General features: G+C 31.8%; 5 protein-coding genes across 5 annotated transcripts; 2 read left to right on the top strand and 3 right to left on the bottom strand.

Moving 5' to 3' along the window:
* The first annotated feature begins 1,089 nt into the window (after positions 1-1,089).
* Positions 1,090-4,633, top strand: LOC134710125 (transmembrane protein 229B-like). The gene is made up of 2 exons (XM_063570331.1): positions 1,090-1,121; positions 3,119-4,633. Exon 2 carries the CDS (start codon positions 3,153-3,155, stop codon positions 3,630-3,632), a length of 480 nt encoding a protein of 159 aa, XP_063426401.1. The 5' UTR covers positions 1,090-1,121; positions 3,119-3,152; the 3' UTR covers positions 3,633-4,633.
* A 4,851-nt stretch (positions 4,634-9,484) lies between these two features.
* Positions 9,485-23,079, bottom strand: LOC134710123 (3-hydroxyanthranilate 3,4-dioxygenase-like). Its single transcript, XM_063570330.1, has 10 exons — positions 22,888-23,079; positions 21,853-21,934; positions 21,384-21,467; positions 17,695-17,801; positions 16,870-16,971; positions 16,196-16,239; positions 14,510-14,664; positions 13,833-13,901; positions 12,893-12,975; positions 9,485-11,589 (listed from the first exon to the last, which is right to left on the bottom strand). Exons 1-10 carry the CDS (start codon positions 23,010-23,012, stop codon positions 11,496-11,498), a joined length of 945 nt encoding a protein of 314 aa, XP_063426400.1. The 5' UTR covers positions 23,013-23,079; the 3' UTR covers positions 9,485-11,495.
* A 4,665-nt stretch (positions 23,080-27,744) lies between these two features.
* On the bottom strand, positions 27,745-45,458 carry LOC134710122 (translation initiation factor IF-2, mitochondrial-like). The gene is made up of 18 exons (XM_063570329.1): positions 45,325-45,458; positions 43,978-44,113; positions 42,989-43,051; positions 42,549-42,654; positions 40,345-40,410; positions 38,375-38,495; positions 37,257-37,417; positions 35,986-36,162; positions 35,117-35,166; positions 34,347-34,436; positions 33,753-33,877; positions 32,875-32,953; positions 32,054-32,179; positions 31,012-31,255; positions 30,369-30,506; positions 29,602-29,766; positions 28,644-28,784; positions 27,745-27,974 (listed from the first exon to the last, which is right to left on the bottom strand). Exons 2-18 carry the CDS (start codon positions 44,092-44,094, stop codon positions 27,802-27,804), a joined length of 2,142 nt encoding a protein of 713 aa, XP_063426399.1. The 5' UTR covers positions 44,095-44,113; positions 45,325-45,458; the 3' UTR covers positions 27,745-27,801.
* Positions 45,459-52,316: 6,858 nt separating this feature from the next.
* LOC134709219 (ribonuclease P protein subunit p20-like) lies at positions 52,317-55,787 on the bottom strand. The gene is made up of 2 exons (XM_063569387.1): positions 55,746-55,787; positions 52,317-52,751 (listed from the first exon to the last, which is right to left on the bottom strand). Exons 1-2 carry the CDS (start codon positions 55,769-55,771, stop codon positions 52,334-52,336), a joined length of 444 nt encoding a protein of 147 aa, XP_063425457.1. The 5' UTR covers positions 55,772-55,787; the 3' UTR covers positions 52,317-52,333.
* A 285-nt stretch (positions 55,788-56,072) lies between these two features.
* Positions 56,073-71,844, top strand: LOC134709220 (protein ARV1-like). Its single transcript, XM_063569389.1, has 6 exons — positions 56,073-56,153; positions 63,123-63,242; positions 69,855-70,017; positions 70,319-70,397; positions 70,818-70,960; positions 71,709-71,844. Exons 1-6 carry the CDS (start codon positions 56,073-56,075, stop codon positions 71,819-71,821), a joined length of 699 nt encoding a protein of 232 aa, XP_063425459.1. The 3' UTR covers positions 71,822-71,844.
* The last annotated feature ends 245 nt before the right edge of the window (positions 71,845-72,089 follow it).

The raw sequence follows: 72,089 nt of genomic DNA, 5'->3' as shown, positions 1-72,089 counted from the left end.
TATTTTTAATTTTTCCTATTTTTTAAAAATTGTACATTTTCCCAATCTATGTCTTGTTGTAAGTTTCCTCCTGTGACATAATCTTCAATTTGTTGAAGGCGGTCACTATATGGTAGAATAGAATAGAATAGAATAGCAAACAGCAGAAGACGTATTGCATTTAAAATTAAATTATTTAAACGCGGTCATATAAATGATAATTGTTTATGAAAAAGCATAAAAGTATTACTTTTCAACTGATAAATATATGGACAAATTCAGAATTCAAAAGTTGACACGTTGTTTAACGAATGTCGAAATTTCGTGTTTAAAAATGTCGAGATTTTAAGTTTAACAAAAATCGAAAATTTGAGTTTAAAAAGACTAAATTTTGATATTAACAAAAGAAGAAATTTCGAGTGTCTAAAATTGAATTTGAAAAAAAAGTTAACGTCTATTTTTTTTCTGTCCCTGTTTGAGTCCCAGGTTGTAGAAGTTAAGGAGCTAATTTTAAAGAGAAAACATATATTTGAACTTAATAAAATGGTACCGAATGCATAGGTGCAGTAAAAGGATTTTCAGGCAGCGGATTAATTTGAAAAATTAGCAGCGGATTTATTTAAAATAAAAAAGCAGAAGTCGAGTTGTCCCAGAGACATACAATTCAATATTCAGTTATGCTCTGAGCTAGCTTCTATTTGAAGCGAATAGTCCAAGATTAGTAATTTACAGCCAGCATCCCCTAACAGAATCAAAAGGACTGATAGCCCGAGTTCTCCCTTGATAGTGTTGTCTTGGACTTTTATATACGTATGCAGAGACATATAATACAATTGTATTATATGTCTCTGACGTATGCTACCGCATATTCGGTTTTATAACATAACAGATTCTATTTCAAAAATCTACTGTTAGTCTCGAAATAATTTTTAAGTTTAGTTATTAAACAGTCACATAGAAATATTTAACAATGCATAATAAGTCTCTGTGGTGTAAATTATATTAATATATATTGTCGACGGTTCCAGTGATTACTAGCTTCAGTCGCGTTTCAATACCCGGAATTCACACTAGTGATATCCGAGAAGGTTTGACATTTTAGTTTTTGCATTCAATTTCCGGTTGTCAACCACATGCAAAAAGTAAATAAATGTAAATGTGTCATGTTAAAACATTGCATCTTAGCTAAAATGTTTTAAATTAACAAGTTACTTAAAAGAACAAATGTTTCAAGATCTAAAGCGCCAGAGTCATGAGTTCAAACCCCGACCTGCTAAAAAAAAACAGTCTTACGCCCCCCTTTTGCTGTTATGTGGGAAAATTAAATAAAAAAGTTGATTATTTGGGAATCACAGTACATGTGAAAAGTGAGTCCCCTCTTGGGTAGTCATGCCCCCTCCCCACCCCATCGCCTATGGATTCCCTTATGCTCCGGGTGAAGTTTGTAGTGTAGATATGGTCATGACAATACATTTTTTTCTGAGACGAGAGCCCCCTGTGTTTGATCCAATAAATATAGCACAAATGTAATATACATTTACAGCGTTAAAAGTTATAATATTTGATTTCATTTAAAATAATGAGAATTGCATTTGTATTGATTTTTTAGTGGCCATGCACAACTTGGTTTATGATATTAAAAAAAAAAAACCAACCTACATTTATGTACAATGTAGGCTTGTAAAAGTTTAATCAGGTCTTTACACATTTCTAAATTGCTACCTGTAGATAAATCATATTCCAGTTCTTTTTATGAACTATAACATCTTTTTGTAACTTTATAACAAAAGTGTTGTGACATCTGAACTATACACACAAATGTGATAGTCGTATACATTACTGAAATTACAGATCCCGCAGAAAACCATTATGATCTCATTGATCTAATAATCAGGTATTCAAAACCAATGAAACAGGATCCCTAAGATAGAATTTGTTATATTCCATTTGATTTTACACAGGTATATCAGAAGGTAGAAATCAGACTTGGGATCAGTTACATTGGAATGTAATTAATTAAATTACACTACCAGTAATGCTCTTTATTGTCAGGGATCAAATGGTCATTTCGACCACCATTAAAGTCAAATTGGTTAAAATTTAACTGTGATTCATGGTGATTAGTAAAAATATTCTTACCATGATTCTTCAGATGTCTCAAATAATTATCATTAGTGTCATATTTTTAATAAAATTATAAGGCCATGCAGAATGATTGTTGGTTTCCCTAACGCTGTCGGGTCTGTCTAATCCTGTGTCAATTTTTTTTCCTATTTTTTTTTTTGCAGATGAAAAGAAGAGTTGCTTTGGTTTCTATTGACAATTGCAATTATCAATGGTCTCTGATAATCTCTTTATATATAGTGTTTCAACATTGCTCAATTCTCATTCCTTCAGTTTAAAATAGAGTACCACAATATTACATTTATTACATGTTAACAACAACATTCTCTGTCATTTCTGTAGAACGAACCAATCTTTCACAATAAAATAAAATAAAAAGCCTGCCCACCTTGATTTTTTTCCCATGTTAGGGAAAACATGGGAAACAAACATTCATTTTTCAATGGCCTATTGTGAAGCTTCAAAATCAGTTGATTTTTTTTCCGTCTAAATGAAAGTGTACATTTTATCATCATGCATAAAAAATTACCGATAATGTTAAATGACAAGATTTTTACTGTTATTCGTCATGAAGGTATCCGAATTACTACCCTCATACCATATTTAATTGTTTAAAAACATTCAATAAATAAATTGGGTGTATTTACTGTCTTCTGATTGGTTAAAAGTATTACTTTAAATTTCAATGTTGTCCATTTTTATGGCGACATGCCCACTCTGATGTGTATTCATATGCCAACATTTGTGAATGTTTTTATTGTGAATATAAATGATATATATTAAAAGTTCTTTGGGCCTTATTTTTGATAGAAATTTATTTATAATGATATGAATGAATGGCAATGATTTATTTGAATTTATTGAACCATAAAATAAATTTTTGACTCTTCACATTTTACATAATCCTCTTCGCAGATGATCAATATGAAGAGTCAAAAATTATTTTTATGGTTCAATAAATTCAAAATTAATGATAGCCATTCATTACATTACATTTTCTTCCTGTTTTTTTTAGGTTTAAATAGAAAAGAGTTCTATATCAAGTATCCATGGCAGAGTCCGACTTCATTCCATTATCCATGTTATGGAGGTTTTACGTGTATGCCATTCATGGTTATGTTACAGAAATCATGTTCACAGCTACATGGGAATTTGTTATAAATCAGAACTGGAAATTCCCTGGTAGCACTAGTGTATGGGCTTTACCTATATATGGATTTTCTACACTTATGATAGAACAGATGTACTTAAGACTTGTGGAGAGGAAGGTTCCGTTATTAGGCAGAGCTGTGATTTATACAATCTGGACATACTGCTGGGAATTCAGTACAGGGTTTATTCTGAAGAAGTTTGATGCCTGTCCGTGGGACTACACTCCTTTTGAAGGAGATTTTATGGGATTAGTGACACTCGAGTATGCCCCGTTATGGTTTTTTGGGAGTGTATTTTGTGAGATTCTGATAATTAAGTATACAAGAATGGTGTATTGGGGTGCTCCTGTAAAAGCTGACAAAACTAAACAAAGTTAATAAAAGTACACTTTAGGTTTATCAATATTTTAGTATTTTTAGTTATAAAATTGCCTAGGTACAATGTATTTGCATGCTTTACATGCATGTTGATTTGACAATGGTTAAAAGACATGATTTTATTAAGCAATGCTCAATTCATATGAACAAAGCTCAACTCTTGGAAGTATTTTTTTAATGGTGGAAGATTATATTTATATACATTTTTTACAATTATTTTTATACTGTAATTTTACTTCACACAATATAAGTGTAGGAAACTAATTTTCATTGATTAAGAAGTGTGACCAAGTCATCAATTTAGGTAATGAATTTGACATGATTGAGTTAATAATTGTAATTTTAAGACCCAATTTTTAGGAACTAAGTCATGGTTAGTGGAATGCATTGGGGTTCAAGTTTAAATAAATCTCAATAGAAACTTGCATCCTGTAAGGCTGTATTCAAAATATCTACACCTGTATCGTGTGTTTTGGAATACTTATAGGCAATTTTATAAGACTTTAGAAAGCTTAATGCTAATCTATCCACTTGCAAATACCTACATGTATATTGCACACACAAAAAAAAAAAAAAAAATTATTTAAAGTTTAATATGAACATTATTCCATTCATCATAACCTTTTTTCTCAGGGCACAAAACATTGCCATTCATGATAATTTGGTGAATCTACAGTGCATTATAATTTTTTTTATTACATGTATATTTAATTGTTTCAATTCCATATATTATATAGTTGGCAGGATCTCAAACAATTTAGCTTTCTAGTTTTAATAAATGTTTTATATTAAAATGTAGGTGTAAGTGGTGTAAGTCCTTGATTTGTGATACTTTTATATTTATATTTCAAGTCTTCAAGACTCGAAGAGTGGTTTATTTTTTGCACTCATCCACTTCAAGTGATAAATGTGCCAAAACCAATTTGGTGGACCAATGACTTCATGAAAATTAAAATTTGCATTATTAAAAGGGTAATTTGTATGACAACTAGATATCTAAAAAGGGGGGGGGGGGGGGGGGGGGGGTTAAGAGCTTAAGAAGAATACATGTAAGTGTTTGAGATAATTTTAAGACTGTTTTGAACAATTTGAGGTGCAGTCCAAACAAAATATTATACATTAATCCATTAAACATGTTCTATTTCAGTTAGATGTATAAAAATTATCTATAATAATTTCCACAAGAAATTGGGTACTATTGAAGCAGATAGAGAGAGGGGCAAAAATTAACCTTTCCTCAAAATAGGTTGATCTTTATTCATGTTATTTGGCTATTTATTTTTTTGCCGTTTTAAGTTAAAAGTTGATTAAAAATATAACCATGAATGTCTATTGTTTTCTGTGAAATATAACCATGAATATCTGGAATTTAAAATATGTCCTAAAATCTGTATTATCATAAACCAACCATCCGGTGATTTATTTGGTTGCTTTAAAGAAAATGTCAATATACATGAACATGTATATTTGATCTTCTAAAAAGAAGTTTCTCTGAATATTTTTTAATAATTAATTATGCTTTATAATTTGTTACTGTTAGAACAAATATTTTATACCTTTGATTGATTTTGTCATGCAAAAAAATGTTCAAATATTGTTCCAAAATATTTCTCTACATTTGAAATTAATGTTATAAAGGTACTTGTTTTCCATGAGACCATTATGTATGTTTCCCACACATATCCTTTATTTTCTTTTTATCAAATCACATTTACAATAAATTGAAATGTTTGTCTGAGAATAGGGCATTACTAATATTTTGGCAGGTAGAAATAACAATATAGGAACATATATTTTATCTCCTATTTGACATAATCAACTGATCCATTTGATTAAAAAAATTGCATCCTATAAACTTGTATGGTAATAAAACGCACTGTTGAAGACAATGAATCTTTTTTTTTAAATATGTCAACAATTGAAAAAAAGATTTTTTGGTTTACCTACAAACAATGCATTGCCATAAACTAATTAATTTGGATTCATAATCATGTGATACCAATGTTTGTGAATTTCATATGTTGATGAAAAAGATTTAATTAAAAGTTGTACAATGTATACCAAATAATGTACATTCCATTATAAACTGTCTCAGTATTTTAAAACTAATGTTACATGTACTTGTATTTTTACTTATGCAGTTTTGGGAGAAATAGTTGGCAGTGTCAACTTTGTACTTGTTATTGTTACATGTATATATTTGTTGACATATATACTGAAATAGTTGTATAAAAATTACAAAAAAATGATGTCACAAAATAAATAGAAGTTAAAAAGCATTGTTACATTAGTTTGATTTGAAGCTTATGCACAATTTGTGATCAATTTGCTGTGGTATTACTGTATTTTTGGTTTTTGTTTTTATTTTAACAGATAACTTTGTGTGCCAAATCTGAACAAAATTATTTGAAATCACTTTATATGTAGAAAACCTCAAGATACTGCCATGACCAGAAAATAGGTTATTTTTTTAGCATGTGGAACAATTTTCCAAACAAAATGATGTTTAATTTGTTCTAGAAGAGAAATTAATTTCACTTCACCTTATGATTTCTTGGCTTGATTGAACTCTTCATACATGTATCATCTGTGAAGTTAATGATTCTTCAAGAAAGGAGGTTATATGATCATGATGATTTCCATTTTGCAAAGATTAGATTATGCATTTTTTACATTTTTTTCTTTATTTTTGACAAATTTATTTGATATATTCATGACCTGTTTTTGTTCATAAGAAAAATGTAAATGTTTAATTTTTTAAGGGAGCACTTACTAGCTACGAGATATTTCAAAAATCTAGTATGACTTTTTTGGTTCAATCATTAATGAACGTGTAATAGTGAAATAATTATTCCATTTTAGCAGCTAGAATGGTTCAATTTTGTCAAATTAAGTTAAGAAACATTAAAAATGAATTATTCACTTGCAAGTGAGTAATTAAACCTAATTAAATCTGTATTCATGTGAACTTCAATTTAGCTATTGAAAGAATAACGCATACATTGACCGTGTGTTGTAAAGGTAAAGAATGTCAACATTGAAAGTGTAACAAAGGTAAATCATTTGATTGACTGCTCGATCCACAAAAAAAAATTAAGACTTATTATGGTTTGGATAAATGTTTTACATTGTTAATAAATGTTTTACAAATAGAATACGAGAATTTGAGTCAAATCGGTGAACATGAAATTGACAGCTAGTGCCCCTTTAAATAATTTACAATAATAATGAGGGCCTCACAAATATTTTTTTTTATTTATAATTACACCTTATGAAAGACTCAGTTGATAGCCAGTATATTTTTCAAGATTTTACTGTTATCAAATAAATATCGTTCATTTTTTAACGCCGCCAACATATATGCCTTTTTTACCCTCTCTGTGGTGGTATTTGTAAAAAAATACTCTATCCGACTGGACGCTTGTAAAGTCATAATAATCAATGCCTTTTTGAACCTTAACATTTGGTTTAATTAAACAGATATAGCATGTATTTGAGGGGTATTTGCAAAATTACCAGTCTTGAGAATGAATTTCCCTCACGTTACAACTCACGAAATTTAACATTCTCTTGACTGGTATTTTTCACAAATATTCCCCTCCTAGACATGATATATCTGTTCATTATTTCATGATTTTTGTGTGGGTCCTTGAATGGTTAAAAAATGCTTTAATAACTTGGATCTCTAGTTTTGGCATTTTTATGATTTTTGTGTGGGTACTTAAAGAGTGACCAATAGTTTACTAATAGTTCTATTTTTTTTTTTTTATATATTTTTATGATTTTTGTTTGGGTGCTTAAATAATTAAATATACTGTGATACAAGTTATTTAAAAAGATAACAAATATATATACAAAACGAATGTTTACATATACATACTTAGACATTATACAAATGAAAGACAGCGTTATTATTCCATTATATTTTAGAGGTATTGATTATTTACTTATGCATTTTTTTTGTCTTCTTAAATTCAACAATAAAACATTTAAAAAAATATTGATATTGCTATTTTGCCTCTCCCTCTATCCAATAATGGTTCTTCCTGTTTTCCTCCATAATGCTGCCTCCCCCTAATAGCTAGGCTCTATTATAAAGACACCTTTTGATGTCTTTAAGTGGTAGAGTGGGGTGCTCATTTTCCATGTTTTCTACAGTTTATGTTCAGGTTGTATTACCGTCTATATGTTTTTGAAGTACACTGATATTTCTATATGAAGAAAGCTTCAAATGCAAAACATTCCTAAGCTTGAAAACATGTTTGTTTGAAAATAATCATCTGTAAAGTTAGATTAAAAATTTCCTGATGTTTTGTCAATGGGGGACACATATTCGCCGTTTTTACACATCTATTTAAAACCAAATAAATGCAGCTTTATATAATATTTATCAAATAAATTTCATTAAAGATAAACAGCAGACATTTCAAAGGTGTAAAAAACAGAAATTTAGGCCAATCAGACAAAAAATTACTAAAAAAAAATACTTTGAAAATTCTGTTTTTCCATCAGTAAAATGACCAAAAATCGTTGGCCGTTTTCAGCCCTTTTGCAGTAAGTGCCGTAATTTTTTTAATTTAAAAAATAATCATATTTGTTATGAAATTATAATTAATTGGCATATTTCTTTCATTTCAGCCATCCTTTGCAGTTTTTAGACCTCAAAATCATAAAATGGCGAATATGAGCCCCCAACTCTACCACCAAAAGTTTGCCTTTGAAAAATATTTATGTCTTCATCAAATTGTTATCCAATATCAAAAGGATATCTGAATAGACCACTTCTGAGACTGTTGCATTTCCGCAAATAAATATATAGAAAAGAAGATGTGGTATGATTGCCAATGAGACAACTGTCCGGAAGAGACCAAAATGACACAGACATTAACAACTAAAGGTCACTGTACAACCTTCAACAATGAGGAAAGCCCATACCGCATAGTCAGCTGGTTTTACTGACAAGCATTCATACATTTGGGGGCATTGTCACTTCCTTTCCCTGTTGAGCAAGCAGTAAAAAAATAAAACAATTTTGCATGTGGAATTTGAACTCATAAACTCAAGTGTTGACTGGCTTGTGATACAGTTGTTACACTACTTAGACCACTCGACCAAACCCCTTTTAAGTTTTATGTGTTAGGGTAATATCTTTAAAAAAATAACTGTCATATAAGTAAGAGGATTAGCTAGCTATAAAACCAAGTTCAATCAAACATTTTCTTCAAAAGGCAATGCCTATATCAAGTCAGGAATATGACAACTGTTTTCCATTCATTTGATGTGTTTGAGTATTAATTTTGACATTCGATAAAGGAATTTCTGTTTTGAATATACCTTGGAGTTTGGTATTTTTGATATTTTACTTTTTTTCATCAGTTTTCTTGGCTTCAAGGATTTTTGTGAATGATCAATTTTGTTTTTAAAAGAATACATATTTTCTACCTCAGGAATGGATGACCTTAGCTGTATTTGGCAAAACTTTTAGGAATTTTTGGTCCTCAATGCTCTTCAACTTCGTACTTTATTTGGCCTTTATAACATTTTTGATTCAAGCGTCACTGATGAGTCTTTTGTAGACAAACGCCCGTCTGGCGTAAATATTAAATTTCATTCCTGGTACCTATGATGAGTGTATATGCATGCATGCTGTAAAGCAGGTCCAGACATTGTATTGGTCTGGTTAAATAACAGACTCAAATGATCAGGTTACCAGATGAAAATACTTGTCATACTTCACCATTGCCAACATAAGTTTTTTTTTGCTTTGCATGTTCTGATTTTGAATCTTTGATGGATGAATATGATACCCCCATATCTTTATTTTTCTATGGTTGAAATGAAACACTGAGAACTCACCATTATTATTACTTTAATGAGCACAAATAATAGTCTACTTATAGTAGAACTACAACAACAACTAATATATAAAATGTTTCATTGACTCCAGGAGTGTACTGATTATGTATTACTAATTAATAGAGAAAATCAACAATAAGAAATGTAAGTCAGTTATCTCCCCTTTCTTAATTTGTTCAAAGGGAGATAAACATAATGTTTAAAAATTTCGATTTTATTCTAAGGTACTTTTTTAATTTTTCCATCTTAGTTTTTAACTTGGAAAAGAGTGGATACCTTACTTTTAAAATTATTTATCAGAAACAAATTGATTAACTTTTAACAAATAGGAAATCAATGCACCATCACTACATTAACAACAAATAGACATGCAATTGTAAATTAATTATTAGTCATTTTAAAGTTTGTGATAAAATAGATGTATAAAACACGTCTTTTTCAATTATTCTCAAATTCCCAGAATTCATTCTCAGGCATTTACCTCAATCACCAACTGATCACTGGAGAAGTTTTTCTCATATTAGGGCAGATGAAATATGTTAAAATAATCTTTATAACATCCAAATCGGGTCAAATAATTTAGTTAATGTTATTGCATTAAAGAACTGTAACATGATACATATAAAGTATCAATTTTAATGTCTATACATGAAAATCTAACTCCAAATGGATATAAATTCAAGGGTTAGTGACATTTTTGCAGCCCAGTCTGATCCTTGATTTTTTTAATTTCACAAATATGAAATATTTTAAAAGTCCTAATTGACCAATTAGCACTCGAGTGATGCAACAGGATTGAACAAATCCTTGATTCCCCCCCAAAAAAGTATAAAAATGGGTATATCTCGTACAAAATCTAAAGAGCTATTAATCAAAAAATATATTAGTCTAAAATAAAGCTGAATTAGTTACATGCAAAAGTTGTATCAAAAGGATTTTTTTTGCTGTATAAAGTCAAATTAATAAGATTCAAAAGGATTTTTTTTTGCTGTAAGTCAAAATAAAAAATTAAAAATTCTAACAATCATTTCAAAAATGTAAAATAAAAAATCAGAGTTATTACCTACAATAGGTGACATCGGTGGTATAAGGAATAAATAGGAATGTACAATACAAGTTCATGATATTTTGTTCAAAATATAAAACAGTAAATAACAAAAAACATTTGTTCTATATGCACCAATTGACACAACATAAACATTAAACATATATGTAAATGACCAGATCCCAATATTACAGTTTCAAGTAAAAAGTATTTTTTTACAGGTAAAACCATTCTTGTATTAACCAATTTTCTTGCAAGGAATTAATTCTATTTAAATTTGTTCAGTTCTATGAATCATGAAAAAGTTTAATACCATAGTTAAAAATCTAAATACCTCAATAAACTGCTTTGATATCTAAACAAGTAAATTTCATTCAACACTTTTTTTTAACAGCTCCTATACAGTAATTAAAATTGCAAGGAATAAATAAATTATTAGCAGTAATACAAAATTCCCAGACATAACTATACAAAAGGGAAATTGTTCTACCATACTAGGGCAATTTACAACAGTGAAATAACTCAAGCAAAAATATAGCTGTACCTACTATCAATCTTCTTAAATAGAAGAGTGTGAATTTAAGAGTTATTTATTATGACCAGATCCACAGACATCAAATTAAAATTGATCCCTTGCAAGAAAAATTATAAAAAAAAAAAATCTCTGTCAAAGGACATCTGTAGCACTTGATATTTTTACAAATATACAAAGTAAATAAAGTTAAGCAACAAATATTTTAATTTTTAAACTTAGAAATTCAAATTTATAGTTTAGTTTATAAAGTTTTAAAATCTTGAAGTTTTTAATTTTCATCATATGTTTTTTTCTTTGTTAAATAAAAGAAATACATTAAAACTATTTGATGCTAAACTTTATCTACTCCGTATCCACATCAAAAATGTTTTGATTCCACTTCCTCCAATTTGACTAGAAATAACATTTCTTGTCGCAGCAAGGACTCTTATTTCTTTGACTTCTTGAAGACTTTAGACTTTCTAGTAGGGTCCTGAAAACAGATAAGTGAAAGGGCACCTGTTGGTCTGGTCGCTGAGTATCTAAAAATAACAAAAAATTACATGTATTATCTGAAATATTATTCTAGAAAAATTTGTATTGAGAGAGCAATATTTCTTGTAATTAAGTAATAGGTTATTTGTGTCATGTTTTTGATGTGCCCAAGTTTTTTTCATGACTGTTTGAAAAACTTCTGATTATTTTTTCGAAATCAGCAATATTTTGTAGACAACAATTTTTCGATATAAATACTCTCCAAAATTTTTATATGTCATATATGACTATATTAAACTAATGTAAAAAGCATACTCTTGCTTTTATCCCATGTACATCTCATGCCTTGTTGATCAGTTATAGGTCTTTTTACAAGTGACATAGTATAAATCTTTTTAACATGTTATATCCTATGTAGAAGTGACAATCTTATGCCATGACTGAGTTATTTTCCCAATTTTTTTTCAAGGGATTTGTTTGAATACATGTTTAACAAATGATTTTAATTTGTTTGTAAGCCTTCTTGTTTTTAAAGCACATTTCAATACAGTATCCATCAATACATTTTTACAATTCAACTTTATGTTAAATTGCATAGCATGACTTAGTCCTCGACTCAAAATTTATGTCAGCATATTGAGTACCTTATGTTGATGATATTATTTTCCTGTCTTAATTTTCCATCTTTGCTAGCCAAGGTTTATGATCCACTTCTCTCCTCTCCAGAGAGGAATGAAGCGGATCGTAACCCTTGGCTAGCAAAGGTGAAATTTTCAAGCATTATGTTTGAATAATTTCATTGGCAAAAGATCAGATTGAATTTACTCACAGGCCAAAGATAAAGACACTGAAAAGACTCAAATAAGTCGACATTTAAATAAAAATAATCAGGCCATAACAATAAGTTACAATGTATAGCAACATTTCATCTAGTAACCGCACTTTAACCTTGACCTTGACCTATGACATATACATTCCACTACATGTATAACCTTGACCTTAATCTATGACATACCAGTATACATTGCACTATAACCTTAAACTATGACATAGATTCCACTATATGTATAATCTTGACCTCAACCTATGACATATACATTGCACTATAACCTTTACCTATGACATTAATTCCACTACATGCATAACCTTGACCTCAATCTATGTCATATACATTGCACTTTAACCTTGACCTCAATCTATGACATATACATTGCACTTTAACCTTGATCTTGACCTATGACATATAAATTCCCCTACATACATAACCTTGACCTCAACCTATAACATATATATTGCACTTTAACCTTGACCTTGACCTATGATAAATACATTGCACTATAATAGACTTACTGTTGTCCACATCTAATGAGCATTGTATCGTTGTGGTGAAGTTCATAGTCCTTACCATCTACTGTCACTTTGGACGTTCCTTCCTAAAATCATTAAAGATAAAAACTGTGTAAATCTCAAGGATATATGAAGCTACTGTGGATTCATTATTATTCGTTGGATACCAATTATTGTGGGTTTGGTGGCTATTGATGAACCACAAATTAAAATGTTCAAGGGATTACAGTTTTATTTTACTAAATTTAAACTTGTTTTTTCTTTAAGCTGCAATATTTTCTCTATTTTAAGTGCCTTCATTGTTAGCATTTCTAGTTATGTCATGGATTTTAGACCAATTATGGCTCTTTCTCTGAAAACTAATACTATAGGAAATAAATTTACTAAAGAACATAAAAAAAATATTCATTGCTATTCTGTATTTGTGGGTGGAGGTAGACCATGACTTTAAACTCAAAAAGAATTTAAAATTTTAAGTATGGTACTCTGATAAGATCATATAATGAAATCAAGAATGTAGGAACCCTCAAAATACCAATTATGCCAACACTGGTCAAACACTGATACTATAGAAAGTAAATAAACCATAGTATATAAAGTAAAGACATTGTATCCACTGCCCTTTTCAATTGAAATTTCAACTTCATGGTGAAGCATTTTCACTGAACTAGTATATATTTGTTTAGGGGCCAGCTGAAAGACGCCTCCAGGAATTTCTTGTTGTATTGAAGACCTGTTGGTGACCTTCTGCTGTTGTCTGCTCTATGGTCAGGTGGTTGTCGCTTTGACACATTCACCATTTCCTTTCTCAATTTTATTGATTGTCACAAATTAATAAACATTTAATCTGTTTATAAAAAGTATAACCTGTAACATAAACTCAATGTTTAAATGAGTAGAGCTGATGGCAAGATATAAGCTATTAATACATATATATGCATACCAACATCCATATGAAAGTTTCTGCACTGGAACACTTCCCTGTGTTTGATCCTGTACCAAATACATCAACCTACAACAATTATAATTTTTATAGTATACAAATTATATGATTGCCTGCATTAAGGGCATACAATACAGTTACAGGTGAGGTAATGACATTGCTAACGTAAAATGTTATTTTCGCGACGTCAAACAGTGACACATTGGAAAAAGATGCATTTTTCGACTGATTTTTATCATTCAAACTGTTTTAAATTGAAAATGGACCTCTATTTTTTAAAACAACATTTTGTTTCATTTTGCTGAGAGATTATGTGGACCAAATTATATAAATTTGTAAACAGTGCAATATTTTGAGCAAATATACCAAATGTTGACCTCATTTGACTCAAAAAGTAGCAAATGAAGGTATATATTTTATTTAATCAGGCAAAAAATAGCCAATATGGAAATTTTCATCAAACTGTAAATACAGGATCAAAACTGTATCATATGCCCTTAATTGTAGTGATCTGAATTCCAGTGAAGTTTGTTTAGAAAAAAAAATTAGACCACAATGTCCATTTATTTGCAATATTTATTTTGAAATCAAAAATTTCGACAGGATGGTCCAAAGAATTATAGTAGATTAAAAAGATGTCGTCAAAAACAGCATTTTCTAAGCCTATGCAGACATACTGTAAATTGATAATTTGCTTCTTCACCAAATATATTCAAGCTTCCTTCTCTCTCAATCATTGTTCTATTTTCTGCCAACCACTGATTCAAACTGAATGGATCCTCCAATAATTTATGTTTATCTGGTACTATTGGAGGTTTCTCTGGAATTGTGCCTATAACAAACAGAAATGGTTGTAATATTTTAGAAGTATTCAAACCCTCTATACTCTGATGCATGGATTTTATAGGGTTATTGCATAAATATTGGGTAATATTGTCCCAAGTAGAATGTTATATTGCACGAGCTTGCGAGTGCAATATCTGTTCTACGAGGGACAATATTCCCCAATATTCATGCAATAACCCTTATATTGTATAGCAATATAATGTTTGAAAGTAAAAATAGGTTTAAACTAAGATTTAAACGTTGATGACGTCATGAATTTTGAAGTTTATTGCACAAGTGCAATCTTAGAATTTATTGCTGGCTAACTTTTGGTTACATTCTGTGGGAAATATTATACAATGTATTGCTATACAATAATAGAGAAAATTGCATCTTTAATGTGCAACTTTCAAATCAAATACATGTAATCAAATGAATTATTTTCTATTCTACTGTAACTGATGAGCATCTCTCATCCTTAATTCTTCCTGTCAGAACTAATGAATAGATTTCAGTGAAACTTTCATAGAATATTCAGTAAATAATCACATTCTTTAATTATTTCTTTATGTTTAAATATGGATTGATTAATTGTTGTTTGCTTAACTTCCAGTGGCAATTAGTTCATGCATATTCTGGATGTGTCAATATAGAAAATATTGGGAATTCGATCTGAGAGCTCTGCACAAACACTTTGAGATATGTTATTTTCATGACACAGAATCTCCAAACAAACTAAACAATACCAAAAGCAAGAGAATGTGCTTTTACTACTTTTCTTCATCTCAAAGTAACAACACCTCTTCCATAAAAGGAGGGAGGTTTTACTTCAAGGTCAAGTTGAAGTGGCATTGTTTGCTAGATGTCAATAATGAAACATCTGTGCATTAAGAATTTAGATGTAAATAAAATCAAAATAACATAAATGTGATAATTATTTCTTGACATACTGTAATTGTATTTTGTTTCGCAGTGTATATATTTTCACGAATTTCGCGGTTGGTTTATTATCGCAAAAAAAAATACACGTGTATTTAAATCAAACCTTTCAACTGAAAGGTAATAATTATAAAATCTTGGAAATAAATACCTGCGAACGTGTTTAAAATACACAATTAATAAAAATAAGTACCAGCGTAAAAAAGTACAATTACAGTATTCACCATTTCTATTCTTAATTTTAATTTTAAAGTATCAACAAAATATAAATCCTTCTTCTTTCAGTTGCCGCACTCCATCATAATATTGATGACTATGTGCAGTGCATGCATGTGTAAAATCCTATCTATAATTCCATTCAATTGTTAAAGTTTTAGTATATCTTACTTAAATAACTGAGTTTATAACTATATCAATGCACAAACAAGCTGATTATGTCTGCAAGTCTGTGAAGTTTTATGTTATTTTGTCAGTTAAAGCTTGATACTCAGTCCACTAGGATTGACATAAGAGATAAACTTTCTTTTGTTCATATTTTTTTATTTTTTTATTTTTATTCATTTTTTTATAAATATTATTATTATTTCAAACTTTCTTACCAGGAATTGGTTTTCCTGTTTTGTGTTGTTCTGATGCAAAATATCTGAAAGAGAAGAAAAGCTTATATGATATTCTTATGTCAAAGATAATATAGAGAATTTGTTCTCCCCATATACCTGGTAACTGAATTCTTTAATATTTTGGGGTACCATTTTGCATGTTTTAAGTGGTATATCATTAATTAAATGATCAACAAAGTAAAATTCTCTATAAGGTTTTATGTAGACGTGCATTTGCAAATCCACAAGGAATTACAAAATGTATCTAATATAAGATTGGTGTTCATGTCAGTTGAAACCAAGTGTGTGCATGTAATTCGAAACCAGATATTAGGTGTTGATATCAGATCTGTAATTATGTCTGGAGTATCTAAGTGTGTGTGTCTTTTAAAACAAAAGAATTGATATCAGATGTGTTTTTTATTGTTGAAATAGTACAAAAGTATCATTACTAAAGGGGAATCAGTACATTCCATATGCTTTGGTACTTTTAAAAAAAAATGTCATCTGAAGACTTATATATTGTGTACACATTGCTTTTATTTAAATACATTAATTGCACCTATATTGATATGTGGTGTGGTTGGGTTTCTGTCTTATTGGTTTTTACCTGGTAAGTCCTTTTATTCACAGGGATATACTGATATTTCCTCTTTATAACCTAAAGTACTAACCTCTTGATGATTGGTCCAAGCTGTGAACCAAGATCTTCACAATGGAACCACTCCTCATATAGAGAGTCTAATGTTGGTTTACCATTCTTTTCAACATAATACCTAGTAAATAGAATGTTAAGAAAACTGAGAACAGGATACCAAGAAAGAATTCTTAAAACAAAGAAATAGAAAATGTATGAGTTTCCAAGGATTGTCTGTGCTGGTTGTCATGTACTAAAAGTAGAAATGTTTTGGTGTTGACAAATTCAAATAATTTACTTTTTTAAAGCAAGTTATTTTGGAAAAACTTAAAAATTTTAAGAAAAAAATATTGCATGCTTAAAATATCAAACTCCAATATGGAATGATTACCACTATGGACAATGAGACAACTATATGAAATTTTAGCAGTTTACACTTATTTGTATTTTCAATGAGTCATAACCAGCTGATGATTGGAAAAAATACATTTTCTAGACCCGTGGTCTTCTTTTTTTTTTCAGAGGCGGGGATTTCTGTTAATTTTTTTATGTTGATTGGATTACAGACATTAGGCAAATTACATTGCAATCTTATGCATTACATTACAATTACTTTGACAAAGTAATGCATAACATCACACATTACAATTTTATAAATTTTGTAATCAAAAGAAACATTATATATACAAATTTTTAAACTGAAATTCGGGTAACTCTATATATAGCTAGACTTTAAATAAATAGGGTTTAAAAATGAATACTTTTTTTTCATGACCAAAGATCAATTGCCAGACATCAGAAAGATATCTTTTATTTCATATAATTTTTTTAAGTGTTGTGTATGACTTTTCAGTCCCTGTACCTTAATCCATCCTTTTCATCTTCTGCTCTTTCCCTCTCTATAACTAAACCAATAGTATCAGCTTTTCTCTGTGGTGAATGTGGTATCCTTCCAGGCAGCAAGAAAATCTGTAAATCAAGGCAAGATGTGATACATTTTTAGAGAATTTAGGCAGGGATATCAGAATTTCTTGATGTGACTCTGTGAATAATTGCGGTGTATGGAGCAGTGGAGTTTGAAAATATGTTCGTTTTAATTGAACTGTAAATAGAATTACTTGACTTTCATTGCTTTGTTAAGTCAGGTCCTTTAGATATTTGAAATTGTTAAAGAATATGTGTAACAATATAAAAGGACAAGTTTGGACAACATTTCCTGCACACACTATCTGATTTCCAGATTGATTGAATCTCAAAATCTGGTTAACCCTTTCCCCCATAATGACGCCTTTTGACGCCACCCCCCTTACTCCATAATGACGCCCTTTGACGCCTGTGTATTACCTCAGTTGAAACTCTTTGACTACAAAGTGTCTGCAGTAGAGTTAATAAAATGGTGTCTTCTGGCTATTCCTACATTTTGTATTTTACTTTTCTGGCTATTCCTACATGGGGGATTAGTGGAAGAACAATACATGTTGTTATTGCAAGCTACGTTGTTTTAGTCATTAGTCTCTAATTAGGTACTAGGTAACTTTACCTGTGGAAATTCAATAAAAATAAGTATTTATATGATATTTATGTAAAATGTTATTTTTTTGTAGTTGGAAAACTGTATCAAGTATTATAATTTAGTACTTCTAATATGGAATTTCTTGAAAATAAAATCAATTAAAACAAAAGATTGTAAAAGGCAAACAGTATTCTGGCAATAGTTTTTTTTTTAAGAAAAAGTCTAGAAAATATTGTTTAAAAGAAAAGGTAGTTAAAGCATTTAATAGTACTATACCCAACAATTTCAACCTTAGATTCAAAGATTTAATTGATTCCATTATTTGAATAAATAATTCATTTTGAACAACAACAGAAGGTCAACAACAAATCATTTAGAAGGTTGGCACTGTAAACTAAAGAAGTAAGTCAATGCACCACACCCAAACATCTTCAGAATGATCAAGTTGTTTAGACAAGAAGAAGCCGTCTGTGCTTCCACAGTAAGCAATGCAGAACATAATTTAAATTCCGTTCAACTGGTGGTAAACATGTTCCAAGAAAGAGAAAATTTACAGGGAAATAGATAACATACTTTGTGACATCTTTTTCTAAATCCATAGGAGGTTGGATGTGTACAGCTTGGTATTTTAGTCTGAGATGCTTGAATTTTTTTATTAGTTGTAATTGGCTTTTAACTAGCAGTCAGTAAATGCAAGTACTCTCAGATCTGTGCACATTGTCGTTTTGTTGTGTGAATGTATTAGTATTCGTCCACATCCAATTGGTGTTTTTGCAAGATGTATTTCTATTTGTATTCATCTGATGAATAGAGCGGCCTTTTCAACTGTTTTTTTTTATAGTTTGTTCTTATGTTGTACTGTTTCACCACTGTCTAGGTTAGAGAGAGGATTGGCGCCTTCAAACAAGTTTAACACCACGACATTCTGAATGTACTTGTCCCAATTCAGTCGTTGCCGTTTGTTGCTGTGTTATATTGTGTAGTTTTCACCTAAATATTTCCAAATATTTGTGAATTAATAAATTGAGCCTGTAAATTCATTTTGTGTTTTCATTATTTATTTAGTACCTAAATTTTGATTTTTTATTATTCTATAAAATATTAGAATATAAATTATTCTTTTTCTTTATTTTTAACAAGATTTACCTGGGTTTACCTTGGTTCATTAGTTAAGTGTTGTGACAACATAATCCTACATAATCCCCTTGTTTACATACAAATTCTGGACGGCGTTTTACGTTTCCGCAAATTGGCATTACTTTTCCGGAAAAAAAATATGACGTTTCCGCAAAAAAAAGTTTATGTTTCCGCAAATAAATATCTTACTTTTCCGGAAAAAAGGTAACTATTCCGGAAAAAATAAATTGTTACTTATCCGCAAATAATTAAGGAATACCTGTTGATTGAAAGCAAAGTCAGAATCAAAAAATAATCATGTATTAAGTTAAAGGTCATCATTACATGCAAGCAAAACTTGTCATAACGTATGAAAACGTATGTTAAAAAGACAGCACTAATCAGATATATCTTGATATATATGAGTTCATAAGCCAGTTCTGTCGGGAGAGATCCGTTTGCGCCAAAAATGCGTCCTTTTGTGCCACAACTTTTTTTCTCCAATGCTACGTTTGCGCCACCTGTTTTAAAATTACATGGTATGCATTCTAAGTCATTCTCTCCAGATGCTCATCTTCACGGTGAAATATCTCCGATCATATGTTACATTTTAAGCCAAAAATATTATAAGAATAAATATTAATCATTAATATTTATGATAGATATGTGTACAGGTAAATTGGCGTAAATGAGTTCCGATTATTGGCGCAAATGATACATTTGAAAAACAAAACTTGGCGCGAATGATACCCCTGAAAAACAGTTGCCGTCCTGTCAGAATACATGTATGTGTAGCCAATACGTCGTACAAAGTCAACAGTAATACATTCACCGTTTACAAGTTTTGTATTTTGTTCAAGAAGGAAGACTAAGTCCATCTTATTTTTTTCATATTTCCAAAGGGTTAATTTTACAGTTAGACTACTCGTCTTTATGTAAGATGTTGTTTGCAGTTTCAATAACACATCGACAAAGACAAAAGTATTAGGTGTGCATGAAAGACTCGGCACCATTCATTGTTCTCTTTACCTCTCGGTCAAGAGGTGATACCTAATTTGTCTAATATATATTCAAATATTTATAATTTACCAGGTAATTTTGCGGAAAAGTAATAAATACAAATTGCGGAAACGTATACTTTGAATTTGCGGAAACGTAGTATTGGGACTTTGAAAAATTAGCGGAAATGCAATACGCCCATTCTGGGAACCCCTACATACAATTTTACTATTTTACCTATAAAATTCAAAATGTAGGAATAGCCAGAATGAACCAATAAAATTTGTATCCAATATGAAAAGGAATATCATAGGAATATCTGACTTAAATTTATTTGATGAAATAGTTATTTTTCGCAATGCCTTTGTACTTTAAAGCTTATTTTTAGCATTTTATTAAAAAAAATCCTATGCGAATCAAGTATGCAAAAAAAAAATCAATGGAGGAAAGGGTTAAACTGACTATGCAGTATGGTTGAAGGCCGTACGGTGACCTATAGTTGTTAATGTCTGTGTCATTTTGGTCTCTTGTGGACAGTTGTCTCATTGGCAATTATACCACATCTTCTTTTTCATATGTATAGTCATGACAGTCTTTTAAAGTTAAGCATGCTAAAGGCTTAAAGTTAAACCTGGTTAAGACAAATATAACCTTATGAGAATTGAAGGTTGATTTCAATTCAAAATGTATAGGTTATTTTTAATTGAAACAAAAAAGAGTGTGACCTGGCAAAGAGAAGTTTTTGTTAAATAGAGGGGACTTTAATAGCAAATTTGATTGTATTTAAAAAAAAATCAGTAATTCCATTATTCATGTGTTATTATGAATATGTGTTTAAAGTATGGAAAACTACCTTAAGTCAAAGAATAATATGAGAAAGAAATGCAGTTTCTATCATACAAACAGACAAATCAAATGATTACCTCTCCCTCATTAATTGGAATATCTCTATGTTCACCTCGCTCAATCACTTTCAGCACCATATCTCCTTTTATCATGTAGAATAGCTGCAAAATAAAATAGAAAAAAATGTACTAAATAAAAATATTGCACCTTTGTTCTACACTGTAACTTTATTCATTGAAATTAAGCACACCATCCTAGCCATAACTTTTTGTATCCTAAAATATAAGACTGAAAATATGGATTCATGTTTATCCATTATATATAATTACATTGTACTTCCTGTTCAATAATATGTCAAAGGCCTTTCTTTTTTATCTGTATTTTTTTAAAACAAAGTACAAACTTTTAAAATAAATCTAATAAAATATTGTGGCTATGGTTGAAGTACTACATGTACTATGGCCAAATAGTTAAGTGGGCTTGCATATTGAATAACTGTAAAACAGAAAAGGACCATAACATATGTCTCATCTAATTTATTTATACCTCTTCTCCTTCCTCAATATGATAGTCCTTTCTTTGGTTTGGTCCTCCTACATAAAATGATTTCATCTGTCCATCATTGTGCCTACAATTTATATAAAATATATAATTTTTATGACATAATCACATGTAAAAAGTAATAATATAAAATCTTTTGCAGTGATGAAGACATTATTTTTTTTACTCTTTTGGTACGGTTGTTGTCTCTTTCAAAGAGTAATTGCCATATTCCCCATTTTCATTTTACATGTTTTATCCAATAGACCACTGTCAAGTTCATTAAAAAAAAACCTCGTCAATTATGCGCGCCTCTGTGAGGTCATTTACCAGATAGAGGGGGTAAACTGTATCCCTGCACTATCAAGGTTCATCAAGCGTCTTAGTGATTGTCATCGTGCAGGATAAACTAGAAATAATAGGTGTTTTGTAGGTACATGTACTTAATCACAATTCCCTAATGACGGCAGTGCTAATTATCAATTATGAGAAATCAATTTGCTGCATAATTCGTACAATATAGTTTTCCAACCACTCGCTCAACATTGGATTGGAAGTGATGACGCACCTAAACGCATGAATGATCTTCACTTAAACCAGAGTTTTTGACAGAAATGCATCGAACTTCAAAGTTGTTTATTTAAAAACACTGAACATGTATAATTATGCATCATGATGTCTCTATATCACGATGTTTTTTTTAGAGTTTGTCAGACTCCCAAGCTTTCAATTTATAGGACTTTGTACTATAGCATTATCTGATTGTACTGATTACATGTACTGTTAAAAGACTATCAGACTTCAACCTAGTCAACTGACGCAAGTACTGTCTAGTGGTAGTACATGGCTGTCGGATTGCAAAACTTAGCCCAAAGACAGGGACTTCAAAGAAAACGACGGTTCATATTTCCAACCCCAAAACATCTACAATACGAGTTTCAGTACGAGGTGAGCACTGACACTGAGAAGTTCTGCACATGATATGTTGAAATAGTCTAAAAGTAAAAGTTTAAAACCCGAAAATATTGTCAGTTTCCTCACATCATTTTGTTGCACACTGGTGGCAGGAAATGTTTGCTGTTCTCTTCCAGCCATTTGTCAGTGTTGTTAATAACTGGATCCAAATGTCGAACCTTTTTTGTCTTGGGCTCGCTTTCTTCTGACATTTTCTTATTTTCTAATGATCTAATTAGAATCTGGTAACCTTATTTCGTCGTTCCTATTAGAGCAAACTGAAACTATCGCATTTAATGCCAGGAACCAGATTACAAAGTGTCTAATACCAAAAAGTTAAAAACGCACAACTAAGACCCACATTTAAAAGAAATTTAATGTTAAAAAAACACCTCAAGGTGGTTATCATTCTTTTGCTGCATGAGGACATAGGTTAAAAATAAAACAGTTATCAAATAAATGTACTGCCATTTTTGGGGTATATTTACATACAAAATAAATAACGAGTAACAAATGCATCTTTTCAAAGGGCCACTATAAAAATTAATTTGGCATATTTTGGCCTCAACACTAATTTAAAACTGTTATTTGATAATAAAAAAAACTTTAGCAAAATTTATACCATCAAAATAAAAAAACAAAGGTTTTAATATTTAAATAAATAAATAAATAAATTCTGAGACAAATTCACATTTTTTTCTACTCAAAGATATATACTGAACGAGGTTAGAAACGCAACACGCATTTTGTTGATTTTTTTTTACCAAATCTTTTTTGATTCTCTTACAACTTCTTTTCATGCTTATCGTGCTTCTTTTTCCTTACAAAAAATCAAAATCATACTTACCTGTTGTTATTGAACCTACCCAATTTTTTAAGTCGCACTTATTTCTTAAAGCGAAATTTTGGTCCCATGAAAGATTGTTTCTGTTTTTTTTTTGCTTTGTGAAACAGTTCTTTCAATCCTTTGCCTTACTTATTTTTTTTTTGAATGTTGCATCTCCATTTTGTTAAGTCTGAGAAATAAAAAAAACAACCAAGAACTGCATGAATTAGCCCTTAAGAATACTGCAAACATGAAAACATAAATGTGCTGCAACCATACCGTATGACTTCAGAAACTTGTCCTACTGTCCTTCCAACAACGATACAAGTATACAAGATTTGTTGCTGGCCATCAATGAACAGATCAATGTGTAGTGACAATGAAACATCAACAGAAATTGATTATTCAACGTCATTTGCCAATCATGTTTACGGCCTCAATGTCAACTGCTAACCAAATTGCCGAGTGCCATGGAGTACAGATTCATGCCATAAATGTTTCCCATGAACTGCATTGCAAAAGAATTGACTGAAGGAAAAACCTGTAAAGCCCTCAAGTTCCAACCGCATAATTGCCAAAATCAACTAATGGGTTGAACAAATGCAAAATCAGAAGGTGTAAAACAGAACCCCAAAAATGTCAGACAGAATTTTTTGACCTTTTTGGCAATCATTTTGGCGTTTGTAACAGGCAGTCATCGCTTTTGACTTTGACACATTCATTCAAAAATAACACAAAAATAATCTAGTGTTGCGTTTCTAAAGTCGGTCAGTATATTATATGATGATATAAAAAAAAAATATACCGCCTTCACAAAACGGTGTGAATCTAAATTAAAAAAGGTCAAAATTTAACTGGAAAATAAATGCTAGAGTGGCACAGTTAATTTGGGGTTCTCCAAGATTTTGATCTTAATAAAAATAGAATTAAACACAATTATATAGTCATCCCATAGTAAAGTTGGCAGATTTTTTTTTTTTTATTTGACATGAAGAGAAAAATTTTGTTTAACAAAAGTTGTAGAAATAAAAAGTTATCACTCTATTTCCAGATTGTATAAAAAAGAAGATGTGGTATGATTCACACAGCCAATGAGACAACTATCCACAAAAATCCAAATTGACACAAACCTTAACAACTATAGGTCAAGGTACGGCCTTCAACAATGAGCAAAGCCCATACTGCACAGTCAGCTTTAAAAGGCCCAGATAAGACAATGTAAACAATTCAAACAAGAAAACCAACGCCCTTATTTAAGTAAAAAAGTGAACAAAAAACAAATATGGAACACACAAACAAACGACAACCACTGAATTACAGATTCCTGAGTTGGGACAGGCACATATATAAATAATGTGGCGGGGTGAAATCGAAATTGTGTCTTTTTCCTCTCTTTAGGGACTGTGGGTTTTAAACCTACCTTTTAATCACAGACATTCATAATATATGTCATCCTTGATACCACTTGGCATTTTAAATCATGGTATTGCATACATGAAGTTATATAAAGGATCATTTAGATATAAATTTGGTTTTTATTTTTTGTTCTCTTTGCAGCTATATTCCTATGATGTATATCTCTCATCTATAGTTTTTAGGTCATGATTTTCATTTTTGCTTCATTATTTTGTTATTGTGCAATCATTTTGATTCCTTCTGTTGTTTGTTTTAGTCGTACAAGACTAAGTTTGAATATTTATATTTTAAAGTACTTATTATTTGTAATTTCTGCACCAAGAATTTCTTTCTTGTTTATTCTGGATATTTAACAAGATCATGTTCAGTCTTTTGGTGATGTTGCTGTATGAAATCTTATTGGAAGTACATTCACTGATGTAAATTATGGACAGCATGTTATAAAGCGTGTATGCATGAAGTAATTGCAACTGGACATTCAACAATCAAGCAATATGCAATCAATGAATTGATCTTTACAGATATTCAATCATTCTGCTCTATGGTAGGGCTGTTGTCTCTTTTGACACTTTCCCCATTTCCATATTCTTAATTTTATTCTTTATTGATATTGTATTGATTTTATTGTTTTGTATACAATTGCTATCTATTATACCGTCACCATAGAGTTTTAAAATTCTTTCCTGAACTGGTGTTTATTACAGTCGTTAATGGAAATTTATTTATTCCACTAATTGTGATAATATTAAAGGGGAGAGTTGAGATCTAAAAAAAAGAAAGACTAGTTTTACTCCACAATATGTACATGAACCTTGCTTAGGAATTTGGTTTTAACTATTTTGTCATTGGTTGCTGTCATATTTATTTATATCTATATAATTATATGAAGATTTTGATTACAAGTTCTAACATCCTAATACAACTAGACAAGGATAACTGTAAATTACTGGACCTTTTTTTTTCTTTTTTTTTTTTTAATTTAGAGATAAATCTTGTCATTTGAGGAAAATTTAGAGTAAATCAAAGTTCTGGTAATATACACACCATAAATATATGTAAAATACTCTGCACAATGTAAAAGTTTGATCTTGAAAACTAAAAGAAGTTTTCTGGACAAACATTTAATCCCCAAAATACACAAAAAATTACTAAATTCAAGTCTATAAATTGTGAAAAATTTGAAGAAAAAACTGATAATATGAACATCCTTGGTTTTATGTACATAAATGTGTATAACATGTAAGTTATAGCTTGACATCTGTAGGAGGAGTAACAGTAAACCAAACAAACCATGTGAAATTTTGAATGAAAACAGGAATGGAGTGTGTACCATGCATTCATACATAATTAAACACCTAAAGTAAAAAAGACTGTTCAAAGTTTTGAAGTCAGGGTATTGATTCACATTGGGACAGCACACAGTGAAATGTCCTGCCTGCTATGCCGATTATGACTCAGTTTATGTTAAAATTCTTTGAGATCCAACAAGTACCTTTATATCAGTAAATCATGAAAATTTGGTAAAAGTTAAGATAATTCTGTTTGGTTGATTGGGAAGGTCATCAGATCCATTTGGTGAAACTAGATCTCCTAAGGATGATTTATGCAAAGTTTGGATTTATTTTCAGATGAGAAGAATTTTGTAAAACTTAACAGACGACAACAACAGAACCAAGTAATGAGAAAAGCTCGCCTAGGCTGTTTTCTCCAGGTGAGCTAAAAAGTAAAAGAACTGCATTTTTATCACGGTTCTTCATCTCAAAGTCACTATTGCACTTTGAGTCAAAATGAGGACTCTGAGAACAGAAAACTTCTCTTTTAACCCTGGCTCATGATGATAAGTTAGTTCAAAGTTGTTTAACCCTATATATCTAAAGAGGTTTATCTTTATACTTTAAAGCAGATATTTGGTAATCTTCTATCAATTTTGTCACAGTGACTGAGTTGTAGATCATTTACAGTGATTACTAACTAGCCTGTCAACATTGAGATTCTGGCAGCTGCATTCACCTATAATCTTAATTGACTAGGATTTCCTATTTTATACAAAAAGTTGGTTTCCATCATCAATAAAAACAAGTCCCATGATAAAGCAATTGATGAAAGTGACAATAAACAGATAACTGTGGATTCATTTATTTCGTGGGTACCAATTATTCATGGATTCAGGAAAACTTGCATATTCATGACTATATGATTTCCTGTTTTTGCTGACGACTGCATACAAACCTATAGAAAATTCATCATTTGTTGAACATTTAATTTTGTGGATTAACTGTACCCAAGAAATCAATGAAAATTGGGGTCCAACAAATAATAATGAATCCACAGTAATCAATCAATTTTTTCATATCTTGTCTACACTCGGAACTATTTTGGCACTACTTTTATGAATTTTTGGTCCTCAAAACTCTTCAACATGTTTAACTTCGTACTTTATTTGGCCTTTTAAACATCTTTTGATTCGAGCATCACTGATGAGTCTTTTGTAGACGAAACCTTCAACTGGCGTAAATATAAAATTTTAATCCTAGTATCTATGATGAGTTTATTAAGTTGGCAGTCAGCTCACTTTTTCATTGTTAAATATTTTATATAGATCTTTTAAAGTCTTAAACTTCTTTTTTTCTTTCTTTCTTGTATTGTTTGATTGTTGTAATATTGGCATGTACCCTGAATCTCTTTCAATAAATCTAAAACTGCAGATTTAAATTTTTTATAAATTATGACAAATTATCAACATTAAATGCATATCTATATTAAAATCCTGGCGTCCAGTCTAACGTTTGTTCTGCTGTATAGTTTCTATAACAGATTATCACATCTCCTCTTTCAAATTTAATTTCATTGTCTGATATAGATAATCCACACTCAGAGTCCTGTTTTATTGTTTCTACTTCAGATTTATGATGTTTTAAAGACACAATAGGACCTGAAAAGAAAAATATTACTCAATCAGAATATAAAAAGTGTCATATATTGCGACTGACAGTTTGTGTTGAAATTTTGAAGAGCTTTGATTACAGTAGCAGTTTTATTTAAGTTTTTCTGGCTGAATGAATTTGCTTCCCTCTCTATCAGCTCAGCAAAAGAGTTGATCAGTGTATAAATTTTTTTTTCTTCCACACACCAAACTTAGTGCGTTACTTATTGGAACTACTTGTCAAAACTGTAAAATCAAGAATTTCTAATATTCAATATTTTGCCTATAGGCAAATGACATGTTGATATATTTTTAAATTTGCAACATTGGCAAAATCTCAATCCACAATAATTTACATCTACCCATTGTGGCAAATTCAAGCTGCCATTACTTGGTCCAATGTAAGGTATTGATGAGCAGTCCCTAGTGTTTTTATCCTGTAAAGAATTTAGTGTTGATGGCTGGTCTTTGATAATCTAATATTTTTCCTAAAACAATTTTATATCAGTGTTATTTTTAGATTTCTTGTGTGTTTTGGTTGCTACCTTAATTGAAGTACATAAACAATGCACTTCTCTCTGAATATGGACTATAAATATAATGGTATAAAGTTAACCCTCCTTAATGTAACTACCGGTAAAAGTAATTTTATTTCTTTTTAAATGAATATTCATTTACCATTATATATTTCCTCCTCTTCCCTAATTATTCTAAACTTATGCTTTCTCTGAAGAACTCCACTTGTAACACGACAGCCTGCTATTCTCATTGGCTTCTTTTTAAAAGATACATTAAATGAATCCATTACTGTGGCTTCACCTGAAAGATACAAAAAATAAACACAATAAATAATAATTATACAAGAAGTTATGTGTTTAATAAATTGAATTTGCCACCAATCATGTACTGATTGATAACTTAGTCTGAGAGAACACATTTAACCCAGGCACATTCTGTATGTATGTGCCTGTCCCAAGTCAGGAACCTGCAATTCAGGGGTTGTCGTTTGTTTATGTGTCCCATATTTGTTTTTCATTATTTTTTTTGTATATTCATTAGGCTGTTAGTTTTCTTGTTTTAATTTCTTTACATTGTCATTTTGGGGCTTTTTATAGCCGACTATGTGGTATGGGCTTTGCTCATTGTTGAAGGCAGTACAGTGATCTATAGTTGTTAATTTCTGTGTCATTTGGTCTCTTGTGGAGAGTTATTGGCAATCATACCATAAAGTTGTTTTTTTATTAATTTTCCGTTGTTTTTGTTCCTCATACTGATCTTTTGACTGAAGCCAATAATTGCAACTTATTTTTACTGTTTATTCATAGGTTTTGCTATGAAAGCTTGATATTAAAGAATTTAACATAGAAAGCAATATACTATAAACCAACTAATTTTTGCAAGCGATTTATTTTCGCGAGTAGAAAAATATCGCGAAGTTAAATCGTCGCGAATATGTAAAACTTGGATCTTTCCATATTAAACAACATCAAGTTAATTAGAAAACCGCGAAATTAAATTGCCGCGAAATGGACTTGAAAGGGCTAAACGCGAAATAAAGTATCCGCAAAAATAAGTTGGTTTACAGTAATGGGGCTATGAATTAGCAGTTTCATTCCTTTAAGCTGTAAATATTTACCCATAATTTCCTGTTCCTCTCTCAATGGCAACCTTTTGGACAAGCTATCGACTAGATTATCAAACAGTTTATATATTACATTGTCTTCATGTATCACAACATTATTAAGTTTGGCATGTTCCCTCACAGTTTCAGAGACTGGCACATTAAAAGCAAATATTTCACCTAAATAAAAAATAAGATTTTTAAAAAAATTCTGCAAAATATGAAATTATGCTGCCTTTTTATTAACAATAATTCAATCACATTTTCTTATGAAACAGTTGATAAAGACTGTAGAATGGATGACCTCTAGATGTTTTTGGTTATTTGTGTTATTGGGTTGCTGTTTTATTGATGTTTACCTCCCTTTATACTGCTTCACTATTTTATGGTAGAAGATTGTCAAAATAAATTAATTTTCCTTCAAGACCCTTTATTACAAATATTGCTAACTTTTTAATCTGACAGTACTGAATTTACCTAAAGTAGAACAATCAATTTTATCATGTAGCTGATCAGTACTGATTTGAAAGAGGGTAGAAATGTACAACAAACATGTGATAAAATTCTTGGTAGTGAATCCATAAACTAGGCTGCAATGAAGGTGGAAAATTAGAATTAAATAAACAAAAATCTTTACAGACTACGTAAAAAATAAGGAAACCAAGAACACAAAAGTGACTTTCTGTCGTCTGCCTATATTCGAAAACTTCTTAACCAACGGAAAAAAGCATGAACATTTTACTTATATCTTAATAGTCCATATATCAGCTTAACATAATTACCATCAAACAATTTTACATTGTCTATATCACTCATGGTTACTTCACCTACTCCATGATGAAGAACACTTAATCGACATATCTGTGATTTATATGTATCTAGTGTGTTGAGTATTGCATCTATAGAGCCATCCACATCACCTAAGGGAAAAATAAAGAAAAAAAATTGTTATAAGAATATTATATATGTATCTAGTGTATTGAGTATTGCATCTAAAGAGCCATTTACATCACCTTAGGGGGATGGGGGGGGGGGGGGGGGGGGGGGGGAATGTGTCATAAGAATATATGTATAGAGAAAAATAGGTTTCTAAAATTATCAAGAAAGGAGAAGAATGGTCAACAGTTCTTTTTCTATCTATTTTCTTCAGAATGAGTCAGACTTGTTTTCTCTTATATTGTTTCACATTTTTTGCTGTTTCAGCATTTTAAAGCTTTCAAATACCATATAACTTCTGATCATCTTCCAGTTTCTGGCGGGTAATTTTCTGATTGGCAATCATAGCACAGCTCTTTATTTGTATACCTTTCATTTATGTACTTTTGAAAATGAATAATTTAAGTAAGGTCGAGAATAAACACATAATATTTTTATTTGGTTGTATTACCTTTTAAAATTCCATGAAATTATATAAATTAACCCCACCTTTCAATACAATAGACAGTGATGGTCCTTCATGATGAACTTCCTTTTCTTTAGCTCTGTTCGGTTTAATTGTTTTTAATACAAAATTATACTCTCGTCTCCCTAATGATTGTCTTAATTGCAATTGTTTTTTATATTCTGCATCATGTTTTTCTCTTTTTTCATTGATGGCTTCTTGATCTGTCTCCATTTTCTCTTCCATTTTTAATGAATTTCTCCAATCTATTGCCTCTTTTATCTGTTTCTATAAATAAACAAACTCATCATAGATACCAGAAACAAAATTTTACACTTAAGCCAGACATGCGTTTCGTCTACAAAAGACTCATTAGTGACGCTTGAATAAAAAAATGTGGAAAAAGTATAGTTTAAGATAAATATGGCATAAATCACACAGATGATTTTACTCATCAAATGAAAAAAGCAGATGAAGTTTTTTTCTATTTGCAACAACACAAAACCTATAGGGACTTGCTGTAAAGCAATCAAAATTGAAATGTCTTTTAAAGTTATTTCTTGACTGTATATAAGTTATTCTGCTACCTTAGGAGTAGCACTGCTCAATTAGGTTTTTATTAAATGCTGGTACAAATTTAATAGTAAATAATTTAATTTGGGATGTAACACTTCTTCTGATTGGTTGAAGTTATTTTGTTATCAGCCCATAGACATAATTTAGTCATGTGACTGTGACGTCATCAACTTTTTTTCATTGTTTAAAATGGTTTAAAATGGAATTTAAAATTAGATTATAAGAAATGACAGCAATATTTTTTCTGTCTATTCGATATAACATAAAAAATGTGTTGCACACTGTTAAATAACTCGCTACGTATTTTTTATGTTATTTCTTCATAGACAGAAAAAATATTACAGTCATTCCTTAAAGAAATTAAAACTGTTAAATATTAGCTGGAAAAGATATGGAGTGAATGAAGCCCTAGAAATAAAAAATAAATTTCTTACGGCTATTCCATTATAATGTAAACTACACCCCACATCCTTTATTATGGAATAGCCCTAACAAAAATATGATACAAACCTCAGACTGTGCTTGTAATACCTGGTCCCCAGCTGATGGAAATTCTTTCCAACCCGTCACTTCAACAGGAGAAGACAATGTAGCCTCCTTCAGCTGACTTCCTTTGTCAGAATATATACCACGTACCTGTCAAACAAGAAACATCACATAAATTGAGGAATAAAATTTGAGTGTTAAGGGAAGTGAAAACATTGTTATGCCATTTATACAATTCTCCATCAAAAGATATAGATTTTTACAAAAGCATGGCTTGATTTCTAGGAAATTTAAAAATAAGTTAGTTGTTCAATTATTATTTGATTGATTGATTTTATGTTTTTAGCACCAAGTTTAGCACATTTAGCAATATCATGGAGATAAGGGTTTTCCAGCGGAAGAAGCCATACTATCAGGAGAGAACAACTGACAGTCTGAAGAAAAATAAATTGCACCTTATGCAGGGTTTGATCTCAAAACCTCTGTATTGACAGAATAGTGAACTTCTTACACCAATTGGCCACCAAGGCCCAAATATTTTTTTAACTTTTTTTTCAATAAAAAAAACATCCAATAAAGAGGGGGGATCGGAGGGGTCCTGATCCCGAAATACCGGGCTTAAAAACACAAAATCATGAAATCCCAAGGTCCAGAAATTCAAAAATAAGAATTCCAGATCCCAAAAGGGTCAATCCCGAAATCCTGGGCTTAAAAACACCCTATCCCGGAGTCCTGATCAAGGTCCTATCCCCCTCAATAAACTTATTGACAAGTCAATCTTAATGATGCAGAGTTTTGCTATTTTGCCACCAGCCATAATGAATTTAAACATTAAGTAAATATACCTTTGCATAAGAAGTCCCTGCGATAAGCAAATTTCCTTTTTTCAGTGTGCCTCTTTCTATAATTACTGTAGCAACTTTCCTGAAAAAATAAGTTAACATGGTATATTATGAGCTGTTGCTAAATAATGATACATCTGCTATAGTATTGATAATCGAAAATTTTTATAGGTAAGGGATGTGATTGGAACCCCATTGTATTGCATGCTCATACGCTTGCTTCAAATTTCAGGAAGGTATGATTTGTAATTCCAAAGAAAATTTGTGACTAGTATTTCATACATATCCATTTTTCAATATCAAATTTCAAGAAATCTCTGATGCATAGTTCCTGACAAAATGTATAAATGGTTAAAACATGGTCACTTTGTGTAAGAATAAATTTTAGAACACAGGAAGTTGATGAGAGGTGAATGCATATATAATAAGTATAGCTTTGAATAGAATGCTCAAATACCCTCGAAAATAAAAGAATCGTCTACAATACAATAAACATTACAAGAGCCAAGGTGTAGTGGTTAGTGCATCGGACTACTGACACAAAGATTACTGGTTCGATTCCTGTTCGGGATAAAATTTTCAGGGACTGAATTTTCGGCTCTCCCTTGACACCATTCGCGATTATAGTCTTGAGGAAATGATGATAGTCTGTCGGAAGAGAATGATAAATGGCTGACCTGTGATAAGAAAAAGACATTTCTCTTGCACCTTAAAGACACCCTTGTAGATTTCGAAAAGAGCAGGTTAATGCCACTACAAGGCCTTGCACCTGCAAAGTGGAAAGGGATTAATATAAGTTGCAAAACTTGTTTCCCAATCCACTATAAACAAATACGTTTAAACTAAACTAAACTACAATACAATTTCTACATTCGACTTACCCTTTGCCTGTTACCAATCTACTTTCTATCACTCTGCCTTCCACATTACCAACAGGATCACCTTTAAGGTCCATCAGTTCTGCTAGAGTAATCACTGCCTCTTGTAATTGCTGCAGGTTTGTTCCCTACAAAGGATGCCAGAGATTATCTATATTCAGAATTTCTACAGTATTAAATACCTGGTAGTTATTTTTGGCCTGTGTACTTTTCCACAGTTAATTCATCTGTACCCTTTGACAAAATGATTTAATTACTGGCCAGTAGCCATGTTTTAATGGGTTTTTTTAAAAACTGAAAAGGGCAGGCTGAAAATGCAAGGAAACATGTTACTTTACATTTATACATTAAAAAAAAAACACCTGAAATTTTCAATTCAGTTGATCTTTTAAGCATCTGTACAATATTTCCCAAAATAATCAAGGCTAAAATGTACTGATTCTATTTACCTTCAAAGCAGATATTGGAACACAATGTTATGCTATTTACCTTCAAAGCAGATATTGGAACACAATGTTATGCTATTTACCTTCAAAGCAGATATTGGAACACATTGTATTTACCTTCAAAGCAGATATTGGAACACATTGTATTTACCTTCAAAGCAGATATTGGAACACATTGTACGTCTCCTCCAAACTTTTCTGGTATAACATCATGTTGTAACAACATTTGCTCTGTGCCTTCCTAATTTAATAAAAGAGAAATTTATTCATGGAACTTAAAGGAACACTAATGTCCAAACCCTTAATTACTTGATACTGGTTCAGCAATCAAAGCTACTCTCACAATAGAAAATAACAGAATGTATATTGTAAATTTAGAAATTAATGTGGGCATTATAATTAAGAATGTGTGAATTTACACCAAAATTTAACGCTATCTAAATTTTTTTGCAATATTGAGAAAAATCATATAAAAAATTTCAAAATGCCTGTTTAAATTATTGCGATTATAACGCTCTCACATTTTTCCCATTTTTATGAATTTACAGTAATCAAAGAAGAATTAATGAAAAATGATAATAATAATCAGGAAATTGCACAAAAGCCTCAAATCTTTGTTATGGCAAAACTGATCAGGATATAGCTCAGTTGTCTCATATTTTTGTTATGGCTAGACTGAAGTTATTGAACAGATAATTTAAGATAAGTAAGAGCCTTATATTACAGTATGTGTTTGATGATCATAAAAGTATTTTCAAATTTCAAATGTTTCGATAAAGGCACACTTGGTGCAGGATTGTCTCACTGTGTTGAAGACCCTTTGGGGGCCTTCAGCTGTTTTCTGCTCTATGGTCGGGTTGTTATCTCTTTGACACATTCCCCATTTCTATTCTCAATCTTATATATATAAAACTAACTTACAACATCAGCTGTATGCTTGTCCATTTTATTTATTGCAACAATTAAAGGAACTGAAAACAAAATCAAGTTAATGATTAAATATTCTTCATAGTTGTTGTATAGGTATGGAATGAATATTCATACAGTGGCTTATAATATGAACAATATAATTTTCAATGATCTATGGACTATGAAATTGGGTAAAAAATAATTTGGCATTAAAATTGGAAAGATCATACCATAGTGAACATTTGTAATAAGTTTCAAGTTGGTTGAACTTCAACTTCATCAAAAACTACCTTGACCAAAAACTTTAACCTGAAACTCGCAGTTTCATTTTCTACGTTCAGTGGACCGTAAAGTTGGGGTCAAAAGACTAATTTGGCTTTTAAATAAGAAAGATCATATCCTAAGAAACATGTGTACTAAGTTTCATGTTGATTGGACTTCAGTTTCATCAATAACTACCTTGACCAAAAAAACTTTAACCTGAAACTCACAGTTTCATTTTCTATGTTCAGTGGACCGTGAAATTGGGGTCAAAAGTCTAATTTGGCTTTTAAATTAGAAAGATGATATAAGAAACATGTGTACCAGTACTACGTTTCAAGTTGATTGGATTTCAGTTTCATCAAAAACTAACTTGACCAAAAACTTTAACATGAAGAGGGACAGACAAATGAATGAATGAACTAACTAACGAATGGTGGAATGGACACACAGACCAGAAAACATAATGCCCCTCTTTTATTATAGGTGGGGCAAAAAAAAGAAGTTTTACTTAATGTCTTCCAAAAATATTACTTTTGCAAGTACGGGTGTACATTATTTAATCATTTTGTACTTTTATTTTGAATAAAGTATATCTTTACATATTAATAAATAATTACCATCAGCCGATTTGGCATGTTGAATGGACTCCACAGTCTGAGGCATTAAACCGTCATCTGCTGCTACCACTAATATTATTATGTCTGTAAGGGATGCCCCTCGTGCCCTCATGTGAGAGAATGCTGCATGCCCTGGAGTATCTAAGAAGGATATTGTATTCCCAGATGACATTTTTACTGAAATAAATAATGAGTATCATTGTAATGAGCAATATGAACATCATACAATATTATGGATAAAAGTGTATTGTTTAGCAAAACTGCTTCAAGATACAAATATTCATATCAAATTTGTTAGAAAGTGTGATAAGTAATAAGAATACTAGAGGTTGCACTTTGTAAATACAGGTGTTTCACAAGCCAAACCTCTTTTGGGAAAATATATCATATTCAGATATTGTGTTTTGTTTATGTACTGGTTCCCAGATATGATCTCTATGTTTCATCTCATAGAGACATAACTTTGAAATGTTACCAGTATAGAAACAAATGGTAGTAGGGAATATTGAAGTCTGTGAAAGACTCTAAACTGAAGGTAGAGGTAGTACAGAATTTTAGTATATCATGTATATATTTTTAAAACTCTTAGAAGTTTACATAAGTAAATGTAGAAAATTTGCTGCACAGCCATGTTTTGACCTTTGAATAAAATAGCAGTGCATATCAACTTTTTGTTTTTGGATGTAATATTTTACGAAAAAAAGAGTTTTAGCAGCAAAGAGAAACTGCATTTTCTATACTCATAAAATAGCAATCTGAAAGGTAACAAAGTTAACAAACATTATTTTTTCATAAAATCCTTTGCACCTTTATGCTTCAGATTTGTCTTTATTTCTTCTTCTTTACAGGTTCCTAAAGCTTCTCTGCTAATAGGAAAATCAACAAAAATACTAAAAATAAAAACCTTACATCTTCTTATTCTTTTGCAGAATAAGGATGAAAATCTAAAAATCATATATCAAGCCCGATAATTGATAAATTCTCTCTTTATGATTTGGGAAAATTTTTGCAGAATAAGGATGAAAATCTAAAAATCATATATCAAGCCAAATAATTGACAAATCTCTCTTTATAATTTGAGAAAATTTTTGGGATGAAAATCTAAAAATCATATATCAAGCCTAATGATAGACAAATTCTCTTAATATACTCAAACCTGAGACCTGTAGTCCCAGACATAAAATCATACTGCCCAATATCTCATCCTGAAGTTGTTCATAGATCTAAACCTTTACGCAAGGAACTGTTATATCAACTAGCATTTTTAATACCTGAGAATGCACCAATATGTTGTGTTATTCCTCCAAATTCTTGAGCTACAACATTAGTATTTCTGAGAGCATCTAGTAATGTTGTTTTACCATGGTCTACATGTCCCATAATGGTCACTATAGGTGGACGTCTGACCAACACACTAGGATCTGGTGGGGGCCTATGTAAAATTTAATACTTGTGATAAATTGCAATTTCAAGACAAATAGTTTAATAGAAATGGTTACTTCTGCAATTATGGTGTGGATTCATTATTATTCATTGAATCCCAACTTTTGTAGGTTTAATTGATTTCAATGTTTAACAAATTACAAATTTTCTGAAGGTTTTGTATGCAATGATTGGAAAAAACACAAAATCAAATATCCGAGAAAATGGAAGTGTTCCTCAATCCACATAAATTGATACCTATAAAAATAAATGAATCCACAGACATGACAGTACACAACAAGTTTTCTTTCTGTACCATTCACTCTATTAAATCATTAGCAGAATACAACAATTGTATTGCTATTGAAGAAGATAAAATAAACCTCTTCATTTTTATTTTATTTTTCACATCAGACAAAAAGTTATTATTTTTGCATTTACATAATTAAATGCCATATTGAAATACATGGGTAAATAATAATCTTAAAATGTTTTTATAACTGGGAAGAATCTTTTACTGCCTGAAGGGATATTTAGTATTACTCTAGCATTTTCCTCAGCTAAGCAATGTCTATATATCTTGATTTGCTTATTTAAATATCTAAATTTTAAATTTAAATTTACACTTTATTATTTTTCAATGCATTACATATGAAAAATACTGAGAAATTATTTTCCTGTCAATATCATTCTAAATGTTCAAATGCTAAAATCTCAAAAAGAGCACACAAACCTTCATGCATTTTTTCTACTCTATTAATGTCATGCATTATACAGCATGTATCGAAAGAGACATTTTTTTTCAAAATATACCTATTTTGAATATCAGTAGCAAACACCTTTTTAAAAAAACAGTTGACTTTGTTAATTTATCCAACAATTTCCATTTTCAAATTTAACTATTGAGTTCACAAGTAGCTCTACAATAAATTTCTAGAAAATCATTCAAACCAAGATTAAGACCTACTGTGGTTCAATATCTCTACTATTTTCTTCTTTCTTTGCTACCACCATTTCTGGATTAGCTATAATCCGTGATCTGTAGCCAAGGAATGTTAGAGTTTTCTGAATAACTTTCACATCAGTGACTAAAAGAAAAAGAAAATAACATCAGTAGTCTTACAGATAGAAGATTTGTTTACAGAATACATTTATACACATCACTGACTGAAAGAAAATGCAAAGGAAGTTTTGTTCTAATTTATTTCATTTCTGCAGTTGGTGTGTGTTAAAAATCAAAGTGCTTGGGATAAAAGATTGCTGTAATTTATCAGTGGGAAGCAAAATTAAACATTGTATTGTATAAAACATTGATTGTAGTATAATCATGACAATTATGAACACAAAGGAAGAAAACTCCCCAATTTTAATAAAGGGCTGCGCTTTAGCGAATGATACGCCCGTTGCTCTCAGTTTCACCAAAGTTGCATATATAAAATCCCCCTTTTTTAAGTATAAAAATTCATTACTTATAAAAGAAAACGGAAAATCTAAAATATATAAAAATGGAAAGGGAGCTTATGTCAATAGATATAAACAATTTATCAAAGTTGCATAAAATTTTGTGAAAGTGTTAGTTATTGTCCCAAAATCGGAAATCCCCCCCTTTTTTAAGCATAAAAATTCATAATACTGAAATGAAAAATCTGAAATTTATAAAGGGAGCTTACATCAATAGATATAAACAACTCACCAAAGTTTCATAGACATTGGTGAAAGCCTTTTTGAGTTATTGTCCGAAGTGTTAAAAATCCCCCTTTTTTTTATGAATAAAGCCCCATAAATCCAAAACTTAAAATCTGAAATTTATAAAAATTGAAGGGGAGCTTATATCAATAGATATAAACAATTCAACAAAGTTTCATGGACATTGATGAAAGTATTTTTGAGTTATTGTCCGAAGTGTGGACCATGGACCCCCTTTTTTATGAATAAAGCCCTATAAATCCAAAACTAAAAACCTGAAATTTAAAAAAAAAACAAAAGGGAGCTTACGTCAATAGATATAAACAACTCACTTAAGATAATGGAAATTGGTGAAAGTGTTTTTGAGTTATTGTTTGAAGCGTGGACGACGGACCCCCCTTTTTATGTATAAAGCCCCATAAATCCAAAACTTAAAATCTGAAATTAAAAAAAAACGAAAGGGAGCTTACGTCAATAGATATAAACAATTCACTTAAGTTTCATGGAAATTGGTGAAAGTGTTTTTGAGTTATTGTCCGAAGTGTGGACGACGGAGGGACAGATGGACGGACAGACGGACGGACAACAGTATACCATAATACGTCCCGTCTAAAAGACGGGCGTATAAAAAAGGACTTGAGCAATGACATCATTGATATTTTTTTAACAATTGTTTTTAGAATAAATATCAGATTCCTGCAACTTGCACAAATCGTGAGAGCCGTAGTGTAGTGGTTAGTGCATCGGACTACTAACTCAAAAGTTCCTGGTTTGATTCCTGTTTGGGATGAAAATTTCAGGAACTCAATTTTCGGCTCTCCCTTGACATCATTTGCGAGTATGGTCTTGAGGAAACGATGATAGTCCGTCGGACGGGGACGATAAACGGCTGACCCGTGTTTAGAGAGAGCCATATCTCTTGCACGTTAAAGACACCCTTGAAGATAAACTAAACAAATTATGTAATATTTGTGACAAGTATACCATCATGAATATCTAATCATATATTTCATTGATAATCTTTTGGAAATATTCATGGATAGGATGTATAGAATGTTAAGATCATGCCTTATATTTTGTGGGTATCAAAAGTAGTGATTATCCTTGGAAGATTTAGATATCAAGTCAGTAACATAGGATTCGGATTGCATTTCATGCTATCTTAATTCCCAAAATGTTCGTCCCAAAGTGGACAATCTGACATGGTCATTTCTGGAACAGCCCTAATTAACAAAATCTATTAACACTCACTTTCTGTCTTGCCTCCACGAAATGCTTGTCTGGAATTAGCATATTCCATAGCATCTAGAATATTATCTACAGAAAAAATTGTATTATTAAAATTATGCTATAAAAAAACCTCTACTAGAACACTATTGAATTACATGTACTTGTTCAGCAAAAAAAAAGTATTACAACGTTGTATTATCAAAACTTTGTAGTAAACTTTTTTAATTAATGCAATAAAAGAGTTTGGTCAACAGTGTGCTTATTTGGGGACAGAAGGGCAATTCATTTTAAGTAGGCAGTTATGGTAGCCATTTCCTCAATTCCTCTGCTCACATCATAAAATTTCAGTCTTTGCATACGTTTAATAACTCCATAGTTTTTAAACATTTATTCTATGGTTCTCTACATTTCCAAGTCACCACAAATGGCTAAGCTCAGTCATTTGTTAAAATTAAAAACATGTTATGCATGTCCAATATCACTACACAGAGATAATACTCAGATTTGTTGTTAACAAACAACTTTTGAGATCTTCCATTTCAGGCGCATTATGGAGACCCATTTAGAGTCTACCAAAGAGTTGTGTTAATTGTTTTATGACTTATTCATCTCATAAAAGTGTGTTTGCAGTGAATATGGAAGTAAGGTAATACATTCAGTCAAACTATAGACATAAAAACTGATATTTGCTTCTTCTACCAAAAAGCAGAAAACATTTAAAAGTAAAAGCAAATTGAACTCTAAAGTGACCTATGGATAATAAATTGTCTCAATTTTGTGCCTTTGAGAGAGAAAAAAATATGGTATTGGGTATGGGTCAATGAGGCAGCAAAGATTCAAAAAAATTCCCTAGTAGTCCAGTCAATCTAGCATAAATTAGACCCTAACCCGAAAGTAATTGCAACAGAAGATTTTTAAGTTTTAATCTTTAGCATTATACCCCAAATATACACAGAAAAAAGTCCCATAAAATCTTACTTGAGGAAGACTAAAAAAATCACCATTTAAAATTCTTATGGAGATTTGCATTGAAAAGGGAGATAACTCTTGCAAAAAAGGCAGAAATATCAATAAAAATTGAAACAAAATTATAACTTTACCGCTTCTATTCATCAGAATGTATTCATTCTTGATTTTTTAGCGGTCTTTAGAGTATAACAAACAACTTTAAAGGTGTTTTCATATCTTTTATCAAGCTATAATCTAGATTTCGTAATTCATTAGTTGACCGTTTATTGAATTTTTCAACATGTCAAGGTTAAGAATCTCAAATTTAATTAAAATGATGAAGCATGTATTCTTCTTTTTGTGGTTTAAAGTTTCTTTAGATAAGTAAGTTTTTGAAAAAGTATAATATCCAGATATAAACAATACCAAATTTTCACATTATTTTTTCAAAATGGTCAAAAAGCTTCAAATTTGCAATTTCCTGAATGAAAAATACACGAAAAAAATTAAACTACCCATAACACTTTGGTTTTGTACATTTCATGAGCAGAAGATGACATAATTTAGTCAATTACAAACTTATAACCCCATCAAAGTATCAAACTTTACATAAATTTCAAGAAAAACAACCAAAAACTGACCAAAAAAGACTTATTTTTGCAAGAGTTATCTCACCTTCCAATGTTAATTTCCATAGGAAATTAAAAATGTGGATTTTGTGTTTTCCTCAAGTTAGATTTTATAGGACTTTTTTCTGTGTATATAAAGGGCATATTGCTTTAGATTAGAACTAAAATATTTTCTGTTGCAATTAGTTTGAGGTTAAATCATAGTTTGACTGGACTATAGAAGTCAATATATTTAAAGTAAGTAGTTTACTGTTACACCACTGTTCAAGGTGAGCGATCAACCAACCTGAGTGACTCCATGGTAAATTTAATGGAAATTCCCATTTTTTCAGATGACTGAAGTTATAATGGTCATTAGTAGATAATTGTATAACAAAGCATAAAAGATGTTGTTGTCTCTACATATTATATTTCCATGAGGTTTTAAGACAACCGCAGCATACTTCGGTATGCATCTTGGTTACTCTACCAGCTTTTCCGTTAGAAGGTGTTGGTTCACTCGTCACAAAGCATAAAAGAGATCAATAATTCTCTGTCAATTAGGACTTTGACAAACTTTCAACTCCACTTAAAGTGTACGAACTCAAAAGGGAGATACATGTAACTTGGCAAAACTAAAAACAAGGGAATTAATTTTTGATCACATACCTACAGTCCTACCAGTTTGACTGGCAATTTGACTCACTGTCATATTTCTGTAAATTGGTATCACTTTTACTTTTGTCTTTTTCTTTTTTGCAATTTTTTTCTCCGCCTGAAACAAATATAATATGTATTTAAACTATAGAAGCAGCATCCTTTATTATGCATGAAATAATTGCCACAAGCTTTAGACATTAAGTTGTTACAGTTATTAAATTGAAACTACCTGTAGTTAAGTCAAAATTTTCCTGTTTTTCCTCATAACTAATTTATCATTTTTATGCATAGATTTTCATGAAATTATAGTTTCAGTTTTATAAACTGCAGACTGTCCCTCTGAAATAGGTCATTTAACAAATGTTTAAGGGCCTTTTTTATGGATAGTCGTCTCATTAGCAATTATAATATCACATTGCCATTATGTCCATTTTTATATTGAGTTTTACCTTCTGAAGATCCTGTTGAGCTTCCTCAAAAGTTTTGGTTCTACCTTTCACAGGAGCAGATCCCTGAAACAAAACAAAAAACATCGTAAGTACTACTTTTAAATTCATTTATTGTATCATAATATTACTATGTATGAATAAATCCTTCAATGATACACCAAAAAGATTTTTTGTTGTACTGAATCACTTTCAATATTTGTTTTAAAGTCATCAGAAACCTCAAATCAAAAAAAATAATGCATATGTTTTTTTATAACTCAATGGATAGTTCTCATTATAAAACTTTTTTCTGAAGAAAATTGTTTAATTTATTCATATTTAGAAGAAGTTTACTTTCCAGGAAGCAATTCCCCAACATATTTTCCATATGCAAAGTGACCTCAGTGTGACCCATCTCGTAAAAATCTGGTGATCACAATACACAATGGATGTCCTTAAAATAAACTATTATCTGAATTTACATGTTAAACATGTGCTCAATTTGCATGTTTTTTGTTGATTTTTTGTCTATTGTTGACGAACAGGTGACAATCATTAAACTTCAGCGTCAAATCACAAACTTTAATTACCTGCCATATTTTCACAACAACACTGACAGATTGAAAAAAAAAATTGACGATTATACGAAATTTACACGAAAAAAAAGGATAAATTCGTGCACAGAAGACTAAGTTAATGATGTTTGTATGCATTGGTTCAAGAATTGGAAGAACATTATTTTTCACCGGTCACTCGTTTCTTATGACTTTAAAGATAAATATGGCAAAACAACAAATAATCAATCATCTTTAGAATATATATAACCTAATCAACAATCAATCAAATAATGGTAATTATTGCTCAATTTTAGAATTTCAATTTATGAATTAAAAAATTCAAACAAACACAAAACAGGGTGCAAAGATATCCTAAAATCTCAAAAAACTTCAAAACTGTCTCAAAGTTTTAAGTTAATAATTTTTGACCAAAAAAATATCTTCATTCCTTACATTTAATGCTCCAGCAAGATGGAATTTCCTATTGATAGTTCCACAAATACATGTATGACTGGGAGACTTCATAGAATACAAGAGCTGCACACGTTGAATTAACAGTCGACAACTCATTTCAATAGTTACAAATAATCTGAAATAAAAGATATCAGTATAGTAAATTGATTTAGTTATTAACAGGGCATTAGCTGAAAAATCCATATTCACCTACATGTATTTGACTTAAATCACATTTTTGTATGATATTTGATTTATCACAATGTTTATAACACACTTAAACATATATCCACTATAATGTCTAAAATAAACAATTTTATTTACAATGCATGAACTCTTAAATATGCATCAGCATATATTATTGAAACAAAGTCCCCATTAACAGTAGAAAAATAAAAAAAAAAAGAATCGGGGAAAATTTTCCCAAATTTTCATTGTACTAATGAACTCAAAATAGTTCAATCTTTTTTATGTAAAGTTTTGAATTTCAGCATCTGCGCAGAAATCTACAATGTACTTCCTTTTTCCGGTCTCGTTTGTATGAAACTTTGAGTAAAATATATATATTTATCAGTCTAGTATAAAATAGGAAGGAACGCAATACCAATTTCATTTTTAATAATTCCTAAGTTTATATGAAATAACGTTACCTGATGATAGCGTCTCTTTGTTTACATTGCATATGACGTCATAACTTAATTAATGTCACAACTAAAATCCCTAACAACAGAACCAAAATCGGAAACAATACAGTATTTTCGTTTCTTTTCTTTAACAAATATTTAAGTTACAAAAAAAAAAGTTCATACAGACTTCGTCCCCATTTACAGGTAATGCCTGCCTCATATTATTATATTGCGTAGTTAAGTCTAGGCTCAATCTAATTTAACACCAGACTGGCCTCTGACGACTGCCAAATGTCATATAACCTACATGTATTATAAGCAGATATAAGAAGATGGCAACATATATGCAATTGGATTTTTCAAGGTCAAATGTATGTTTGATTACATGTTAAAAGTTTCCTTAAATAATCGGGGAATGTGTACATTGGACACAGATGTTGTCCCAGTTTTGATTTTATAACTTTGTTAAAGACCAACAAAAATGTAAAAAAGTCAATGAAAGTAAAGACAACATTTTATTATAAAGATTTAAAATTGTATAAGTTGAAGAAATGTTGTTCTGTTAAATGTTTCTTTTAGGAAATTGTCTTAAATGCACAGACATGCATCAATTAAACACGATCAATAAGACAATGCAATCATATGCACCGGTGCACTTATTTTTGGCGATGAAAGAAACGTAAATGTATTCATTACTTTTCTGCATTTATTAATGTTTTACCTTACGTCTAAAGGGAGAATTATGTTTAAATTCAAAGAAATTGACTCATTCTTATCCTTTTATTCTAAGTATCTTGAATAAGACCTGAGGATCGTCTGCCAAAAAATATTTGATGGGCGCAGACATCTTGAATGGATGAGTAATTACCAAACCTACATCGGACTTCATCAGTTCCGTGTTTCAATACTACCGTGATTTCAGACTGAATAAGATAGTTATCAAAGGTACCAGGATTGTAATTGTGTACGCCAGACGCACGTTTCGTCTACATAAAACTTATCAGTGACGCTCATATCAAAATAGTTATAAACCAAACAAATTCAAAATTGAAGAGCATTGAGGATCCAAAATTCCAAAAAGTTGTACCAAATACGGCTAAGGTAATCTATGCCTGGGATAAGAAAATCCTTAGTTTTTCGAAATACTCAAATTTTTGTAAACAGAACATTTATAAAAAAAAACCACATAATTGATATTCATGTCAACACCGAAGTGCTGACTACTGGGCTGGTGATACCCTCGGGGACGAAACATCCACTAGCAGAGGCATCGACTCAGTGGTGCCCGTAAATAGTTATCAAAGGTACTTTGTACGCCAGACGCGCGTTTCGTATACATAAGACTCATCAGTGACGCTCATATCAAAATAGTTATAAACCAAACAAATTCAAAGTTGAAGAGCATTCCAAAAAGTTGTGCCAGATACGGCTAAGGTAATCAAATGCCTGGGATAAGAAAATCCTTAGTTTTTCGAAATACTCAAAGTTTTGTAAACAGGAAATTTATAAAAAAAATGACCACATAATTGATATTCTTATAATTCATGTCAACACCGAAGTACTGACTACTGGGCTGGTGATACCCTCGGGGACGAAACGTCCACCAGCAGAGGCATCGACCCAGTAACGTCAATGATTTCAGAGATAGGGTTTACAGAATACATCATGTGGACAGAAGAATGGGTTAAAATATTATGAAAAGAGAAACCCAGGCAAAAAATAAAGATAAGGGAAAGAATAAGGCACAATTTATAAAGAATTGACGGGAAAATGGTACAGAAATGAAGAACCCTATCCTGATTCAACAGTCTTACGTAGTTACCAAAAAATCTCAAAACAGTTCATGATTTACTAAAAAATTTCAAAGATAAAAAATGAATCCGATATTCATTTGTGCTTAAACGGCCGTGGGTAACTTAAGTTACCCACAGCCCAAGATGGCGGACTCTAAACTCGTTGAGATGACAGTTGATACGAAATATACTTTTTGCAACGTTTTTCATGATCTATGTAAATATTGATAGGATTTTTGAATAAAGAAATCACCTACCATCACTTCAAATTCGTTAATTTTGACTTCACTTTAGCGCAAGGCCAACTTTTAAAAAATGCATAAGATGTCCGTAACTTATAAGTTAAAAATAATCAGACTGTCCGTAACTTTATTTTCGGATGTGGGTAACTTCTTTTTCAAAATTGTAAGATTAACAATTTCAACAGTTAAAGGACAATAAACACTATCAAACTCCTTAATTATTACATAGATTTATACAATAGCGATATGCTTCAAACTAAACAAGAGAAAAAGTGAACCAGAGTGTCCCGGATTTTCCGTTAAATTTGAAAAAAAATATTCCCGGGATAAAACGGGATCTGACGGAACGGCGAAATTTATCTAACATTCTTCTAGCTTTATAGATTGTTCACTGATGAGTCCTTGGCGGAAAAAATTGATATTCTTTCCTTTAAATAATTTCTGAATTGTTAGCCAAAAAGGTATGGTCTCTTCTAGGTGATGTGTTGTTGATTGTGAGAAAAAAAATGCCAATATCTAGGAGTAGTTGAAGGCTATATTGTTGAACATGTGTTAGTTTATTATAGCAATAAAGGTAGATTTAAAACAGTTTCATTGACCTCAGGGGTTCAATAAGATCGGGTATCAAATCATACATATCTTCTTTAGAGGTTTGGACTGATTCATCTGTATTTCTGCTAAGGATTGACCTCTTTGAAAGTTACTGACATCATGCTAAAGTTACGGACATCCCTATTGGTATAAGGAAAAAAGTTACGGACAAGTTGTTTTGAAGTTACGGACATCATAAGTGTTTTGGCAAATCGTGCTGTAATCGTTTATTTTGTAGTAACTAACCACGTTTTACATTGCAGAGTTTCCCTAAAAGATTTAAATAACTTTTTAATTACTGAACATTTCTTTTTTATTCATGGTATTGTAATTATATAGGAGCAAACTTCCTAACCGAAGTCAGGCGGCTCCATCTTGGGCTGTGTGTAACTTAAGTTACCCACGGCCGTTTAAGCACAGTGATATTGTCGTAAGTTTTGCCGTGTCTGAACATAAAGAATAGTATATTTTAACAAGAGGAATATATCTTCCTTCATTTCACAGCGCTGCGATATTATATATAGATAGATTAAAACTTTCTTTTAATATACTCTTCAGAGTCAAACAGAAATGGATTTATTTGGGAACATCATATATTTATACTATCCCAGGACTACTTGTATTATACTTACAATCATTTGTGAGCATATAGCAGTCGATAAGAAGAAGCCTGACATTAGCACTGAAAATCAGCATCGTTCTCTGACTGCACTAATTGAGTCACCGTAGGTTGTCTTTGAAAAAAACCCACCATAAATACTCTAATCTAACATTTTATATCATAAGTTTAATGGTTTCTTCTTTAAGAAAAAGTGCATTTGGTTCTTATTCATACTAAACGTTTATTTCTGCATTGCATGCACAAAATTAAGGTCGTCATACCACATGCATATCCTTGGTTGATGTCTGGTAACAAATTTATCTAGACTAATTTCTTAGCATGCAAATATTCTGGGTTTTCTTTTGACTGCAGATATTTTCGTTTTACAAATTTGGTATCGTTAATTACACTTGCGTGATCAACTGCTTTTACAATCGTGGCACGGGTTTACATCAAGCGTGAGGTGCTTTGAGATGCAAAATCACCTTTTTATTTGTTTATGATTTTATTTCATATTTCAAATTATTTTCACTTTGTAAATATATCATTGTTACAAATTACACCCTATATATAAAAGAAGGCAAAATGCATGACAAGTACACGATTTAACAACACTATAAAAATGACATTGCGTAATATTAAAACACATTCATAATCAGTTAGATCTTTTATAAGTTCTTGATTACTTTTATCAATAGAATTTAGCTTTCCTACACAAGCAAATGCCGTTCCAAGATAGAAATATGACAGTTGTTGTCCATTCGTTTGATGACATTTGTCGATTAGGGATTTTCCCGGCGTTTTGAATTTCCTCGAAATTCTGTATTTTTGTGATTTTACTTTTTACAATAACTGTAGTACTGTTTATTATATACGTGCTCTTATGTAAAATAAAGAACGGCGAGTACGTTACTCTTATAAGTTATATGGTTCGCAACTGACCCCCTACGGATCCATAGAGGGTTAGTAAAATCCATAGGGGGTGAGACCGTAGGCACTGGAATATCTAGAAATTTTCCTAAGTGGGGGCCCACTGACTGCCTTAGAGGGGCCGCTCAAGTCACGCTTCAGTGAATCCTTGTGTAAGCAACCAATTTTTTTCCCGAAAAGCGGGGGGGGGGGGGGGGGCGGTCCCCCTGGGCCTCCTAAATCCGCCTCTGGTAGGGGGTTACCCGTATAACGAATTTATCACACGCTGGACTTTTTCTGTTGCATTTTAACTACAACATCTGTTTAAAAACTACAAAAATTCCGAAACATAAATGAACTGAAATAAAAAATAATAATATGGCCTGAATATTCGGGATGTAGACAAGAGCGAATACATTAAACTAAGATATTTAAGCATCTCCTGGATGTGAACTGATTGCAATTTGAGTCTTCGAAAACATGGTTTTGTGTTATTGTTTTATTTTATAATATTTTTCTAAGGGAGCTACCATTTGATTTTTAGGGGGGGGGGGGGGGCTAGGATGAAAATTTTTGTCCTGCAAGTTTTATTTAGCTGTAGTCTCCGTTTTTTTTTAGTTTATTCTGACTTTTTCTTACCTAAATTGTCGTCCTGCCTTTTTTTTTGCAAGTGTTTCTGCCTGCCTTTTTTTTACTCAAAACTCCTGTCCTGCCTATTTTTTCAAATTTCATCCTAGCCCCCCCCTAAAAATCAAATGGTAGCTCCCTAACTCATCATTTTAGTGTGTTTTTAAGTTTTGCTGTTACACCACTGTACCATGCCATTCAGAGTTAATCAATCACTAACATGTTTAACTCGTCGCATTCTTTATGTCGGCATGTCCCAAATGAGGAGCCTGTATGTACTACGGCTACTGTCGTTAGGTGCTGTCCGCCTCATTTGTTTTTAGCATAAACATGATAAATAAGGTTGAATCAATTGGTTTTCCAATCTGATTCAAATGCATATCCTATGTCCTAGTAAGCTACTGTCTGTATGTTATTCAGGTTGTTGGTTTTCTCTTTTTAAAATAAATGTTTCACATGTGTACATGTATTGTCATGCAGTCACAGGCACTTGTTTCCATCCATGGGAAGGTAGGTCAAGGTCACTGTTAACAGATTGAAGTAAAAATGTTTTCTAAATGGTAACTTCAGTTCTTGTTAAATTTCAATAAAACTTGTACAAATAAAAGATACAGAGAAAGGAGACTCCGTATCCATAGACGTTGGGTTCAATATGTTCAAAGATCGAAAACACTGTGACTAAAAAGTACAATATTATTGCATGGCTGGTGAACAGATGGCGTGAAATTGCTGGATAGGTGAAAGGCATATCGATCATTGAGTAAATATGTCAAAGGTCAATGCCATTGTAACTAAAAAAATATGTTTTGAAAAATTGTTTCTGTGCAGTACGTTAATTGACTATCTCTTGCTTAATTTGAATGACATTTACATAGATGGAAGATACAGGTAACGAAAATAAGCATCATACTAATCATTAAATCAAGTCTATGTTCAAGGTCACAGTTATAACAAAAAACGTTTACGGATAATTTTTGACAATCCTGATTGATTTAAGTCCAAGTTCTACAAATTAGAAATGTAGAAAATGAGAAGCTTTATATAATTTTCGGATAAAGAGGTCAGATACACTTAAAACAGAGAATGAGAAAATAAATAACTATGATTGTTTGATAGAAGCTTGAGTTCTTCTTTGATCGCAGTGATACGTTTACAGATGATGTAGATTTATGCTGTGTTCCGTAGTACAAAGGTCAAGGACACTGTAACTACTGAAAGATTTATTGGAAGAGTGTTTTTCAGTAGAGGAATTTTTTTTTCTCTTTCTTGAAAATGGAATGAAACCCATCGGATAGCACATCAGACACATCCACATTTTTGCGGATATGTTTTTTACCGTGCCCTGAAAGTAGAAAAGTTCCTGATAAACTTATGGAGTTGATGAATTTTGTTTCTTTTGGTGTTACTGATATTGATTTTGTTATCAGTAAATTATAAACAAACTTAATATTATTGTTACATATACTATACACATTCATGAACTACAATCTGTCGATACCTGTATATTGGCATTGCACAAGTTCATGTTTTTCTCGGACTGTTTATGGCGTCTTTACACTAAACTCATTGGATGTGTACTGATTGACCGTTTAGTCTTATATGCACGATACAAGTCAATAGTTGTTAGTGGCTTTGAACTAGCTGTCGATCAGTAACTACAAGTTCACTTAGATCTGTACTTAGTCTCTTTTTCTGTTGGGATATACAAGTACCTAACCACGTCCACTCTGTGTGTAGTATGTGTATCTGTCTGACGAATTAAGCCTTTTCCAACTACTTTTTGTAGTTTGCTCTTATGTTGTATTGTTAAACCATTGTCACAGGTTAGGAGGAGGCTTGGGATCCCGCTTACATGTTTAACCCAGCCACAATCTGTATGTTTGTGTCTGTCCCTTGTCAGGAGCCTGTAATTCCGTGGTAATTGTTTGTTTGTGTGTTACATATATATTTGTTTTACGTGCTAATACTTTAAACCCTAGAAACAGAAATGCTTCCCTGCATAAATGTGCTGATCATGCAGAGAACATTAGTTGCATCTACAGAGCTCCAGATAAAAAGTTTACAAATTGGGGTTTTTACTCACTATTTTTTAGGTAATTGAATGAATTATTATTTGTATTTTCATATTGATTTCAGTTCTGAGTTTGTCCTTCAATCAGAGACTGAATTGGGGTTTTTACCACTAAGATCCTGAATACATTGAGTTCATCAAGACATACATGTATTATTTATGTGACAATGATTGTCATCCAGTGTCATCTTTTTATTGAGTTAAATAAAACAAATTTTGAGTACTTAAATGACATATTTAGTTTATACACTGATTAGCAATTATTTATTTTAGAATACCTGCCTGGTGCCAGTTTTGTATTTGAAAGACCATGAAGACCAACTAACATTTTATAGATAAAAATCAGTTCCATTGTGAACAAGGTGAAACAATAGGGTCTTTCGTATACATGTACTTTTTTACTCCCTATACTCTTTTGCATAAGGTGTAAACAAGATTTGAGCAAGCCATTTCAAAATTCAAACAGGGACCAAGATCAGCATTGTAGAATGAAATAAAATTGAGAATGGAAATGGGGAATGTATTAAAGAGACAACAACACGACCAAAGAAAAAACAACAGCTGAATGTCACCAACAGGTCTTCAATGTAACCAGAAATTCCCGCACCTGGAGGTGTATGTTTCCTAAATTGGCAAAAACAGATAAGTCATACAACAACAATTTGTCAATTATTGTAAATAATGCATTTGACAGCTACATGAACTAGAAGATGTTCAGAAGGGTTGATAGTTTTGACAAAAAAATGGGTTCTCCTTTTCATGAATTGGAATTTTGAAAGCTGAAATTGACAATAGATTGGGGTTTTAGAGCTCTGATTTATTATTCCAGCTTTTGACTTGTATTGAGATCTATGAACTAGCAATAAGATTAATTGAAAAGATGATTTATTAATTTATTATTTTAACTGTATGTGTTCAGGTTCTACAGAAGTCCCTGTAACTTTGAACACTTTTATATGAACTGCTGAATTATTTCTTATGAAAATTTCTGGTTCATGTTCATCTGTTTCAGGTTCTAAGTCATCCACAAGTTCCACTGTGGAGGTTTGTGTTTCTGTTTCCACATTTCCTATGGAAGAATTTTTCACTTCTAATGCAAGATTTACTGCCCTGTTTATAGCTGCACCTAAGCCATGAATATAAACCTCATTTCCAGAATTCATTAGTTTATGACATCTCTCCAGCTGTTGTTTGAAATTAGTTCTTCTTGACACATACACATCATTTTTTCTCTTTGGTAGTTTTCTTGGCAATCTTTTACGGAGAGAAAATTCCTCTTTATCTATTAAATCTTTTATTTCTGCAAATTTACTCCTAAAATAATAAAAATGTAAGAAACTTTATTAAAAAGAATATGCATCAACATATTATTTTAATATGAAGGAGGACAGGTATTTGATGTGAAATCACTACTGCACATCTCACACTATATTTTAATGCTATTGGAAAAAGTACCTCATTCAGAGTGAGGCTAGCTGAATGTTATGGAATGTCCAGCCAGGTGATGAAATCTTGTTTGGATTATGATTGGCATTTCGTTTTTGTTCCTGAAGAAGGTGTAAAAATTAACTGATTTGGGAAACAACTTTGAGATGCTTCCTCTCAGGTAAGTTTGTTCCTGAAGAAGGTGTAAAAATTAACTGATTTGGGAAACAACTTTGAAATGCTTCCTCTCAGGTAACTTACCTGAGAGGAAGCAAAAATTAACTGATTTGGGAAACAACTTTGAGATGCTTCCTCTCAGGTAACTTACCTGAGAGGAAGCATCTCAAAGTTGTTTCCCAAATCAGTTAATTTTTACACCTTCTTCAGGAACAAAAACGAAATACCGTAACAACTGGTTTGTTTTGTATTGATTGTCCTTGATAGGCATGGACAATAGAAATCTACACATTTATAGGTGAGTAAAAGGTAGGAATTGAGTGGACAGTCACCCACAGTATCAAATGAAACTCAGGTGCTTGTTTATATTTACATTGTCTGCAGGAAGGAAAAAAATGCCCAGAGGCCATCAAAATTTAAAAACGATTTTATCGTTATGATATATGCAAAATAAATTAAAATTTTTATCTGTTTATAATATTAATATATATATACATGTATCTGAGACTACTATATATAACACAGTTATAGAAGTCTCAGTATATATCCAGTGGAAACCAGGTCTTAAAACTTTCCAAACTGCACCGGTAAGTGTATAGAGAGTAGTATTTGAGGTGTAAATACTAAATATGGCCATATTTGTCCATTTGTTATGATGAACCTTATTATAATTTTTGTTGTTCACTTGTTATTTAAGGAATGACTGTAATATTTTTTCTGTCTATGTGCACACTGAATAACGAGCGTAGCGGGTTATTTACAGTGTGCACCACATTTTTTATGTTACTTCGAATCTATAGACAGAAAAAATATTACAGTCCTTTCTTATAATTTAATTCTAAATTCCAGTGACTCTATGTTTCCTAATATTTTAATGAAAAAAAGGATTGGAATCATTTGGACAGTTTACTTTTATCAAGAGAGAAAAACAGAGTACACATTTTTACATGGTCGACGAAGCACAAATTGTCTATAAACATTCTTGCTACATTAATACATTTGAAAATACAACATCTGGATGTGAGATAGGTGAAACGCTGATTAATGCAGTAGCATGTGCTGACGACGTAGCAATTGTTAGTGAAAACCCACATGAACTACAATACCTTGTGAATATTGCTGCACAATACAGTGAAGACCATCATTATCTCTTACAACCACAAAAAAGCGTAGTTATACAAGTACAACCCTCAAACCGGAAAAAATCTGAGGATCCAGTAAGCATATTTATAAACAACAATGCAATGCCAATTTCAGACAAATCTCCACACCTGGGAATTTTAAGATCAACAACCAGTCAAAAAACACAAAATGCTACTGTTGAACAGAACATCACCAAATCAAGAAGAGCTGCGTACAGCTTAATGTCAGCCGGTATGCATGGAGAAAATGGACTTGATCCTAGTACTGCTATTCAACTTTTTAAAACCTTTGTACAACCCATCTTAACTTATGGTCTCGAAGTCATACTACCAACTTCAAAAAATCTACTTAAATTGGAAAAATTTCAGAAGAAAATATTAAAACAAATTTTATCCATACCTATATCAGCTCCTGATCCAAGTATTTACATCATGTCTGGCATTCTACCTATAGAAGCTCAAATTGATCAAAAATCATTAAATTTATTCAACAACATCTGTAACCAAAATGAAGAACATTTAGAAAAGAAAATAGCAAGGAGGCAATTAAACGCAAAAAATCAAGAAAGCAATAGCTGGTTCATAGCGATCAAGAGAGTACTATTCAAATACGATCTACAATCACCAATCGTACTTCTGAACGATCCACCAACAAAATATTCTTGGAAGAAATCCGTTCGTTTAGCAATTGACAATTACTGGAAAAATGTATTAGTACAAAAGAGCTGTACTTATAAATCGCTGAAATACCTTGGAACCTTGAACATTTCACCGGGAAAATGCCATACATTATTATCCATTGGAAATACAAGTGACCCAACTAGAGAAGCTGTCCGAATATCTGTGAAACTAAAGGTTATTACTGATACCTACATTTTACAATCTCATAGATCAAAATATAATCTAAATGAAACTCCTACTTGTAAATTATGTGATACAGATATCGAAGATCGTTCTCATTTCTTGCTTACATGTAAAATACTCCAATGCATTAGAGAAAGATATCTCAACCAAATTGATGAAATTATCTCCGATTTCTTGAACTTTAGAATGAGGGACATACCAACTGATGACCAACTTCAAATTATCTTGGACTGCACCGTGTTACTTTCTCGGTATACAAATGATAATACATTGCTTCAAAGGATAGAAGATTTATCAAGACAGTTGATTTATGCTCTTCACGTTGCTAGATATAGAACGTTGGACATTAAGAAGAGATAGTTGTGCGTCTTTAACAGGAAATAAGTATATTGTTAGTGTGCGGGGAACATTTAGTGCTAATTTTACCGTGATTGATATTGTGTATATATATGTTGTATATATATAGTGTATATAAATTCGGTGATGGATATTATTGACATTATTGTGATGACGGATTACTGTTGTCTGTAGATATTGACTAAAGAAAAAACTGTACTCAATTGAGGTTGTCCCAACGTGGACGGAAAAAGAATACCAGAAGAAGAAGATCACCTAAATTATACAGAGATTTGTTAAAATAATCTGTAATTTACATATGAGTAATCGATTATTTTGTTAACAGCGTAACAGTATTACTTACTTTGGCTTTACTTCTTCAGAAATCATTTTTGTTTTTATCAGTACAGGAAATACCGAAACAATTGTAAAACTAATTTTTTTCGGAAAAGAACTGTTGGAAAACCGGGTTAGATACGGATTGCATGAACAAGGAATCTGTATAAAGTTTTCACTGTATGTTGAGATAAATGCACATTTCATATTAAAAATATTGATTTTCAATTAATGTCATATGTATTCTTCCTTGATTGTGATCAGTGAACAATAAAAATACGGATAATTTGGACTGTCCATACACCTTTCGTTTATTATTTTACTAATGTAAACATCCGCTATAAACAATAAAACAATGAAATGCATCAACTGCGGAACAAAGTGTAATAGTCTTTATAGACATTTCTCTAAAGATATAATACAACTGGAACACTGCGTGAGTAATATTTCATATTTAGAGAAGACAATATTTAACCCGTAGCAAACCAAAACATTGAATGCATCACATTATACACTTCGATTTATTGCAACACAATTTCACATGTCTTCTTCTTCTTCCCGGTTACGAGTCAAACTCTGTACTAAAGTGATCTAAAGTGTAATTGACTCGGGCGCATCTCAAACAGACATGAGCGGCTCACCTTTGTTCCAGCGAGGTAAGGTCTGTTTGCTGTTTGATATAAGCTAGGAAGAGTAAGGGACCCATCTAAGTACCCTAGGGTTACTCCAGATACCACGTCAAGAGGTCCGACTTGTGGTTTTCGACAATGAGCTATGTTCAGTCTGTTGGACAGAAACTGTTTCAAGTTATCCATTGAAGCTGGAAACCTCTTGCCCCGTAGTAATCCATTTCATTAAGTAGTCTGGCATGTGGTACCTAATCAAAGGCCTTGGCAAAGTCTAACAGAATGATCACAGGCACTTGTCTCAAAAAAATAATTCCTGTATTAAGGTATATACAGGAAATATTTTTTTGAGACAAGTGCCTGTGAGAATGATGTATATCTGATCGCCGTCCTCCATATTCTTAGGATAGCTATTTAGTGTATAGTTATTACCAGCTGGGACTGGCATAATAGTTTGGTTCTAAACCCATGTTGTTTTGGTCAAAGTGGCCCATGATAGAACTGTGGACTATACGGCAGGTGTCCCCTCATCACCAGACATGACTAATATCCCAAACACGACTCATTCAGATCATCGTCCTAGTGACAACAGCAATATTACACATATACAGCCATGTTCAGTTCTCCTTAAAGACATTTTGGTTTTTGATGACACAGTACAACACTGTCGCATTTCAAAATGTGAGACCAAAGACTGCTAAACTTGTGCTATTTTAATTACAGATGCTGAATTCACTAGCAATTTGACCAAGAAGTCATATTTTACCAGAAGTTACGATGATCTGAATTGTAAATCGATAAATGTCGTCTACGGATAAGAGTGCAACCTTTGCGGATTGATATACTAGTACGTCGGTGAAACGAAAGGAAGGCTAGTGCTAAACCAACAGATGTGCGGTCATAGATCAGACATGGACCTCAATGCTAACGACATTCTATTTCAGCATTTCAATCAGCCCGATCATTCCATCGTTTCTATGACTGTTCGCATTATCGAAAAGATATACCATAGCTCTAACAATCCTAATCTTTCAACGACTCTCCGTAGACAAAAAGAAGACTACTGGATTAGACAATTGGGAACTGCAACACCGTATGGCTGCAATGACAAAATTGATGGTATAGGTATTCTATCTAGTCCTTCGTGTAACTCGGTGAATGTGATGAATATTTTCAACTCGACTCCTCGACGTAGACGCAGTCATGGTCATGGTCATTATACATCACCCTCTCTGCATGATGTCTCTATTAATGACTTGCTGCCATTCATACAAAAACCGTTAGGTATTCATCACATTTGCACGAAACTTTATCCATTACCCCTTTCAAAACTTCATTCTCTGTTCAATTTATGTTTGGAATCCACTGTTACAAACCCTCATTCAAACCAATACAAACTTCAAGCTATAATTTCGGATATTGCAAGTCAAAAACTTTTCAAGCCAGTTCGCATTGGAAAAGATGAAAAAGAGAAAAGATCTTTTCAAATCTTTTCTTTGCCAACAAAGGTCTCGATGGCGTCAACCTAGGCAATATCCTTCATCATAAATTAGTTCAATCGAAAATACCTCCTTATTTCAAAGACCAGTCTGTACCAATAATTTCTTATACCTATACCAAACCTATTGCAACTAAAATTTTCAATTATAAACGCGTTGTGCAGGATCTCGATATTGACGACTTCAAGTCTAAACCTCCTGATTGCACTTGTGCTAGTTCCCAATTCACATATAATCCTGCTGGCCACGTTATTACCGGTGACCTTAACATTGTTAATAACACTTCTCTACGAAATGTGTTATCGAAAGGTCCGAAATATCGTGAGCCTAAATCCATCAATTGGAAATACAACTTTAAAATTTTGATGGATTCAGTCGAGGATTATGCCAGGCAATGGGCTAAGCGCGAGAAGGAAGACGTAGACACTCTATCCGAATGGATTAAGGCAGTGAGGTCGTTAATACAAATCAGAATTAAGAAACTGAATGGGTCCATCATTGCCCATGCTACGTCAATCTTCAAAGACCCAAATGTTGCTAAACACCTATCCGACCTCCATGATAAATATGTTGTTGTCCCCGCAGACAAAGCCCCAAATAACATCGTTTTTGTCTGTAAAAGTCATTACATTTATTGCTTGATAAACGAATTAAGTATAGACAATTCACTTGGAAACTCAACATATACCCTCACGACACTTACTAAAGAGGAAATCCTGGATAATCATAGGTCTGTTCTTTGTTCCTTTGGTATTTCAACCAAAGATGAAGAACTGGATCTTCCATCACTGTATTGGCTACCTAAACTACATAAGTGTCCTTACAAACAACGGTATATTGCTGGGTCTTCCAAGTGCTCCACGAAACCCCTTTCTAAATTATTAACATCTATTTTATCAGCAATCAAAGACGGGCTTCAAAATTATTGTGAAACTGCCTATTCTAGAGTTGGCGTCAATCAGATATGGATACTTAAAAATTCCAAAGATCTTTTAGAGTACATACAATCTAACTCTCTTTCATCTTGTTACAGTATTAAAATATTTGACTTTTATACTCTTTACACAAGTATTCCACATTCCAAACTAAAAGACAAATTAAAAGAGTTGGTATTACTTTTCTTCATGAAAAAGAATGGCAAACGTAGATACAAGTATCTTGTCTTAGGGAGGGATAAATCCTACTTAGTAAAGAATCACTCTGATTCAAACAAAAAATCTCTGAAACCGATATTATCAAGATGCTTGATTTCTTGATTGACAACATATTTGTTACGTTCGGAGGACGTGTTTTTCAACAGACTGTCGGCATCCCAATGGGAACAAACTGTGCCCCTCTACTTGCTGACTTGTTTCTTTATTATTATGAGGCTGACTTCATGCAGAAACTTCTTAGGAAGAAAGATAAGAAGTTAGCAATATCCTTTAACTCTACTTTCCGCTATATAGATGACGTTCTTTCACCAAACCATTCAAAATTTGGTGACTTTGTGGAACGCATCTATCCCATCGAATTGGAGATAAAGGATACTACAGATACAGTTAAGTCGGCTTCATATCTTGACTTACATCTAGAAATTGACAATGAAGGTCGGTTGAAGACAAAACTTTACGACAAAAGAGATGATTTTAGCTTTCCAATTGTGAACTTTCCATTTCTGAGTAGCAACATTCCAGCAGCACCTGCATACGGGGTATATATCTCCCAATTGATACGATATTCCCGTGCTTGCATTACTGCTCACAAGGAAGCTATTAAACCAAGAGTTCCAAATGGTGAAGTTGAAATCATCCCTTCGTAATTTTTACGGACACCATAACGAGTTGGTTGACCGTTATAGAATAACCGTTTCACAAATGATATCGGAAATGTTCCTTACGTCGTAACTACAATCCCCTTTCCTTTCATGAATTTGACATACCGAATTAGACTATTTATCGGATTTGTAATCACATAAGCAACACGACGGGTGCCGCATGTGGAGCAGGATCTGCTTACACTTCCGGAGCACCTGAGATCACCTCTAGTTTTTGGTGGTGTTCGTGTTGTTTATTCTTCAGTTTTCTATGTTGTGTCATGTGTACTATTGTTTTTCTGTTTGTCTTTTTCATTTTTAGCCATGGCGTTGTCAGTTTGTTTTAAATTTATGAGTTTGACTGTCCCTTTGGTATCTTTCGTCCCTCTTCTAGACTAACATGAATAAACGCATAAAATATATCAGGATTAAAAATTTTGTATTTTCGCCAGATGATCGTTATCTACAAAAGCCTCATCAGTGACAGCACTTTAAAAAAACAATCCCTTATTGATGCTCAGAATTGATTCTTGAGTAGACGTACTTAGACTAGTGAAAGATAGCCTATCGCAACCCTCCAAGAATTTGCAAAAGACGTTCAATATATTATTATTAGACGGATGCCGTAATACTTGATTTTATGAAAGCCTCTGTCAAGTTACCACATCAAAGATTGTTCCTCTCAAGTTCCAATATTGTAGAATCAGTGGTTCAATCCTAAAATGATATGGTAACTTCTACGCAGAAAAGGCGACGTGTCCAAGTAGAGGGAGAATGTCGCCGTCATATGACCTATTATTTCTGACGCATTATTGACCCTAATATCTTTAGCTTTTTTCATTAATAGACTAACTGAACTTTGTCATCTTCTTTCAAACAGTTTGATGATGACTGTTTGATCCCCAATAACATAGAAACAACAATCACATTGATGAGACAACAGCAAAGGCTCCAAGAACATCATCACCAGAAACTTTCCACAGCGAGTAAATACTTTGCAAATACCCCTAGTAACTAGTATATGCCTACGAGTTTTAACATACACGTAAGCCTCAGTAATCTGTAATAACAATCGAATTCAACAACACAAAAATGTACAATGCCAGGCAGCAGTATTTTACTTCAGGAACTACAAATCGCGAAACCCTGGAGGGTCAATTATTTGCTTCATCAACTGCATGTACCTTTGGAATCTTTGAACAACAAATGGTGAGAGATAGAATCATCTAATTCTTTCAAAGCATCTACAACTTTGTAAAGTCCCTTTCCAACACCTACTAGAAACGTCACCAGTAGGACCCGGTGTTTCCAAGGTATCAAGATCAGGAAAATTAATACCAGAGTTGTTGTATATAACACTCATACATCCCTGATACTATTAAGATGTGGCAACATTAATCTTCATATGTAAGACGACTGCACACTACAAACTCTTAACGGATCCCCATAACGTCCTTAGACTTTTAACAGAACATCAGAACCCAATCACGTATCTGTAAATATGGCACTTTAAATATACCGAAACAGGTTTAAAAAAACTTAACTGTACGGACAATAAGTGCCACAGACCCTGGAGTAGTTACACTCCTCTGAAGACACAACTTCATTTTGGGGGAAATATCAACTCATCATGCTCAGTCGCTCATAATCATACGGAGTTTTCTTTCTAAATTTTCAAGAATGGGGAACTTGCTGGCATCTTGAACAGAATCTTCCAACCCTTCACTTGAGATAACATGAGATAATCTCCGTTTTTTTTGTGGTTGTGTTCCGTAGAATTATGTTTTTATATGTTTTTTTTTTACCAGGTCATTGTAATTTTATTTTTGACTCTTGATCGAGTTTGTATACTTGATTGGTATTTTTCGCATCTTTTGTAAAAGCCTAATTCCAGCAAAATTTAAAAACACCTCTTTTACATTTGATATGGCTCTATATGTCTGTACTTATACATCTCGTTGTGCTATTTAGTCCAGTCAAACTAAGTTTGGACCTCAAAACTAATTGCAATAGCAAATGTATAAGTTCTCATCTAGCATTTAGCCCCAAATATACACAGAAAAAAGTCCCATCAAATCTAACTTGAGGAAAACTCAAAATCAACATTTTTAATTTCAATTTTTTTTGACTGTTTTTGGGTGATTTTCTAAACACTCATGTAAAGTATGATACTTATTTGAGGTTATAAGTTCGTATTGGACTTCATTATATTATCCCCTGCTCATTAAATGTACAAAGCCGAAGTGTTGTGGGTAATTTCTTGAATTTTTTTTTGCACATTTTTCATTACAGAAATTGCAAATTTAAGGTTTTGTGACCATTTTAAAACAAAATAAAGTGATTATTTGGTATTGATTAAATCTGTAAATTATATTTGTTTAGCATCTTCCTTGTTTCAGGATACTTTTAACCACATAAAGAAGAATTATTGTATTTAATTTGAGATCCTTTACCTTGACATGTTGAAAAATCTAAAATGATAACTCAACTAATGAGTTATGAGATGTGGGTTGTACCTTGCTTAAAGATATGAAATCACCTTAAGAGTTGTTTGTTTGTTATACAATCATTACATATTGTTGAATAGATGCGGTAAAGTAATAATTTTGTATCAATTTTTATTGATTTTTTTCTGCCTTTTTTGCAGAGCAATGCAAATCTCCATAGGAATGTTAAAATATATTTTTTTAAGTTTTTATCACGTTAGATTTTGTTGGACATTATTGTGTGTATATTTGGGGTATAATTCTAAAGATTAAAACTTAAAATTCTTTTGTTGCAATAACTTCAAGGTTAGGTTCAAATTTATGATAGATTGACTAGACTTATTGTAAAACTTTTTTGTATTCTTGTCTTTTACTTTGCTAATGTTCTTTGTCTATATGCCTTTTTATGTTTCTTTGATACATAGATGACTTTGGTCTGCACTTATACATCCCGTAATTGTGTTATTGTAGGTAAATTTGTGTATTATTGTCTTTAATTTCAAATGGTAAGAACAAATAAATTCACAATATTTGTTTTATATATAAAGTCTGTTTTAAAAGTGAAAATGACACTCTTGATTTCAAGCGCCATAAGTACTTTCCTATATTCACCTTCAAAAAGCATTAAGAATAATCAAGAAATTCTTTGCAAATGCACACTTTTACATATCATGCATATGTTGCAACACGTATTCATTTCTAATATTTAACCTCGTTTATTAGTCATGTGTCATCGTATAATAACATTAAAGGTACTTATTTCACTGCACCAGATGCGTATTTCGACAATAAACGTCTCTTCAGTGATAACCTAGAAAACTCATACAAAGTCAGCGATCATACCAAACAGGACATAAAACGATAGCCAAATTGTGACAATGAATCAAATCTTTTCACGGGGGAGATCAGATAAAGTAATCCACTCATCTCCGTGCCAAAATTACGTATTTATTGAAAGCGTAATGGAATTATTTTATATATGAATTTTTAAACTTTTAGATCCATTGTAAAGAACTTGTAGATAAATATATAGAGTTTGATCCAGTCATTATCTGTCTTGATGCTTTACTGTTGAAGAGAGAAGCATTTCAGCATGTTCTCAGCAATAACTCCACCCAGGTAAGTTTGACATATCTATAGCTCTTCAACGGTTTCGGTACATATACATCCTCGGATTTCAAATGTTTGGCTTTGAGTGTTCCTGTTAAGGTAAATCCAAAAAAGAGCTTCGGACGCAAGAAATTATCAATAGTTATCAAAGGTACCAGGATTATAATTTATTACGCCAGACGCGCGTTTCGTCTACATAAGACTCATCAGTGACGCTCATATCAAAATATTTATAAAGCCAAACAAGTTAAAAGTTGAAGAGCATTGAGGATCCAAAAGTCCAAAAAGTTATGCCAAATACGGCTAAGGTAATCTATGCCTGGGATAAGAAAATCCTTAGGTTTTCGGTAAATTCATAGTTTTGTAAAAAGGAAATTTATAAAATGACCACATTAATGATATTCATGTCAACCGAAGTGTTGACTACTGGGCTGGTGATACCCTCGGGGACGAAACGTCCACCAGCAGTGGCATCGACCCAGTGGTGTAAATAATAATCAGTACTTTTGTATTGACATGATATAACAAACTTTACTAAATTTGCCCGTTTATAAATTTTGAAATTATCAAGAAGCTAAGGTTTAAACCCCCGCAGGCAGAGTTGGATTTATATGAATTTGGCTGTTAATTTGAGGTATTTTTGACATATAGCTGTTCAACGGTTTCGGTACTTATACATCTTCGAATTTCAAATGTTTGGCTTTGAGCGTTCCTGATGGAGGTAAATCCAGAAAAGTGGTTCGGACGCAAGAAATTATTAAACTGTTGTTTTCAATTTTTCACTAAACAACACCTGAAACTTCCATTATTGAATCTCTGATTATAGCAGTTTAAGCTTGAACAGATATTCAATATGATATATTTGAAGGACACATTTCGATTTGAAAGACACATTTCGATTTGAAGCAAATGACCATGTTATTTTTGTCTGCTTGTGTTGTTGACTTGTTACTTAATCTAATTTTTCTTAAAAACGTTTAAATGGGTCATATTGACAAATGTTTCAGTAGATTATTCTGAATTTCGGGCTCATCTTTGTTATATAGTGGTAGCACGCTCGATTGAATCTGGTTTTATAGCGCCAATCCTCTCACTTATATGACAATCGCAGCAAATTCTGTTATATCTACAACAATGCGTGAATAAAACAGACATAATATGTAAAATTGTCAAAAAAGGAATATTGCAATCATAAATGTGTAGATATCTCAATGAGAACTAAAACAAACAAATATTTAACACAAAAGCACATAAAGCATCTATCAAATTTAACAACCACAATCATTGCTTACTTATAATTGTATTTTAAAGCAACTGTTCCTTTAAAAGTAGTGTCGTGATTGTTGCATGTAAAAGAACCCTTGCAACATCTCTTCGGAGGGAACGTATGGGTTCTATAGCGAGACAAAAAGCTTGTGGTCTCTGTTACTTTCCCTGTTCCCCTTCTTTTTTATAATAGGTTCGAGACAGACTATAATTACTAAGGCTTTTTTTTTTACCTCAGGAATAGATTACCTTAGCTGTATTTGGCAAAAAAGGTTAGGAATTTTTGGTCTTCAACTTCGTACTTTATTTTGCCCTTTAAACATTTTTGATTCGAGCGTCACTGAGTAGACGAAACGCGCGTCTGTCACAAATATAAAATGTTAATTCTGGTATGATGAGTTTATTTACATGACTTTTTGTAAAAGTTCTTTATGTGAACTTTCTTCACTGTAGAGAAACGAGGCAGTGTGTAACATTGCTCTATTCCATCGCGAGGAATCCAACTTGCCCTTCTTTCTGACCGTACGTGATGAAATGATTGGTTTCGATAAACAAGAAGAAACAAGGAAGTATGTGTCGGATCGTGAGGTGTGGGTGGTATCTTTGATTTCAATATAAGTTCGCCGGGACTAGAAGATAAGTTTATGTAGGTGAACAAAAGGTGATTGTGGATGTTTATCTTTGAGACACTAACCGAATGAATCAGCATGTGGTCTGTAAGAGAATATAGTTGATTTTATCGTGGTGACAATGATCTCTTTTCCGAATAAGATGATTTTATTTAATTTTGACAGTGATTGAGTAAGTTCAGAGGGAAACACTTATAATAGTTCAATAATATTTGATATATAGTCAATACTGTACATGTCTGAATTTCATCAATACTTTTCAGTCATGTTCCAGTGTCTATTGATATTTGCTTTTTATGCTTGTCCGTATGAACGTCCGTCCGTACGTCCCAAATTTGGTTTGGTTCTCTAACTTTAGGTTGCCTTAACCAAATGTTTTGAAATTAATACACAAAGCTAATCACTTCAAAATACAGATCAAGTTCGAATTTAGGTGGCGTCACCTTAACCGATCTACACCCCTTTAAAATGAAAATAATTGCTGATTTATTTTAATTTGCCTTTTATGAAGCATATACAAAATGCTTCTTAACACAAAAAAAAAACAGATCCAGTTCGTGTTTCTTTTACCGTTCTAAAGTTTGCCCCTTGCTGAATTTTCGGGGTAGTTATGTCCTTTTATACCTTTATATATTATGCAAGCCGTGGCATCGTTTGTGTCCCATGGACACATTCTCCATTTATTTCATGTTAATTTGTAATTACTTTTCAAGTAGTTCAGCTTAAGAGAGAGGCGAAAGATTTTAGAGGGCAATTCAAACTCATAAGTCGAAAACAAACTGACAACGCCTAGGATAACAAAAAAAAAAACACAAACAGACAAACAATAGTATATAATACACAACATAGAAAACTAAAAAAGACTTAGCAACAAAAACACCACAAAAAACTGGGGGTGATCTTGGGTTGTCCTGTTTCACATTTGGCACTCATAGTGTTGCTCCTTTTAGTACAAACCCGGTAATGAATTGAATTCGGTAGATCAAATTCGTGAGAAGGGGAAAGGGGTAATCGAAATGCGTATTTTTCCATAGCTGTTTTGGGCTCCTGTTTATAGATAAATTCACGATTCCTTTCGATAATTTTGGTTTTCATATATCTAGACTTTAAAATTTGAATATTTTTGTACTTTGAACCTTATAACTCATCTGAAACCTTTGAAGTCTCTAAATTTTGAAAGATTTTAATGAGAAATGATTATGTCATAAATGCAAAATGATCAAGGGCATATAACAATTGTAAACAATGTACAACAGATAAATATAATTAACTTTTAATCTTATCAACTATTATAGTTTCCAGCCACTGAAACTAGATCTCGTTACTGTGTCGCTTCTTATGGACGAACAACCTTTTTTTGCTCGAACAAACACAGCATCCCCAACTTCAGCTTCTCTGACGACTATTTCTGTTGCGGATGCGTTGTCTGCATCATGCGCAGAGTCCGGATACGATTCTCCAATAATAGAATTATTCAAGACCAGCTCAGTCGCGCAATATGTATGTCTGACAACAAGTGTCCATGTAAATACATATACTCCTGTTTCAGGTACAGTAAATGTACCTGTGTAGTGGTTGTAGTGGCTTCCTTTATCTGTCATTTCTGTTTCAAACTTGATTGGATGATGATATCCTAACGAAGAAATGGAGTTCGCAAGATACGCATGGAAGGCGACCACTTCACTGTTGCTACTTTGTCTTTTTTCTGTAAAATAAATTTGCTCTTATGAAGAAAATCGGGGTTATGTGTAATGTTTTGTTTGAATGAATAATGGATAAAAAGTAAAATAGCAATACTACCGAACTGAAAATCTATTAACCAATGCAAAATCAAAAGCCTAAACACATCAAACGAATGGTAAACAAGTGTTACATCCCTGACATGGTACTAGTATAGAAATTTCATCATGAAGAAAATGAATGATACAACCTTGATGTTTAGCAAGCTAAAATTTTCACAGGTTTGAAAGTCCATTTAGTAGTCTTTGTCTCTCTTCGCTTATTTTTCCATTATTTTGGCAACAATGTGTGAGCAACACAAACAAAAATTATATGTGAAACTAATATTTAAAAGTATGCAACTCCCATATTCTAAAAGAAATTCATCCCAACTTATAAGAATTATTTTTTCATCGAAGTTAATTAATTCGTATTATTTATTTAAAAAGTAAGTCACAAGGTCTGGGATTATTGCATGGAATCACAGAATCTCAATTGGAAGACACGTACTATCACGTGTTGCGGCCTTCTTCAACTCAACCCAAACTGCACTTGTTATTTAAAGAATGATACAGTGAATAAAAGTGTTACAAATAGAGAAAGCAATCTCAAGAAAATACATTCTGAAATGCCGGTTTAGTGACGGGAATCCCCAAATCTGGGATGTCAACCTGAAATAAAGTGGATTTCTTTTTCTATCAAGCTAAATGTATAAGACAGTCAATATACTTACGTGTTGAACGAAACTCATCTATATCGTCTAAGATATTAGTTTGAGTTTGGTTCAATCCCTTTAAACTCCTTTCAAATTCAATCATTTTCGATTTCATCCTTTGAAAATCGGACAGCTGTGCCTTCATTATTTTGTTTTCATTCACAAGGCGTGAAACTTCATTTTGAAGTAATTCTATTTTGTTATTGAAAGTTTCCCCATGCACTTCATATTCCAGAAATACTAGCACTAGCAGTGTAAATTTCAACATTGTTCTCTGATTACCTTCTTGATGAAAAATCTAAATCGTGTCAAACTGCTTATCAATATAAGGAAGTGCATGACCTTACTTATTTATTGATATTATGTACTTAAATTTCACGAAATAAAGCTATATGATTATCGAGATATATTAAATAATGATTTTCATTTAAATCTGTATATCTATTATCTTTTATTGATAATCTAAAGTCAGAGATTAACTCTTTAATTACATATGACTGTTATTTTGGCCAAATTTTTTTTGCACATATACCATAATTTCCTCTTAAGGTTGATGCGTTTTACTCGGTTTTAGTTTGTAACCCGGATTTGTTTTCTCTCAATCGATTTATGACTTTTGTACAGGGTATACTTACGGTATACTACTGTTGCCTTTATTCAAAGATTTTTTAATTGATTTAAAGGCATGACCTTAAGCATAAATCATACTGTTTGTTTCATGCATCTTTAAAACGTAAATTAGTTAGATGGTAAAACTATTTACGGGGTTTGTAATAGCATGATCGATACAACGGGTGCAACATCTGGAGCAGGATCTGCTCACCCTTCTGTTGCACCTGGAATCACTCCAGTTTTTGGTGGGATTCATGTTGTTTAGTCTATTATTTTCTGTGTTCTGCCTTATTTACTATTATTTGTCTGTTTGTCTGTTTCTTTTTTAGCCATGGCGTTGTCAATTATTTTCGATCTATGAGTTTGAATGTCCCTCTGGTATCATTTACTCCTCTTTCAAAAATTAAAGAAGTGACCACCATTTAATTTTGAATCGCCTATGGCGAATGTGACTTAACTATTCCGCGGTGGCTAAAACTATTTAGCAAAAGAGAGGCGAAAGATACCAGAGGGGCATTCAAACTCATAAGTCGAAAATAAAATGACAACGCCATATTAGCAGACAGTTTTGGTTCAATTTAGTTTATGCTTTAAAACATCGTTGATGTCAATAATTCAACTCATTTCAGACATTTGAATACGTATTTATACGGACTTGAAATCTATGACTTGAAACCAAACTGACCTAGAAAAATAGTCTTTATTTTATTGGACTTGCTTGTATGTGTATTTTTATACTCATGTCTATAAATGGTAATTTGATCTACTGAATTCATAGAAGATCATCTTGCTGTTTACCCCGATGACGTCTTTTCGAAAGAAAACACACAAAATATTGAAACATTATTGCATAGTAAATTATTTCTTTAGGATTTGTTTTAATAAGGAAAAAAGTTTTAGTTTGTTCTTAAGGTGGCTCGGGACTATTCGACTGCGCATAATTTCACGCATGAATTTGGGTTTTAATACAATTTCTTTTTGCCTTTTCGGTGACCTCTGTTTTTTATTTGCTCATTCTTTGAAGCTGTATTTCAGCTTTTTATATTACAGTTTTAGACCAAGTGACATAGAATGTTTTTTGATATTCCGATAAAAATATGTCAACACCTTTATTTTTCCCTATCATTTCATGGAGAATTGTCCTTTTTACAGATCTGTTTAAAAGTAAAATTTTGAGCTTTAATGGTCCGTGACCTCCTATTTTTTTTCGACCAATTTGATTCACTTTCAGTAAAGAATAAAATAACAAAAAATACGGCACTTCTGATAGAAACTTCGAAAAGGCCCGAGCCACCTTAATCAGATATGAGATTTTGAGTCGAATCGGTGAACAAGAATACGACGACAGCTCATGTTCATTTAACCGTGATGGATAGAAGGACTGTATTTGCTAACATTATTAATCAAACCTGGTCAGGAACAAGACAGATTTATGTCTCAAGAAAAGGTGGAGAACAATTCATAGTCAATAAAAAATCGAACTCATATTAAGTCTATAATAACTTAGAACCCGTTTGTAAAGTTTGACATGCAAAGGTGCGACGCAAAATAAAGGAAATATTGAAATACAACTGATACTGTCCGGTAAAGTAAAATATAACTGGTAATGGATTGTTCACACTCTTTACGGTTCATGATATACATTGATCTTTTATAAATTATTCGAAAACTATCTTCCAGGCTCAGTGGAAACTAACCTCCATTTTGCTACTATTTGACGCCTACACCAAACTCGTTCATCAAAGACAAAATGGAGATCAGAACAACAGACCTATGCCAGATAGTGTTTTATACTCTGCTTTCGAATGGGATTTGTACTTTAACTATTTTGTAGCCCTTATAGGTAAAATATAATTTAGTTGTTTTTCTTTGAACTGGTGAACTTAGAATCGCTAGGATACAAGCAGAGGCAGAAGAATATATTGAAAGACTAAAAACATAACTATAAACTTTGAAATACAAAATTGACCAAAGAAGATAAAAGAGAGAAAAACAAAAGTTCTAAATATAATTTTACTAAGTGTAAATTATCTATTTTGTGAAAATTATTTATTTTGTCTGTAAATTAAAAATAACAGAATTTTGTTGTTGTTGCTAAAACGTAACCTAACATAATTGAATAAAGTGTACGGTGTTTTTTTCAGAATTACTTGTGTGCGTTGTTGTAATATTGACAGCATTTGTCTTTGCTAGTAAGATTATGCCTTCCTCGGACAAACTAAGGTTTGTATTTTACACATTTTGGTCATATGTGGTTGTATTTTTGGGGAGAAAGGTTATATAAGAATTGAGCTATGAAACAACTTTAATGGTAAAAACTTTATCAAATACATAAAGATTGTGGCGGGTTTGTATACGCCTCCTCTATACGTAATCCATCTTACTATTGAGTTGCACTACAATTCAAATTTCCTTTTCATTTCAAAGAGAATATTATATCTGCGTCCTGATATATCAATATCTTGTTTGATATAATCAATGTGCTTCAAGATAATAGCAGAATTAATTCAGCGTATAAACAAAACATGCACAAAATTAACAAATAATAATTATCATAATACCAACACAGAAATTTGTAGCATATAAAATGAAATAGACAAAACTTTTGTCCTTTTCTTAAACAATCTTTTTGTTCCTTTGTAGATTATATGAAATAATAAGAGGCATTTTATTGTCAAATTTTGGTAAGATATTGGTGATACCTGCTGTATTATGGGGATATAATGAGATGTATGTCTGGTTAACAGCAATATTTGTCTGTGCATCAAATGTTCAAGCTTTCCGTGGTAAGTGATTGTTTAAGATTATTCAATTGATGATATGTTTATATAAAGATTCAGTAGAATACATTTCACATTGCATCTCATTCTTTTGGTTTAAATAAGTAAGTAATATTTCTTTCATTTCAGAAATTTGATGATATACATCACTTATACTGTAAGGTAGACACTGAGACTGTTAAGTACTTATAAAATAACTTGTATTCAACATGATGTGAGAGAAACAAAAATGGATGTTAATAATGTCAATGATTCTCAAATACAAATTCAAAAGTGAAAATATTGAAATACTTAAATTGAGCCAACATTCCGGTATAATTAAACTCAAATTAACGGACAACTTATATTTTTTTAATATTGCAATAACTTGTCTGCATTTTTCTTGTTTGATGTGAATTTGACTATCTTACAGATTCAGATTTAATTTTTGCTTGAAAAATTGTCAATGACCAACTGCATGCATTTAAATAAACCTTTCTGTTATTGCAAGTAGAGGGACAACTATTTATACGTGTTTGTTAATTTTAAGTATACATTGGTGAACTTGAATTCCATTTTATAAACATAGGAAAAGATGCTCACGCCGGTGTACTTGTTACTTTTCTTTCAATTTATGAGACTGATCATACTGATTGGTATTTATACACAGCGGTAAGGACGGCCTTTGAGATAAATAATACTTCTGAACCACGAATACAGAATATTTCTATTGATATACATTTACAATACATAATTGTTAATTCTTCTATTTCAGTGTTATGTCCTTCATGGCCAGCCATATTTTGTTCAGTTGTTGTTATTTCCAGTCATGTCATAGCTTCTTCAACAGGCAGCATAATCTATAATTTACATTCTGCAATCAAATAAACTGATATAAAGTTAGAATATAATTCAGTTTTGTTTTTTTGTCTATGAAATATTTTGCCATGTTCAGGATGTTGAGGATGCTGCCAATCTAAACACTGAACCCTTAAGCTTGTGGATATGAAAAAATGCAGTGCCGTATATCATCCACTGTTTTATTTTCCTATTTCCAAATTTTAATTAGTTCCCAGTCGTGTGTCATGCTTTTTAACAGAGCCTCTGATACACTTAAGTCTATTCTTGTTTTTACATCTATCTGAATAAAATAAGC

The sequence above is a fragment of the Mytilus trossulus genome, chromosome 3 (assembly GCF_036588685.1).
Source record: "Mytilus trossulus isolate FHL-02 chromosome 3, PNRI_Mtr1.1.1.hap1, whole genome shotgun sequence".
NCBI lineage: Eukaryota > Metazoa > Mollusca > Bivalvia > Mytilida > Mytilidae > Mytilus > Mytilus trossulus.
This window is presented reverse-complemented; position numbering and strand designations above follow the sequence as displayed.

Excerpts from the sequence above, each read along its gene's own strand:
- LOC134710125 (XM_063570331.1), top strand. The coding sequence starts at position 3,153 with ATGGCAGAGTCCGACTTCATTCCATTATCCATGTTATGGAGGTTTTAC.
- LOC134710123 (XM_063570330.1), bottom strand. The coding sequence starts at position 23,012 with ATGTCAGAAGAAAGCGAGCCCAAGACAAAAAAGGTTCGACATTTGGAT. Across the intron at positions 17,802-21,383 it reads TTCCAATTAATGAGGGAGAG|ATTTTCTTGCTGCCTGGAAG; the intron begins GTAATCATTTGA and ends CTTGATTTACAG. Across the intron at positions 12,976-13,832 it reads AAACTTTCATATGGATGTTG|GAAGGAACGTCCAAAGTGAC; the intron begins GTATGCATATAT and ends TAATGATTTTAG.
- LOC134710122 (XM_063570329.1), bottom strand. The coding sequence starts at position 44,094 with ATGAGTTGTCGACTGTTAATTCAACGTGTGCAGCTCTTGTATTCTATG. Across the intron at positions 43,052-43,977 it reads ATCTTGCTGGAGCATTAAAT|GGATCTGCTCCTGTGAAAGG; the intron begins GTAAGGAATGAA and ends GTTTTGTTTCAG. Across the intron at positions 42,655-42,988 it reads CTCAACAGGATCTTCAGAAG|GCGGAGAAAAAAATTGCAAA; the intron begins GTAAAACTCAAT and ends TATTTGTTTCAG.
- LOC134709219 (XM_063569387.1), bottom strand. The coding sequence starts at position 55,771 with ATGATTTCTGAAGAAGTAAAGCCAAA. Across the intron at positions 52,752-55,745 it reads TCTGAAGAAGTAAAGCCAAA|GAGTAAATTTGCAGAAATAA; the intron begins GTAAGTAATACT and ends TTATTATTTTAG.
- LOC134709220 (XM_063569389.1), top strand. The coding sequence starts at position 56,073 with ATGAAATGCATCAACTGCGGAACAAAGTGTAATAGTCTTTATAGACAT. Across the intron at positions 63,243-69,854 it reads TCAGCAATAACTCCACCCAG|GCTCAGTGGAAACTAACCTC; the intron begins GTAAGTTTGACA and ends ACTATCTTCCAG. Across the intron at positions 70,961-71,708 it reads AAATGTTCAAGCTTTCCGTG|TGTTATGTCCTTCATGGCCA; the intron begins GTAAGTGATTGT and ends CTTCTATTTCAG.